This window comes from Coregonus lavaretus (assembly GCF_964263955.1).
Source record: "Coregonus lavaretus genome assembly, chromosome: 19".
Lineage (NCBI taxonomy): Eukaryota > Metazoa > Chordata > Actinopteri > Salmoniformes > Salmonidae > Coregonus > Coregonus lavaretus.
The window spans coordinates 43,843,228-43,915,316 of record NC_140006.1 but is presented as its reverse complement, the minus strand read 5'-3'; the positions used below and the strand labels follow the sequence as shown (position 1 = coordinate 43,915,316).

Genomic DNA, 72,089 nt, shown 5'->3' with positions numbered 1-72,089 from the left:
AAACAATATTTTGTCAATATGAAGAAATATGTTAATGACATCTTGTTTTAACAATACCAAATTTGATATCATATGCAGACAGTTAGCTAGCTAACAACTGTCATTAGCTAGCAAGTAGGGGCCTACAGTTAAACTTTGTAGTTAATCTCTAAATGCATGTTGTTACTTTGTTTCAGTTGCCAATAGAGTTCATGGGGGATCAGAAAGAGAGAAGGGATCAGGTAAAATGTCTCAAACTCGATGATAGCGCAACCATCACCACCTTATTCTTGAGACATAAAGTTGATCTACTCTTGTTAACAGGGTGTCCAGCCACTCTTCCCAGAGTGAGTGAAAACGCGCTTTGGTGATGAAATTTCACTTCCTTATGTTATAAAATAAATTTCACCAAGAGAAATATGAATATTCATGTTCTGAATTGTTCAGTGGGGTCTTTCACTAACATTTAATTAACAGCAAAAAGCAAAATTAGCATGACACGAGCTGAATTAAATGTAAAACGCATTGAAAATAAAAGCTTGTGTTATGTTCAGTGCTCCGTTGACATTTCAGATACGCTTGTTTTTGTGAGGAGTCTTCGAAAAATAACAGGAATTTCGCATTAATATGAAAAGTGTATACTAAAATATGAAAATATTACATGTCATGTCTCAAAACTGATATCTATACTGAACAAAAAAAATTACGCAACATGCAACAATTTCAACGCTTTTACTGAGTTACAGTTCATATAAGGAAATCAGTCAATTTAAATAAATAAATTAGGCCCAAATCTATGGATTTCTCATGACTGGGCAGGGGCACAGCCATGGGGAGCCAGGCCCACCCACAGGGGAGCAAGGCCCAGCCAATCAGAATACGTTTTTCCCCACAAAAGGGCTTTGTTACAGACAGAAATACTCATCAGTTTCATCAGCTGTCCGGATGGCTGGTCTCAGAAAATCCCGCAGGTGAAGAAGCTGGATGTGGAGGTCCTGGGCTGGCGTGGTTACACGTGGTCTGCGGTTGTGAGGCCGGTTGGACGTACTGCCAAATTCTCTAAAACGACGTTGGAGGCGGCTTATTGTAGAGAAATTAACATTAAATTCTCTGGCAAAAACTCTGGTGGACATTCCCGCAGTCAGCATGCCAACTGCACGCTCCCTCAAAACTTGAGACATCTGTGGCATTGTGTTGTGTGACAAACTGCATATTTTAGAGTGTCCTTTTATTGTCCCCAGCACAAGGTGCACCTGCGTAATGATCATGCTGTTTAATCAGCTTCTTGATATGCCACATCTGTCAGATGGATGGATTATCTTGGCAAAGGAGAAACGCTCACTAACAGGGATGTAAACAAATTTCTGCACAACATTTGAGAGACATAAGCTTTTTGTGCATATGGAACATTTCTGGGATCTTTTATTTCAGCTAATGAAACATGAGATCAGCACATTACATGTTGCGTTTATATTTTTGTTCAGCTTACCTCTATATTGTTTTATGTCCTGCGGATTCGAGAAGAAAGATGATGAGTTCAACGGGAAAGTGCGCCTGTCAGGTAGCCTTCATTCTCGCACAGCATCCAGCCTAGCTGACGCGATGCTGTGCAATTTTTTACCACTTTCTTCTGTGGCCATTGATTTAGTCAACCTATTTTGGCCATCCTATTCTTAGAGGATTATCTACACAATTAACATTATTATTTTACCCATTGGCCAAAATATGCGTTTTGATTGGACACCCTACATTCTGGTATTTTATGTGGAGTTTTATTAAATAGAGAATACATGTAAATGTTACATCAAATGTATCCTGAAATAAATTATAAATAATCTGGGTTTTTTATTGATCAGGGATGCCTCACATGCTGCGGAGTAGACTGGACTTATCTGAGTGCTGACCTCTATGCATGGATAGGCTGATGAGGTAAATTATGACTGGATGCTTGTATCTGCTTTTTGTTTTTGCATGTGCTTTTGCTCTCTTTTGTCAGGATATGAGGAAGGGAGACATGTCAGCAACTCAAGTCAATCAAGGTAAACTGTCATCCAGCATATACAGTGCCTTCAGAAAATATTCATACCCCTTGACTTATTCCACATTTTGGTGTGTTACAGACAAATTCAAAATTGATTTAATTCACCCATCTACACACAATACCCCATAATGACAAAGTGAAAACATGTTTTTAGAAATTTTGGCAAATGTATTGAAAATTAAAAACAGAAATACCTTATTTACATAAGTATTCAGACCCTTTGCTATGAGACTCGAAATTGAGCTCAGGTGCATCCTGTTTCCATTGATTATCCTTGAGATGTTTCTACAACTTGATTGGAGTCCACCTGTAGTAAATTGAATTGATTGGTCCCACAGTTGACAGTGCATGCAAAAACCAAGCCATGAGGTCGAAGGAATTGTCCGTAGAGTTCCGAGACAGGATTGTGTCGAGGCACAGATCTGGGGAAGGGTACCCAAAACTTTCTGCAGCATTGAAGGTCCCCAAGAACACAGTGGCCTCCATCATTCTTAAATGGAAGAAGTTTGGAACCACCAAGGCTCTTCCTAGAGCTGGCCGCCCGGCCAAACTGAGCAATCGGGGGAGAAGAGCCTTGGTCAGGGAGGTGACCAAGAACCTGATGGTCACTCTGACAGAGCTCCATTGTTCCTCTGTGGAGATCGGAGAAACTTCCAGAAGAACAACCATCTCTGCAGCAGTCCACCAATCAGGCCTTTATGGTAGAGTGGCCAAATGGAAGCCACTCCTCAGTAAAAGGCACGACAGCCCACTTGGAGTTTGCCAAAAGGCACCTAAAGACTCTCAGACCATGAGAAACAAGATTATCTGGTCTGATGAAACCAAGATGTAACTTTTTGGCCTGAATGCCAAGCGTCACGTCTGGAGGAAACCTGGCACCATCCCTACGGTGAAGAATGGTGGTGGCAGCATCATGCTGTGGGGATGTTTTTCAGCGGGAGGGACTGGGAGACTAGTCAGGATCGAGGGAAAGATGAATGGAGCAAAGTACAGAGAGATCCTTGATGAAAACCTGCTCCAGAGCGCTCAGGACCTCAGACTTGGGTGAAGGTTCACCTTCCAACAGGACAACGACCCTAAGCACACAGCCAAGACAACACAGGAGTGGTTTCGGGACAAGTCTCTGAATGTCCTTGAGTGGCCTAGCCAGAGCCCGGACTTGAACCCGATCGAACATCTCTGGAGAGACCTGAAAATAGCTGTGCGGCAACGCCCCCCATCCAACCTGACAGAGCTTGAGAGGATCTGCAGAGAAGAATGGGAGAAACTCCCCAAATACAGGTGTGCCAAGCTTGTAGTGTCATAACCAAGAAGAGTCGATGCTGTAATCACTGCCAAAGGTGCTTCAACAAAGTACTCAGTAAAGGTTCTGAATACTTATGTAAATGTCATATTTCCGTTTTTTATTTGTAATAAATGTGCAAAAATTTATAAAAACCTGTTTTTGCTATGTCATTATGGTTTATTGTGTGTAGATTGATGAGGGAAAAAAACGATTGAATACATTTTAGAATAAGGCTGTAACGTAACAAAATGTGGAAAAAGTCAAGGGGTCTGAATACTTTCTGAAGGCACTGTATCTGGTGAAAGGTATAACACAATTTCTAGCGTGTTGAAAGTTTTCAAGAGCACAGCGGTCTCCATCATTGGGAAATTGAAAAATATGGAACTACCCAGACCGACCAAACTGAGCAACCAGTCAAGAAAGAGGTGACCAAGAACCCAATGACCACTCTGACAGAACTACAGAGTTCCTTGGCTGAGATGGGAGAACCTGCCAGAATGACAACAGTCTCTACAGCACTTCACCAATCTGGGCTTTATGGGAGAATGGCCAGACGGAAGCCACTCCTGAGAAAAAGGCACATGACAGCACAACTGAAGTTTGCAAGAAGGCATGTGAAAGACTGAAAGCATAAGGCAAAAGTTCTGTAGTCTGATGAGACAAAATTGTTACTTTGGCCTGAATGCAAAGCGCTATGCCAGGAGAAAACCAGGCACAGCTCATCACCCGTCTAACACCATCAATACCGTGAAGCAATGACTTTAGACTGGGGAAAGGATTAACGTTCTAACAATGACCCCAAGCATACAGCCAAGCAATGCTCTAATGGCTTCAGAACAAGAATGTGAAAGTCCTTGAATAGCCAAGCCAATGGCCAGACTTGAATCCCATAAAAAATCTGTGGAAAGGCTTGAAGATTGCTGTTCACCACCACTCCCTATATAACTTAACAGAGCTTGAGAAGTAAGCAAGGAAGAATAGGAGAAAATCCCCAAATCCAGATGTGCAAAAGTCAAAGCTGTAATCGCCGCCAAAGGTGCTTCTACAAAGTATTGTCTCAGGGGTGTGAATACTTATGTAAATGAGATATTTCTTTATTTCATTTTCAATACATTTGAAGTAATCAACATTTTAAAATGAATAGATTTGGTAGACAGTTGTATTATTATCTCCCCACATTTCATTGGAAGAGTAATAACATAGTCTATTAGCTAGAAAGGTATCTTGGTGGCATAGAGTAAATGTTGCTGTTAACATTTTAGCATTTTTTAAAAGTTAATTTCCAGCAATTCTACACAGTTTGGCATAATAATAATTTGGGGGGTGCTTATATTTGTAATGGAAATGTGTTTCTTGCATATCCCAACTCCACCTGAGACACCCACAGGGCCAGGGTCACCATTGTCCAGCGCCCCTGGAGTAATTGGGGTTAAGTGCCTTGCTCAAGGGCACAGTGACAGATTATTTTCACATTGTCGGTTACTGTCCCAATGCTCTAACCTTAAGGCTACCTGCCACATGAAGCTGAGAGACCATTTTGCCATGTTATATCTAGTATCCTTCAATTCTATGCATTTTGCCATTGCTAGTACTGTGTTCCTCTGCTCAAACATTATACTTCAATCAATGGGCATGTGCCCTGAATGCCCTGTTTTTGGAATTTTTCATTCTCCCTGACTGTCTAGCTTTTATTTGATTGTTAGTTCTCAAAGATGGTATTATGAAAAAATATATATACAATGTAGAAAATAGTAAAAATTAAGAAAAACCCTTGAATGAGTAGGTGTTCTAAAACTTTTGACCGGTAGTATATATATATATATATATATATAGTGCCTTGCAAAAGTATTCATCCCCCTTGGCATTTTTCCTATTTTGTTGCATTACAACCTGTAATTTAAATGGATTTTTATTTGGATTTCATGTAATGGACATACACAAAATAGTCCAAATTGGTGAAGTGAAATGAAAAAAATAACTTGTTTCAAAAAATTCTAAAAAATAAATACAGGAATGCATGCATATGTATTCACCCCCATTGCTATGAAGCCCCTAAATAAGATCTGGTGCAACCAATTACGATCAGAAGTCACATAGTTAAATAAAGTCCACCTGTGTGCAATCTAAGTGTCACATGATCTGTCACATGATCTCAGTATATATACACCTGTTCTGAAAGACCCCAGAGTCTGCAACACCACTAAGCAAGGGGCACCACCAAGCAAGCGGCACCATGAAGACCAAGGAGCTCTCCAAACAGGTCAGGGACAAAGTTGTGGAGAAGTACAGATCAGGGTTGGGTTATAAAAATATATCAGAAACTTTGAACATCCCACGGAGCACCATTGAATCTATAAAAAAAAAATGGAAAGAATATGGCACCACAACAAACCTGCCAAGAGAGGGCCGCCCACCAAAACTCACGGACCAGGCAAGGAGGGCATTAATCAGAGAGGCAACAAAGAGACAAAAGATAACCCTGAAGGAGCTGCAAAGCTCCACAGCGGAGATTGGAGTATCTGTCCATAAGACCACTTTAAGCCATACACTCCACAGAGCTGCGCTTTACGGAAGAGTGGCCAGAAAAAAGCCATTGCTTAAAGAAAAACACGTTTGGTGTTCGCCAAACGGCATGTGGGAGACTCCCCAAACATATGGAAGAACATACTCTGGTCAGATGAGACTAAAATTGAGCTTTTTGGCCATCAAGGAAAATGTCTGGTGCAAACCCAACACCTCTCATCACCCCGAGAAAACCATGGCAGCATCATACTGTGGGGATGGTTTTCATCGGCAGGGACTGGGAAACTGGTCAGAATTGAAGCAATGATGGATGGTGCTAAATACAGGGAAATTCTTGAGGGAAACCTGTTTCAGTCTTCCAGAGATTTGAGACTGGGACGGAGGTTCACCTTCCAGCAGGACAATGACCCTAAGCATTCTGTTAAAGCAACACTTTAGTGGTTTAAGGGGAAACATGTAAATGTCTTGGAATGGCCTAGTCAAAGCCCAGACCTCAATCCAATTGAGAATATGTGGTATGACTTAAGGATTGCTGTACACCAGCGGAACCCATCCAACTTGAAGGAGCTGGAGCAGTTTTGCCTTGAAGAATGGGCAAAAATCCCAGTGGCTAAATGTGCCAAGCTTATAAAGACATACCCCAAGAGACTTTCAGCTGTAATTGCTGCAAAAGGTGGCTCTACAAAGTATTGACTTTGGGAGGGGGGGGGGGGGTGAATAGTTATGCACACTCAAGGTTTCTGTTTTTTTGGTCTTATTTCTTGTTTGTTTCACAAGAAAAAATATTTTGCATCTTCAAAGTGGTAGGGATGTTGTATAAATCAAATGATACAACCCCCCAAAAAAATCCATTTTAATTCGAGGTTGTAAGGCAACAAAATAGGAAAAATGCCAAGGGGGGTGAATACTTCTGCAAGCCACTGTATATATGTATATATACAGTTGAAGTCGGAAGTTTACATATACTTTATTTTAAGAATGTGAAATGTCAGAATAATAGTAGAGAGAATGATTTATTTCAGCTTTTATTTCTTTCATCATATTCCCAGTGGGTCAGAAGTTTACATACACTCAATTAGTATTTGGTAGCATTGCCTTTAAATTGTTTAACTTGGGTCAAATGTTTCGGGTAGCCTTCCACAAGCTTCCCACAATAAGTTGGGTGAATTTTGGCCCATTCCTCCTGACAGAGCTGGTGTAACTGAGTCAGGTTTGTAGGACTCTTTGCTCGCACACGCTTTTTCAGTTCTGCCCACAAATGTTCTATAGGCTTTGAGGTCAGGGCATTGTGATGGCCACTCCAATACCTTGACTTTGTTGTCCTTAAGCCATTTTGCCACAACTTTGGAAGTATGCTTGGAGTCATTGTCCATTTGGAAGACCCATTTGCGACCAAGCTTTAACTTCCTGACTGATGTCTTGAGATGTTGCTTCAATATATCCACATAATTTTCTTTCCTCATGATGCCATCTATTTTGTGAAGTGCACCAGTCCCTCCTGCAGCAAAGCACCCCCACAGCATGATGCTGCCACCCCCGTGCTTCACGGTTGGGATGGTGTTCTTCGGCTTGCAAGCAACCCCCTTTTTCCTCCAAACATAACGATGGTCATTATGTCCAAACAGTTCTATTTTTGTTCCATCAGACCAGAGGACATTTCTCCAAAAAGTATGATCTTTGTCCCCATGTGCAGTTGCAAACCGTAGTCTGGCTTTTTTATGGCAGTTTTGGAGCAGTGGCTTCTTCCTTGCTGAGCGGCCTTTCAGGTTATGTCGATATAGGACTCGTTTTACTGTGGATATAGATACTTTTGTACCTGTTTCCTCCAGCATCTTCACAAGGTCCTTTGCTGTTGTTCTGGGATTGATTTGCACTTTTTGCACCAAAGTACGTTCATCTCTAGAAGACAGAACGCGTCTCCTTCTTGAGCGGTATGATGGCTGTGTGGTCCCATGGTGTTTGTACTTGCGTACTATTGTTTGTACAGATGAACGTGGTACCTTCAGGCGTTTGGAAATTGCTCTTTCTGAGGTCTTGGCTGATTTCTTTTGATTTTCCCATGATGTCAAGCAAAGAGGCACTGAGTTTGAAGGTAGGCCTTGAAATACATCCACAGGTACACCTCCAATTGACTCAAATTATGTCAATTAGCCTATCAGAAGCTTCTAAAGCCATGACATCATTTTCTGGAATTTTCCAAGCTGTTTAAAGGCACAGTCAACTTAGTGTATGTAAACTTCTGACCCACTAGAATTGTGATACAGTGAATTCTAAGTGAAATAATCTGTCTGTAAACAATTGTTTGAAAAATTACCTGTGTCATGCACAAAGTAGATGTCCTAACCGATTTGCCAAAACTATAGTTTGTTAACAAGAAATTGATGGAGTGGTTGAAAAACGAATTTTAATGACTCCAACCTAAGTGTATTTAAACTTCCGACTTCAACTGTATATATAGTTCAATATCTTTTCTGCATGCTTTCTATCTGTTTTTAGTAGTTTAAGTTGACACAAACTGTTTTTCCATCCCGAAAATTACCACTTATACTGCCCGCCTAAGAACTTTTTATACAGAAAAAAAACTGTAATTAGCTCCAATGACTGTAATTTCCTCCACATTAAAGGGATAGTTAGAGATTTTGGCTATGAAGCCCTTTATCTACTTCCCCAGAGTCAGATGAACAGGATCAGCTAGAATGCTAACTGTTGCCGTAGACTGGAAGTTAAAAGTCCTGTAAGACTTCCAGTCAAAATTCCAAAACATATTATAAAAAATAATAATAATTGCGGACCCGCTGCAGTACCTCTGCGGACCCCAGTTTGAAAACCCCTGCACTGTAAGACAAACACTTACCAAAGCCATGGCTTGTGGTGACACACTCAAATCTTTATTTGCCTTCCCATACAGGAACCAGCAATCACAACCTGGCCAAAGGATGTGGACATTTAGTGAACGGATAGTGTTTTAACTAACATCAACAATTGGGGAGGGGAAAGAAACAATACAATTAAATAAATTGGAGCCTGAGCCAAACCAAGCCACAAGCCAAAAATGGGTTTTACCCAGCCTGCTGTATTTCTAACTGTGCCTTTTATGCTCTAAAATGGACATCCTGTTATGTGGGCCCATTTGCCATGCCAAGTGAACCATTCCACTTATTCATAAGGCTGCACAGAGATATACTATAGAATTAAATTAGAGGTAGTTCAATTCTGTGATAACTGTATGATAATTGTATGTGTTCTGTACAGAGATGGGGTAGTCAATTTGCAATGTTTTTTTTGTGTTAGTTAGTGTTAGGGTACATGTTGGCTGAGTTTGTTGGGGGTAAGGGGTTCAGTAAAGCAAATCCTGTACTTCACTAAATCAAAAGTAAGCCTCCCTCCGTGACAACTCCTATATTATGAGCTTTGCTGTTGTCTTGAGTTGCAGCTTTCATAGAACTCTCATCCCACACAAGCGCAAAGCAAGGACCACACTTGAAGCAAAAACAATACTAAATCTTCCAACTCTCATGGCATGTAATGGTAACATCATCTTAAATACATAAGCAGTAACTTCGTGTTTTTGTGTGTGTTTCTTTTTGTTTGTTTCGTAACACATGTAAATTGCATGCATTCTGCCTCAACCAGGACCCAGCCCCTGCTGAAAAATGCTGGTGACTAATGCTAGTGAGCAGCATACAGTGCCTTCAGAAAGTATTCACACCCCTTGAATTTTTATACATTTTGTGTTACAGCCTGAATTTAAAATATATTAAATAGCTTTTTTTTTTGTCACTGGCCCATAATGTCAAAGTGGAATGATGTTTTTTTTTAAATATTTTAAAAACAAATTAATTAAAAATTAAAAGCTGAAATGTCTTGAGTCAATAAATATTCAACCCCTTTGTTATGGCAAGCCTAAATAAGTTCAGGAGTAAAAATGTGCTTAACAAGTCACATAATCAGTTGCATGGACTCACTATGCTTTCAATAATAGTGTTTAACATGATTTTTGAATGACTACCTCATCTCTGTACCCCACACATACAATTATTTGTAAGGTCCCTCAGTCGAGCAGTGAATTTCAAACAAAGATTCAACCACAAAGACCAGGTAGGTTTTCCAATGCCTCGCAAAGAAGGGAACCTATTGGTAAATAAAAAAAGCAGACATTGAATATCCCTTTGAGCATGGTGTAGTTATTAATTACACTTTGGATGGTGTATCAATACACCCAGTCACTACAAAGATACAGGCATCCTTCCTAACTCAGTTGCCGGAGAGGAAGGAAACCGCTCAGGGATTTCACCATAAGGCTGAATGGCTGAATGGCTGTGATTGAAAACTGAGGATGGATCAACTACATTTTAGTTACTCCATAATACTAACCTAATTGACAGAGTGATTCAAAAACATGCATCCTGTTTGCAACAAGTCACTTAAGTAATACTGCAAAGCAATTCACTTTCTGTCCTGAATACAAAGTGTTATGTTTGGGGCAAATCCAATTCAACACATTACTTAGTACCGCTCTCTATATTTTCAAGCATAGTGGTGGCTGCATCATGTTATGGGTATGCTTGCAATCGTTAAGGACTGGGGTGTTTTTCAGGATTAAAAAGAAACGGAATGGAGATAAGTACAGGCAAAATCCTAGAGGAAAACCTTGTTCAATCTGCTTTCCACCAACCACTGGGAGATGAATTCACATTTCAGCAGGACAATCTACTAAAACACAAGGCCAAATCTACACTGGAGTTGCTTACGAAGAAGAAGACAGTGAATGTTCCTGAGTGGCCGAGTTACAGTTTTGACTTAAATCTACTTGAAAATCTATGGCAAGACCTGAAAAATGATTGTCTAGCAATGATCAACAACCAATTCGACCGAGCTTGAATAATTTAAAAAAGAATAATGGGCAAATATTGTACAATCCAGGTGTGGAAACCTGTTAGAGACTTACCCAGAAAGACCCACAGAGTTAATTGCTGCCAAAGGTGCTTCTACAAAGTTTTGACTCAGGGGTAAATGAGATTTTTCAATACATTTTCAATAACTTTGAGAACATTTCTAAAAACATGTTTTCACTTTGTCATTATGGGATATTGTGTGCAGATGGGTGAGAAAAAAATATATTGAATCAATTTTGAATTCAGGCTGTAAACACAACAAAATGTGGAATAAGTCAAGGGGTATGAATACTTTCTGAAGGAACTGTATGTTATGTTTTGGACACTTTTTGATGCTGGTGACCAGTTTATGATGGTGATGGTGGTGACCAGCTCATGCTGGTATGCTGGTGACCAGCTTATGCTGGTAATACTGGTATGCAAAGTAATGTGTAATCCCTATTCGAATCTAGCCAGAGTAGTGATATCCAAAATATTTAATTTTGATTCACCCACAACCTGCATTCAGAATGATTTCCAAGGTTAGAAAGATAAACCTAAACAATTTAAACGGCAACAACCATTTCAGTCCAATTAAAAGATTGGATTCATTTAGAAAAATGTATGTTATTTATGTTTGTGAAGCATAAGATGAATGAGATGAATGAATACTTGCCTTCGGAAAGTTTTCAGACCCCTTGACTTTTTCCACATTTTGTTACGTTACAGCCTTATTCTAAAATGGATTAAATAAAACAATTTCCTCAGCAATCTACACACAATACCCCATAATGAAAAAGCAAAAACAGGTTTTCAAAATTTTTGCTAATTTATTAAAAATAAAGAACAGAAATACCTTATTTACATAAGTATTCAGACCCTTTGCGAAATTGAGCTCAGGTGCATCCTGTTTCCATTGATCATCCTTGAGATGTTTCTACAACTTGATTGGTAAATTCAATTGATTGGACATGATTTGGAAAGGCACACACCTGTCTATATAAGGTCCCACAGTTGACAGTGCATGTCAGAGCAAAAACCAAGCCATGAGGTCGAAGGAATTGTCTGTAGAGCTCCAAGACAGGATTGTGTCGAGGCACAGATCTGGGGATGGGGTACCACAATGCCAACATGTATCCCCACTTACATCAGATCAATACACAGGTGGCAGAACAATTAAATGCAAGAATGAAGAAACTTTAAACACCACCTGCCATACATGAACAAAGTACACTTTTGCAGGCACATACAACCGTACCTGTGGTACCACTCACTGTATGGAGACAGGACAGAAGGTTGCAGGGCGGATTTAATTGATGACTGATTCTTCACAGCATGTATCCCCACTTATATCGAGTGAACACAGGTGGTAGAACAATTGGCAGAAGAAGAAAAAAAGAAGAACAACGCTAGGATAAAGAAGCTCAAACACCACCTGCACTTATAAACGCCATTTCCCATTGGTAAAGGAGCCGTTTGGAAATGCCTGTGCAAACAGACAAAGTGGTAGATAGGCAAGGCATAAGTACTATTGCTTTCACCAACCCAACCCATGCCATGTGAGTAGTCAACAAAAGTCACTTCACCCTCTGCAGTGAATACACCTGCCCATAACTAAAGTATTTATTTGCCTTCCACCAATGGAAAAACCCTAGTTTGGCACTGCCCTCTTGTGTTATTTTCTGGAGAAGCATCTGAGCGCCCATGTGTGCAAAAAAAAAACCCAAATGGTATGAAAAGTGGTTAATGGTGTGTAAGAGACAAAGCAGGCAACAAATAAAGAATTACATAATAAGCAAGTTAATAAAAAAACAAGATGCAATAAGTTAAAAGTAACCTGGGGAGACATTGCTCAAACACTTGCCATATAAACATATCGACGATGCTTAGAGGGGAATCATAATGCACATTTACACTACAGCCATGCAGGTAACAGATTTTCTTGACATTCACATTTCCATGAATAAATACAAATCTGTAAACATTCTGACATTGACATGTGGGAACCAATTAACTCCTCAAAATTCAACTCAAATGTATTTATTAATTTATTTCACTGCTAATACCCCCCCCATTCATTTCTTTATAACGTTTTTGGTCAACGCACCACAAATTCTATGAAAATCTACAATTAGATGTGAGCTGTTTTTTCCTTTTTTAAATTTCCATTGGCATCTCAGACTGAATTTACACTGACAAGAGTTTTAGCGAGGATACCTGCGTATACTTCAGGGTCTTCCCTATGTTCCCTGGGCCCTATGCTCCCTCAGTACCCACTGAACCAATTTCAATATAAATTGGCACAAATACTTTTTGTGTAATTGTATTACAATCAAATTTGGCCTTATTTGCTGGCCGGAGATCATCAAAATAATACCCAGTGTGCTTTGCAAGTGTTCATTTTCACATAACAATTTAGTAGACACTTTGGATAGGTCTTATAAATCATATTAAATTGAGTCTTCACAAAGCATTTATAACCCTGTCATGCATCTTGTTAGACCATTGCAATGCCAGGATAGTGGGTTCGATTCGCGGGACCACCCATACGTAAAAATGTTTTCACGTATGACTGTAAGTAACTTTGGATAAAAGCGTCTTAAAATGTTATATATTATATTATAAACTGGGTGGTTCGAGCCCTGAATGCTGATTGGCTGACAGCCGTGGTAAAGCAGACCGTATACCACCGGTATGACAAAAGAGTTATTTTTACTGCCCTAATTACGTTGGTAACCAGTTTATAATAGCAAAAAGGCACCTCGGGGGTTTGTGGTATATAGCCAATATACCACGGCTAATGGCTGTATCCATGCACTCTGGGTTGCGTAGTGCATAAGAACAAACCTTAGCCGTGGTATATTGGCCATATACCACACACCTTCGGGCCTTATTCCTTAATTATATTACTCTAAAACATTTCTAGGATGGCCCAACCTCTTTCCTTCTTGGGTGCATCGTCAAAATTTAATTTTCTCGTTTTTGTTATTCCAGGTTTCAAAATTCACATTTTCACAGAATTTCAATTTTTTTTGTTGTTGTTGAAAAACAACAAAATTGGATTTTCTGTGTTCACAACAATGCTTAAACTACATCAGGAGATTACTAAGAAACTTAGATTTTAATAAACAGTGATTCGCATTGGGGGCATTTATTTGACCTTAGACATTTTTTTAAAACCCAAATTTTATGCAAATGTCACTTATATATGAACAAATATTTATCATTGTTAATGTTTAGACTATTATTTTTCATATATACTGAACAAAAATATAAACGCAACATGCAACAATTTCAAAGATTTTACTGAGTTACAGTTCATATAAGTAAATCAGTCAAATGAAATAAATTCATTAGGCCCTAATCTATGGATTTCACATGACTGGGAATACAGATATGCATCTGTTGGTCACAGATACCTTAAAAAAAAAAAAGGTAGGATTGTGGATCAGAAAACCAGTCAGTATCTGGTGTGACTACCATTTGCCTCATGCAGCGCGACACATCTCCTTCGCATAGAGTTGATCAGGCTGTTGATTGTGGCCTGTGGAACGTTGTCCCACTCCTCTTCAATGGCTGTGCGAAGTTGCTAGATATTGGCAGGAACTGGAACACGCTGTCGTACATGTCAACCCAGAGCATCCCAAACATGCTCAATAGGTGATGTCTGGTGAGTATGCAGGCCATGGAATAACTGGGAAAATGTTCAGCTTCCAGGAATTGTGTACAGATCCTTACGACATGGGGCTGTGCATTATCATGCTGAAACATGAGGTGATGGTGGCTGATGAATGGCACGACAATGGGCCTCAGGATCTCATCACTACATTCATTCAGTGAGGAGAGAGAGACACATTAGCACCTGGCTGTGTACCAACGTCCTACAGCACATTGTTTTGCAGGTTTTACTTTTATTTTATTTTATTTACAAAATCAAACGTCCGTGGGCGTTGGCCTACAGTGGTTCTAGTGTTAATGCCAACCTGCACTATTACTTACTAAATGTTGTCACAGTGTTAAGTTCATGCATGTTCACTGTGATCTCTCCATGGCCTAATAAAATATTACTTGGTTACATACTTGAGCTTGTATCATTTCAACTGTGTAATAAGTATACTGCAGTGCACTCTTAGAATAAAGGGTTCCAAAAGGGTTCTTCAGCTGTCCCCATAGGAGAACCCTTTTTGGTTCCAGGTAGAACCATTTTGGGTTCCATATAGAACCCTCAGTGGAAAGAGTTCTACATGGAACCCAAAACGGTTATATTTGGAACCAAAACGGTTCTACCTAGAACCAACAAGGGTTCTTCAAAAGGTTCCCCTATAGGGACAGCCGAATAACCCTTTTAAGTTATAGATAGCACCGTTTTTTCTAAGATTGTGGTGAGAGAAAGTTTGTGAACCCTTTATTAGTTTCTGTATTTCTGCATAAAGTTGACCTAAAATGTGATCAGATCTTCATCTTAGTCCTAATAATAGATAAAGTGAACCTAATTAAACAAATAACACAAAAACAATTGTCCTTTTACATTTCTTTATTGAGCAAATTGAGCAAACATTCAATTTCTTTATGGGAAAAAGTATGTGAACCTCTAGATTAATGAGCTCAATAAAGTGTATTAAAAGTAGTAAAGTTTAGTATTTGGTCACATATTCCTTGCATGCAATGACTACATCAAACTCGTTGGATTCATTTGCTGCTTTTTTGGGGGGGTCACGTTTTGGGTTATGTTTTGCTCAACTGTAACTGAAAGGTGCATTTTTTAGTGAGTAGATAAAATGTTTCTAAACACTTCTAATTTAATCCTGATAATGCCATGATTTTAAAAAAAACATGAATGAATCATGGATAATGATGAGTGAGAAAGTTATAGAGGCTACAACAAAACATGCTAACATGGTAATATGCGGACCACTGAAATGCTCAGTCTGATAGAGTTGGCATTAGGAAACAAATTTGGATATGAAATTATATATTTGCATACACAGCCCTGATAGGATGGTCTAGAGCCCACCCCTTTTCCCCTTCAACACAACAACAACAACACCAACAACAACAATAACAATAACGGCACATGGTCAGTTGTCAGTTGGAGTTGGACCCTGAAAGCAACAAACTTCCACAGGTGTGTAGGCTACTTTGTCCTGTCATCAAAACAAAAGGAACACATAATGCATCTTCATTTGCTATTATCATTGTTGTAGTTTTCAATAGGTCACCAGAAGATGCAGGACCAGAACAGCCTGTTAGCGTGGTGGACCATCCTGGCCTGTACCCTGTCTGCCGTCTATTCATTACAGAAGGCCATGATCATCTACAGTTACTGTGTTAGGTCTCTGAGACGCAGGCCCGTGGTATAATCATCAGTATGATCACAAAGTCTATTTCATCATTTTACCAAATAGACTTTGCAGAGTGGTGCAGTGGTCTAAGGCACTGCATCGCAGTGCTATCTGTGCCACTAGAGATCCTGGTTTGAATCCAGGCTCTGTTGAAGCCGGCCGCAACCGGGAGACCCATGGGGGGGGGCGCACAATTGGCCCAGGGTAGGGGAGGGAATGGCCGGCAGGGATGTAGCTCAGTTGGTAGAGCGTGGCGTTTGCAACGGCAGGGTTGTGGGTTTGATTCCCACGGGGGGCCAGTATGAAAAATAAAACAATGTATGCAGTTATGGAGATAACTTATTTCTCTAATGAGGAAACACTCTTGAATTACACATTTTGGAATGTTTTTGTTGTCGCCTCGGGGATTCAAACCAGCGACCTTTCGGTTACTGGCCCAACACGCTTAACAACAACTAGCTTCTCAACAACAACTAGCTTCTCAACTACAACTAGCTTCTCAACAACAACTAGCTTCTCAACTACAACTAGCTTCTCAACTACAACTAGCTTCTCAACTACAACTAGCTTCTCAACTATAACTAGCTTCTCAACTACAACTAGCTTCTCAACAACAACTAGCTTCTCAACTACAACTAGCTTGGAGTAATCTGTTGTGATGGTTTGGGTGAAAATCAGAATGGCATGATCCCAGACCTTATGTTATATTCCTTTTATTGGTTGCTTACACCATTTGTATAAAACTGCAGTTATATGGCCACTACAATAACGTCACTATCACAACTTTGTCCAAGCAAATAAGCTTTCCTGCAGGATTCTCAGGGATTCTCAAGGATTCTCATGTCAATGCCAAAACAGTTGCTGTACATTAAGGGATCAATATCCTGCAGGCATGTTGCAACTGCCCCCTGCAGTGCTTCTGTGGGAGGGACAGGATCTGTGATGATCTCACCATGTGGTCCATCCCAGTCAATGCCATGGTCCTCAATCCATGTCTACACAAGGCAGGATGAAGATAATTAGTCACTGGTCATTGTGAACACATGCAGCTTTGTAATTAATATATGGATAGTGCAGAGATAATAGGATGAAGGGTAACTGGCAACTACTTTTAGTGGCGAAAAACACAACCCCTATTTAATTCAGCTGTATTTGGCCTTCTGCAAACTTTCATACTTAAGTGTCTGAGATTAATTTGCATATAACACATTTTATGTGTCAGCGGCATATACAGTGGGGGAAAAAAGTATTTAGTCAGCCACCAATTGGTCAAGTTCTCCCACTTAAAAAGATGAGAGAGGCCTGTAATTTTCATCATAGGTACACGTCAACTATGACAGACAAATTGAGAATGTTTTTCTCCAGAAAATCACATTGTAGGATTTTTTATGAATTTATTTGCAAATTATGGTGGAAAATAAGTATTTGGTCACCTACAAACAAGCAAGATTTCTGGCTCTCACAGACCTGTAACTTCTTCTTTAAGAGGCTCCTCTGTCCTCCACTCGTTACCTGTATTAATGGCACCTGTTTGAACTTGTTATCAGTATAAAAGACACCTGTCCACAACCTCAAACAGTCACACTCCAAACTCCACTATGGCCAAGACCAAAGAGCTGTCAAAGGACACCAGAAACAAAATTGTAGACCTGCACCAGGCTGGGAAGACTGAATCTGCAATAGGTAAGCAGCTTGGTTTGAAGAAATCAACTGTGGGAGCAATTATTAGGAAATGGAAGACATACAAGACCACTGATAATCTCCCTCGATCTGGGGCTCCACGCAAGATCTCACCCCGTGGGGTCAAAATGATCACAAGAACGGTGAGCAAAAATCCCAGAACCACACGGGGGGACCTAGTGAATGACCTGCAGAGAGCTGGGACCAAAGTAGCAAAGCCTACCATCAGTAACACACTACGCCGCCAGGGACTCAATACTGCAGTGCCAGACGTGTCCCCCTGCTTAAGCCAGTACATGTCCAGGCCCGTCTGAAGTTTGCTAGAGTGCATTTGGATGATCCAGAAGAGGATTGGGAGAATGTCATATGGTCAGATGAAACCAAAAAAATATAACTTTTTGGTAAAAACTCAACTCGTCGTGTTTTGAGGACAAAGAATGCTGAGTTGCATCCAAAGAACACCATACCTACTGTGAAGCATGGGGGTGGAAACATCATGCTTTGGGGCTGTTTTTCTGCAAAGGGACCAGGACGACTGATCCGTGTAAAGGAAAGAATGAATGGGGCCATGTATCGTGAGATTTTGAGTGAAAACCTCCTTCCATCAGCAAGGGCATTGAAGATGAAACGTGGCTGGGTCTTTCAGCATGACAATGATCCCAAACACACCGCCCGGGCAACGAAGGAGTGGCTTCGTAAGAAGCATTTCAAGGTCCTGGAGTGGCCTAGCCAGTCTCCAGATCTCAACCCCATAGAAAATCTTTGGAGGGAGTTGAAAGTCCATGTTGCCCAGCGACAGCCCCAAAACATTACTGCTCTAGAGGAGATCTGCATGGAGGAATGGGCCAAAATACCAGCAACAGTGTGTGAAAACATTGTGAAGACTTACAGAAAACGTTTGACCTGTGTCATTGCCAACAAAGGGTATATAACAAAGTATTGAGAAACTTTTGTTATTGACCAAATACTTTTTTTCCACCATAATTTGCAAATAAATTCATAACAAATCCTACAATGTGATTTTCTGGAATTTCTTTTCTCATTTTGTCTGTCATAGTTGACATGTACCTATGATGAAAATTACAGGCCTCTCTCATCTTTTTAAGTGGTAGAACTTGCACAATTGGTGGCTGACTAAATACTTTTTTCCCCCACTGTACTTATTTTCCCATGATTTGACTGATTGGGCCTACTTTTTGGAAAGAAGCCAAAACAGCTAACTCTCTTCAAAACAGCCGTAAGATGTTTCCATGGAGTGCATAAGCTTGCCCCAAGAAGACATGGGATGGGAGCCCTGTGAGATAAAGCAGAGGGGTAAAATGATTAGGTTATGGAACTGTCTTATCAATATGCCAGTGGACAGAATAACAAAAAAGGTTTTCAACTGGGATAAAACACACAATTACCTTGGACAAAGTAACGCAATTACATATTTAAGGATGCTGACCTACAACACATATTTAAGGATGCTGACCTACAACACATATTTAAGGATGCTGACCTACAACACATATTTAAGGATGCTGACCTACAACACATATTTAAGGATGCTGACCTACAACACATATTTTGAAATAAGTTATAATGCAATGTCAACATGATCAAACACAAGTTAACCCCTAGCTACAAAGAAAAATGGACAACTGATATGACTAAAACCAAAACTCTGAACTTCTAATCAGATTTAAAAAAAACGCCTATGATCCAGAACCCTGTGTGACCTGTCACCTAACAAGAAGTCAAAGATCCTTGTGTGCCCAGTTGAGAACTGGGATACTGCCTCTGGCAATTGAAGTAGGTAGGGCAACTGATGTAGGTAGGGCAATTGAAGTAGGTAGGTTCAATGCATAAATGAAGAAGAGTGACTATGTACAGTCTGCGATTTAAGGAAGATGGAGAATGAACTGAATTTACTTTACTTTATATGAAGATTTAAGAGTAACCTTGTTTGAAAAAAATGCAACAACAGAAACCAGAACTGTTCTGGAGTAGTGATGAAGAAAGACTTGAATGTCTTCAGAAAATAAGTGTTCCTGGTTGCAAATTGTATTTCCAAAGCTTGGAAGACGGGACAAAATAAGTTGCATAACTGAACGTTTTTTGTTTTGTGTTTCAATTGTTTTCATTTCCGTAGGAATGGAAATATGTATGCATGTACGTACAGTGGGGGAAAAAAGTATTTAGTCAGCCACCAATTGTGCAAGTTCTCCCACTTAAAAAGATGAGAGAGGCCTGTAATTCTCATCATAGGTACACGTCAACTATGACAGACAAAATTAGAATTTATTTTCCAGAAAATCACATTGTAGGATTTTATATTAATTTATTTGCAAATGATGGTGGAAAATAAGTATTTGGTCAATAACAAAAGTTTCTCAATACTTTGTTATATACCCTTTGTTGGCAATGACACAGGTCAAACGTTTTCTGTAAGTCTTCACAAGGTTTTCACACACTGTTGCTGGTATTTTGGCCCATTCCTCCATGCAGATCTCCTCTAGAGCAGTGATGTTTTGGGGCTGTCGCTGGGCAACACGGACTTTCAACTCCCTCCAAAGATTTTCTATGGGGTTGAGATCTGGAGACTGGCTAGGCCACTCCAGGACCTTGAAATGCTTCTTACGAAGCCACTCCTTCGTTGCCCGGGCGGTGTGTTTGGGATCATTGTCATGCTGAAAGACCCAGCCACGTTTCATCTTCAATGCCCTTGCTGATGGAAGGAGGTTTTCACTCAAAATCTCACGATACATGGCCCCATTCATTCTTTCCTTTACACGGATCAGTCGTCCTGGTCCCTTTGCAGAAAAACAGCCCCAAAGCATGATGTTTCCACCCCCATGCTTCACAGTAGGTATGGTGTTCTTTGGATGCAACTCAGCATTCTTTGTCCTCCAAACACGACGAGTTGAGTTTTTACCAAAAAGTTCTATTTTGGTTTCATCTGACCATATGACATTCTCCCAATCCTCTTCTGGATCATCCAAATGCACTCTAGCAAACTTCAGACGGGCCTGGACATGTACTGGCTTAAGCAGGGGGACACGTCTGGCACTGCAGGATTTGAGTCCCTGGCGGCGTAGTGTGTTACTGATGGTAGGCTTTGTTACTTTGGTCCCAGCTCTCTGCAGGTCATTCACTAGGTCCCCCCATGTGGTTCTGGGATTTTTGCTCACCGTTCTTGTGATCATTTTGACCCCACGGGGTGAGATCTTGCGTGGAGCCCCAGATCGAGGGAGATTATCAGTGGTCTTGTATGTCTTCCATTTCCTAATAATTGCTCCCACAGTTGATTTCTTCAAACCAAGCTGCTTACCTATTGCAGATTCAGTCTTCCCAGCCTGGTGCAGGTCTACAATTTTGTTTCTGGTGTCCTTTGACAGCTCTTTGGAGTGGAGTTTGGAGTGTGACTGTTTGAGGTTGTGGACAGGTGTTTTTTATACTGATAACAAGTTCAAACAGGTGCCATTAATACAGGTACCGAGTGGAAGACAGAGGAGCCTCTTAAAGAAGAAGTTACAGGTCTGTGAGAGCCAGAAATCCTGCTTGTTTGTAGGTGACCAAATACTTATTTTCCACCATAATTTGCAAATAAATTAATAAAAAATCCTACAATGTGATTATCTGGAGAAAAAAAATCTCAATTTGTCTGTCATAGTTGACGTGTACCTATGATGAAAATTACAGGCCTCTCTCATCTTTTTAAGTGGGAGAACTTGCACAATTGGTGGCTGACTAAATACTTTTTTCCCCCACTGTACATCTCAGTATTTTTAGAGTATCCTGTGAGGCAGATCAAAGTGCCCTATGGTCAGGAAGAGAGCAGCTTCTTGAAGGTGTTGGGGGAAACGTTCTCCCAGATGAATCCAAATGTAGAGGCCTTTAAGATAGACAGGAGGAGGAGGCTGGTTCCCCTGCAGCTGGACAGCATGTGTCCAGCTGCATTCAAATCAGCTGGGCTAGGTAGGTCTGCCCTGTACTTAAGATTGAAGGTATTTGATAGCTTGTGTGTTAGGAACAGTGACAACCCGTCATTCAGGGCAGGTGGGGCACAGCCAAACATGTTTTGAGCCCCACCTGTTTAGCCAAAAAGATAATATATATTTTTTGTTGTTGTTGTTTGTTTTGCATGTTATTTTGGCATTAATATGTGTCACATATCAGTTTGCAAACCATGTTAAAACCAATATTATAATTGCGTTAATAAAGCCGCACACAAACATGGTCTCTTTTTTGCTTTCTTGAGTAAGGCAGCTCCAAAATGCAGGTGTTTCAGCCTAGCTCAGGGCTTTCTGGGGTGGTGGGGCAGCCAGCGGAGGATACAGAGGGTAGGGGTTGGTAATGTTCTCTAGTTGTGCCGTGATTGCCTCAGTGATCTGTCACTCATGGGGACACTATGTCACCGCAAAATCTACGGGGAGAGCTAAAACATTGAAGCCCCTTGGGTGCTGCCATATAGTTACATTAGAAGTGCCCATCCAAGAAGGCTCAAGGTCATTGGCCACAGATAAAATGATGTCAAATCATGTCATATCTACCGTAGCTTTGATTGGACTGATCATGTCAACATCATACTTTCAAAATCTTAGCTAGCAGTCATCATCATGACTCAAGTCGACAATCTACTGGCAAATCCTTTTCAATCCTTGTCATATGAAGATACATTATAGATAAAACGTATCGGAGCTCATCGGCCATAAACATTACACAACAAGTTGGAAATCGCAAATTCAACAATGAGTGGTTTAGAAGGAATCAGTGGCTAACTGCAAGCGTTGCAAAGCAATCACTAGCCTGCTATTCAGTGGATTGGCTGTGTGGTCCCAAGTCTGGGTTTAAGGGTCTCTTTTCCAAGCTTAAAAGGATAATCATTCAACATTGGCCATGCTGTCAATTAAGCATGACTTCTGCCGCGTTCAAAACAACTGGAAACTCGGAACTGGGAAATCTCAGACTTCAGTCTGTCCAGGACAACTGGGAACTCAGAAAAAAAACGAGCTCCGTCTGGGAAAATATGTTTTGAACGGTCATCCAACTCGGAATTCCAAATCGGGAACTCGGGCCTCTTTCTAGAGCTCCGACCTGAAGATCACTGACGTCATGATTCGACCTTGTTTTTTTTTTTCGAGTTCCCAGTTTTCTTGAAAGCACCATAAATCCAGAGAATGTCTTTGATAACAAAGTTTGATGACAAAATTTGCCCACAAAGGACCGCCACGCCACCTTCCTGTTCAAGTGAGCACAGCACAACAAAGTGAGTCCAAAAAATTGATTGTATGCTGCTGCATAAATGTAATATGCCAGGGAGATATGTATACTGTAGCTAAGAAAGTAATACTAAGTGTATGTTGTGTAGTAAACTGTTAGTAGCCCATGTGCCTCACCCTAATCATTTGGTCCCTTTTCCCCCCTCTTAATTTCGCCTACTGTTCTGACTTGGTTTTGCACATGTAGCCTGTTTTAGAGAAATGTAATCATCGAATATTGTAAGAGCTTTCATTGTCTGCTTATATGCCCCCTTTATTTATCCTACGGTTCTGACTTGGTGTACAGGGAGAATACTGTAAGAACGGCCCATGTTCTGAATTCTGTCGCTGTACATTTCAAAAGTGCTGAACAAATAGTTATATTGACTGCATCCGTCTCAGCTCGCTCATTAATGTTTTAATCGAAATTACGGATTGCCTCTTATCCGCTCGTCGTCCAGTTATGCCATAGTTTGTACATCTCAATTGACAGTAGAAACCAAATGTTTTTGAAAGGCAGTAAATGAGGCTGAATTAACTGTTTCACTGCCAAACAAGGCTCCGCTGATAGCCAGGTGTAGCAGTGGTAAGGTGTTGGGAATGCTGTTGGGACAGCTTTATGTAGGCCCTAACAGTTTGTGGGCATTGTTTGTCACCGTTATAGTGTAATTAATGTATTGTTTAGTGTTGTGTTGTGTAGTGGCTTTGCTGGCATGCATCTAGAAAACATTTTGAGTTTGACCCACCAAGATTTACATGCTAAAATCGCCACTGGTTAGGAAGGGGGAGGTAGATTGAGCTTTATTATGTCACGTGATAAATGCCAGAGGTAATGAATTAATTTGAAAAGAAACTGGATTTCCCTCTGTATACAAAAATAATAACGTATTTGAGTAACTAGTGTTTTCTTGTATTTTTATGTTAAAATAAACTAGGGAGGAGACAACCTCACCACACGCTTCAGTGACAGTGAGGTTTGGAATGTTAAAATACCTTTTCCACTTTTATCATCAAATTACAAAGTATAATATTAGTTATAGGGTTCTTCTTGTAATTTAACAATCCGAATGGCTTTGTTTATTACTGCGGGAGTTACGGCGTCTTCAAGACGAGGCCTACCATCTCTCTCTGGCTGCAGACCAGGAGAAAGTATGTATATAATATAACTTAGTAAATCTGTTCAAATCGCACATCATCGACATTCCAATAGGAAACACTTTTCATAACAGATTAATTAAATACTTATTTTAGCCACAGGAGATGAAAGGTCATCGTTTTGAGGAGTGGGAGAGCAGGCGGAGGAAGGTGAGGGATTTCACCAAGTTGATATCATCTGTGTATTATGTAAGGGATAAACGCCAACGTTCTGTACATTACCTTGGAAATAATGGACGACGCAGCGTGACAAGGCGGAGCCGAGTCCCTATGCAGAGTTCTTTTTTCCAAGGTAATGTACAGAAAGGAGGTCGTTTATCCCGCTTATAACACAGTTGCCAAAGGAAATAATACTAAAGCACACATTTATCAGCAGAAGTCCTTCTGCTGCTTGCTGCTACTGCTACTATGTACTGGGTTCTTACTCCCACCACCACCACAGCCTCCACTTGTTAGGTTCGGTGTTCCTGCCGGGGGCATTGGTATAGCTTACCACACTCACTGCCTGTAGGCTAATTTTATTTTGATACTTTGCTTGGGCAGTAAAGCTACCCCCGAAGGAGCAGAGCCTATTTCGCCAAGACTTGCATTATTCATTGCTTAATAAATGGTTAAACGTATTTCTATGTGCCATTTTCTTTCTGAACTGGTTTTAACGCCCATTCTAGAATTCATCAATGCTGTGGTATAAATATATTTATCACTTAACACTAACAGTAATGCATATTGTAGTCAATAAAGGAGAGAAGGGGCCTCCCGAGTGGCGGAGTGGTCTAAGGCACTGCATCGCAGCGCTTGAAGCGTCACTACAGACCCGGGTTCGATCCCTGGTCTGTAACCGGGAGACCCATGAGGTGGCGCACAATTGGCCCAGCATCGTCTGGGTTAGGGGAGGGTTTTGCCGGCTGGGAATTCCTTGTCCCATTGCGCTCTAGTGACTCCTTGTGGCGGGCATGGGCGCCTGCAAGCTGATATCGGTTGCCAGCTGGACGGTGTTTCCTCCGACACATTGGTGCGGCTGGCTTCCGGGTTAAGCGAGCAGTGTGTCAAGAAGCAGTGCGGCTTGGCAGGGTCGTGTTTCGGATGACGCATGGCTCTCCACCTTCGCCTCTCCCGAGTCCAGACTGTAACTACCAATTGGAAATCACGAAAAAGGGGTAAATGTACCAAAAAATATTATACAAGAAAGAAGGCAGAGGGTGGCCCTTTAAGATCAAATACCCGGATGGGAGTGAGCGGATTAGGAGATTCCGGCTCTCTGAGTCCATTCAGGTAAGTCATTCAATCAATTGTTGATAAACTCAGTACTATAAATGTAAATTTCAGGCTGAATTACAATTGTTAATGTTGGTATTTTGTTATATAGATTATGTTTGATTTTGTGGGGGAGGATGATGCCTCGAGCGAGGTTTTTACCCCCCCAGGCGGCAGCGGGCTTCTCAGCCCTGAAGAGCACGGTTAACGGGTCATTGGAGGAGCATGACAGTCGGGAGTCCACAACACTGTCTGTGAAGGATGTGGTGACTAGCACGACACTACTTAATAATAATACATTTGATGTTTGTATTGGACTACAGTTTAACTACTTGATAGTTATAACTTTTGTGTGTGGTTGTTTCTGTCCAATTACAGGGAATCCTATCGCCTCATCTCTCACCTGTCCCCTCTCAACACCTCTCACCTGTGCTCTTTTCTCACCAGCCTCCTCTCCACTGACCTCCTTCATCACCAAACGTTCCTTCTTATCACCCCTCACCCTCAACGTCCTCTCTCTTTCCTTCTTATCACCCCTCACCTTCTCCCTCACCTTCCTCACCTCCATCATCGGATCCAGAGACAGAGTTGTTTTAAGACCATTTGTTTATAAACTAAATGTCAGAGTATTTTCCCTTAGGATCAACCCCCTCCCCACGTGCCGTTTTCCGTACGCTCTGGAGCCGAGCGTACCAGGAAAACTGACCCATCACCAACATGATAAAAGTCCACAGAGGCAACGTCCTAAACAGTAGCCTGCATGCGTTTCAACGCAAAAACGGGGCTAAGATGGACGTTGCCTTTGTGGACGTTGAGTCCAAGGTGGAGGGGGCAGTTGAACAAGGGGGTCTTCGAGGGTCCCGAAGGAGTGAAACTGCTGTCCCTTGATGTCCTTCTCTTTACCTGTGTTCAGGTCTGATTTTCATGTACAATACAGAATTTAAGCCCAAACAATTAGTGAAGAGGCTTTTTCAGGTGCTTTGTCCAGGGCGAGAGATCATAGGGATAATAAAGTTGGCACACATTTGAAATGGTATTTTTAGCATCACATGAGGCCCTGTATGGAACCATTGGGGAAATGTTCAGTGTGTGTGTGGTCCATGGAGGAGCTGGGCCACACGTCTTCTCTGAGCGACTCTTCGCAGCAGTGTGTGGGAAGCCTGCTCCTCCACTCAGACTGGAGGGGGTGAACCACACTACTCAGACTGGAGGGGGTGAACCACACTACTCTGACTGGAGGGGGTGAACCACACTACTCTGAGAGCACGTTTGGAAAATGTACGTTTTATATCCTCCCTAACAGCGAAAGGAAATAATAGATTATCCTTTTTTACATGTATGGTTTCTTTTTCTGTGTTTAAAATTCTCGATTGCCTGTCATATTTTTCTAGATTTTCTAGAAAATTCTAGATTAAAAAAGCAGAGGACCTATCAGAGGTGAAGAACAAATTGGATGAACTGACTGGCTGTGCCTACTGAGGCTGAAAATGATCGTTGTCAAGACAATTATGGACAGGGATGGTGTGGTTGAATTGGTGGCTCAACGATTTGTCCAAGGGAGTATGCAGGTGGCCAACTCTGTTATAAATCTATGTGAAGTACTTGTCATTACCTCCTCTAACATAAATATTGTTTTAATCGGTCCACCTCCCTTAATCAATACACATCACTACATTGTCCTTAACACTTATTTTTATATATACACATACGGTCTCTAAACCCTAACAGGTTCAAATATGGTCTCAACTCTCTTGGGCTGCTGGAGGCATTGGGGAACCACCCGGACAGCTTCCGAGCACTTTTTGTGGACCTCATAAAGCCTCCCACTGCCAGGGACCTTAGGGACCTGTTTAGAACTGCCAGGGACCTTAGGGACCTGTTTAGAACTGCCAGGGACCTGAAGGACCTGTTTAGAACTGCCAGGGACCTGAAGGACCTGTTTAAAGTCACCTAAAAAGGCTTCTTAACAGCTTCTAACACCAAGCCATAAGACTGCTGAACAATTAATCAAATGGCCACCCGGACTACTTACATCAACACCCCCCCACCCCTTTGTTTTTACACTGCTGCTACTCGCTGATTATTATCTATGCATAGTCACTTTACCCCTACCTACATGTACAAATTACCTCGACTAACCTGTACCCCCGCACATTGACTCGGTACCGGTACCCCCTGTATATAGCCTCGTTATTTTATTGTGTTACTTTTTATTATTTTTTACCTTAGTCTATTTAGAAATATTTTCTTAACTCTTTCTTGAACTGCATGGTTGGTTAAGGACTTGTAAGTAAGCATTTCACGGTAAGGTCTACACCCGTTGTATTCGGCGCATGTGAAAAATCAAATTTGATTTGATTTGATATTCCATTCCAGGCGGCAACCGGCGGTGGTTGGAGAACGACACCATTTGCCGCTGGTTCAACTGGCTGGCCAAGGTGCAAGGTAAGATAGCAGTTCAATTGTTAAATGTTATCGGCAACTGTCTATTATTCCGTTTGTGATTTAAACGTGTATTTTAAAATGTTTCACTGTGTACTCCTCAGATGGAGAACGTCCTCCTCTAACAGTGGCGATGGCGTTGGAGTTTGCTACCGGTGGTGTCAACCCTGGGGTTTGAGGAAACCCCGACCATCGAGTTCCTCCACACAGCGAGAGGCAGTCTCGCTGGGCAGCAGAAGAAAAAGTACCCAGAGGCAAACATGTGTGCTGTGACGCTAAGTCTCCCCTTTTCATAGCACCTACAATGCCTTTAGGGAATTCATGACCTCAGGTATTGCGAATTCCCCCTCATTTCAGTGTTGCATAAACACACCTTAGTGGAGAGTGACACATAATAGGTAGAACATTGAAGGGTGAATTACTTGTATTGTGTTCCCTCTTTCACCACTTCATATATGTACTAAAGACTTGTACATTTCTGACCCTGTTCTTAGAATGTCTTAATGTACCTATTTTCTGCCCACTTGTCAGACTAATGGAGACTAAGTGAGCAGACATATTTGGCAGCTAAATCCATTGTATTTCAAAATATATTTTTTTTTAATGATACAGAATTTGTAGAATGCATACATTTGACCCAGTAGCACTAAAGTACAGTAGCAATTGAGTGTTTGAAAGTTTAAGTTATGTCTGTGTATAATAGTATGCATGGGTACGCCATTTATTTATTTTGACTGCACATCAACATTTAAGCATTTGTCTACTTACCGTCTATGTATTGTTAGTATATCCGTATTGGCTGTTGATGTTCACGTAATGATCATTAATCTGAAATTATACAGTCCATATTGTTGTTTGTCTTGGTGTTTTATGGTTTAGTTGTTTTTCAGAAACACTAATCCTTTGCTGTCATTGACTGAAGTACTGCTGCCACATTGCAGCCAACTCATCCAAATCGGATAATTTGATGTCGTACATTTATGAACAAATTAACTTCAACAATTAGAATTTAATTAGAACTATATGCAATAAGGCTTCCCATCCATTGCATTAAGTGACAGCTCCACTTCTGGGAACTGCACCTTTGTAGTGACTTTGTAGTGATAGATTCCAAATGCATTGATCTAAGCACTAGGTCCACTGGTCCAAGGATCTCCAACCCTGTTCCCGGAGAGCTACCCTCCTGTAGGTTTTTGATCCAACCTCAGTTGTAACTAACCTGATTAACCAGGTAATTATTAGAATCAGGTGCGCTAGATTAGGGTTGGAGTGAAAACCTACAGGACAGCAGCTCTCCTGGAACAGGGTTGGAGAGCCCTGCACTAGTCCAGCTTCAACCACATTATTCCAGCTGTCACAATGTGTCAACAATGTTATGTTGCTAACTAGTAGGCTGCTGTTAATCACAATGATATAAAATGAAAATGTAACGGGAGCCGAACCACCGGTCCAGTAGAATCCCTATCTTGATTTTTTTTTTTTTACTGAGGAGCAGACTGTAGGGCCTTCCACACAATTATTTATTTTAACAATTTATAAAAGTCCCGATTGGGCATTCCAAAAGGTAAAGTTCTGTTTTAATGTCCATTCAGAATGTTCTGTTGTCCTCCCACGGCAGGCACGCTCTGAAGGCTCCAATCTAGTGCTTGCAGTAGGCCTCTCCTGGGTCATATTGTACTGAGTGGAATACAGATATTCTGTCAGCAGATGGCGCTGTTGTGCTAAAGCGCCATAGAGCAAAATACAATAGACCTCAACCATAGGCCGTATATCTTAAAAGCACCTGACTCTCTCCAAACATGATTTTAAAAAATCGTAATGGAATGGAGAGGTAATAAACTTTTGTTAAGGCCACCTCTGTCTGAACTCTGGTTCCCGTCCGTTTAGAGTTGAATATGTCTGTCGTACCTTTCTAGAGACCAAATCATACAGTGCGTGAAATAGGGGGGAAGGTGGAAGGGGTTTCCAAAAGCAGGAATACAGTAATGGCAAAAAACAATAAAGAATAATAGTAGATAAATCCACAACCCAATGGGGAAATCAACAAAGCGTGATCAGGTCATTGAAAATCAAAGGTAAATGGAGAGGCGGGGTATATGTTGAATGGAGAAGTACTTAGCTTTTGGGGGGAAGGTCTCCTCTCATCGCTTCAACTCTGGTCAAGGTCCTCTCCAGTTCGGCTACAGCACAAGTCGTCTAGTTACCTCAATGGTGTCGGGACTACTGCTCACTGCCAACTCCAGTAGGTCTTAAACACATAGATATATCTCTGAACCCACCGAGGGGCCATACACCTTGAGACTCTAAACACATAGATATATCTCTGAACCCACCGAGGGGCCATATACCTTGAGACTCTAAACACATAGATATATCTCTGAACCCACCGAGGGGCCATATACCTTGAGACTCTAAACACATAGATATATCTCTGAACCCACCGAGGGGCCATATACCTTGAGACTCTAAACACATAGATATATCTCTGAACCCACCGAGGGGCCATATACCTTGAGACTCTAAACACATAGATATATCTCTGAACCCACCGAGGGGCCATACACCTTGAGACTCTAAACACATAGATATATCTCTGAACCCACCGAGGGGCCATACACCTTGAGACTCTTTGTTAAGGGTTGAAGATGTCTCTAGTACCTTGTAGAGACCAAATCATACAGTCTGTGAAAGACGGGGAGTGTTACCTCAGGTACAGTTTCTGTGCAAGGAGGAGGGGATTTCCAAAGCTCTGGTTGAAGAAGAGTTCATTGATGGGGATGTCCTAATTGGTGGTGTTATTATTGGTGTTATAAAAATGAACTGATTCAAGGACTGAAAAAATATGAGTCGTTAACATTTCAAACTGTATTCTACAAATTAACTGATTAAAAATAAAAAACTGAAATATAACATTTACATAAGTATTCAGACCCTTTACTTGGTACTTTGTTGAAGCACCTTTGGCAGCGATTACAGCCTTGAGTCTTCTTGTGTATGACACTACAAGCTTGGCACACCTGTATTTGGGGAGTTTCTCCCATTATTCTCTGCAGATCCTCTCAAGCTCTGTCAGGTTGAATGGGGAGCGTCGCTGCACAGGTATTTTCAGGTCTCTCCAGAGATGGTGGATCGGGTTCAAGTCCCGGCTCCGGATGGGCCACTCAAGGACATTCAGAGACGTGTCCCGAAGCCACTCTTACATTTGCATTGTCTTAGCTGTGTGCTTAGGTTTGTTGTCCTTTTGGAAGGTAAACCTTCACCCCAGTCTGAGGTGAGTCCTTTAGGTGCCTTTTGGCAAACTACAAGCAGGCTGACATATGCCTTTTACTGAGGAGTGGCTTTCTTCTGGCCACTCTACCATAAAGGCCTGATTGGTGGAGTGCTGCAGAGATGGTTGTCCTTCTGGAAGGTTCTCCCATCTCCACAGAGGAATTCTGGAGCTCTGTCAGAGTGACCATCGGGTTCTTGGTCACCTCCCTGTGTTCTTGGGGACCTTCAATTCTGCAGAAATCTTTTGGTACCCTTCCATAGATCTGTGCCTCTGTGACACAATCCTGTCTCAGAGCTCTACGGACAATTCCTTCGACCTCATGGCTTGGTTTTTGCTCTGATATGCACTGTCAACTGTAGGACCTTATATAGACAGTTGTGTGCCTTTCCAAATCATGGCAGATTGTACTGAGAAAATATGGCAGATTGTACTGAGAAACCCCATTTCAAATCAATTATCCTGTTTGAAACACTGTAGCTCAGCTGGTAGAGCACGGCGCTTGTAACGCCAAGGTAGTGGGTTCGATCCCCGGGACCACCCATACACACACAAAAAAAAAATGTATGCACGCATGACTGTAAGTCGCTTTGGATAAAAGCGTCTGCTAAATGGCTTGTTATTATATTAACTAGGGAATAAAATATTTTAGTGCAGAACATCTACAGGGAGTTTTGAGAAAAGGGGTTCCAAAGTAGTGGGAAGATGGGGTGGTGGGTTTTGGGGGATAGTGTATAGGTGCAGTGTTAGATGTTGGTGCAATTTAAGATTTCCCCCCTCTCCCTTTTTTTGTGATCAAATGTTTAATCCGCACTCCGACCAACGAGACGCAGCAACACGCAGCACAGCTTCTAGTCTGCCGGAAAATCACACGAAGAAGAAGACAAACACAGGATTGTGGGAAATTTCGCACCTTGCGAAATGTAGGCTACATGCACAACTTGAACGGAATATTACATATTTATCGACTTTTATTTCGACCAAAATGTCTAAACTACAGTTGTTCAACGCGTATCTGACTGAACGATTAACAGCAGCTGCTGCAGAGATATCCGTGGCAGTAGAGAGAACAATAACAGATTATCAGGAAGAGAACGAACGTCTGCGACGACTGCTTGATTTGTTAACCAAGCCAAAGTTTCATAGAGCAGGTCTGTATGGAATCAATGGGACATCTAACTAAATGTGATAACATAACAATTTAAATAGGGCACACTGCCTAGGTAAGCTAACGTTAGCTAGCTACACCCAATGATGCGTATAAACCCTGGATTGTTGATGCTATGTAATGACCAATCGCGGGCTTTGAAGGGTCATGGCTAGAAGGGATCCAGCTTTTGTCAATTTAACGTCCGATTTGACTTTTTTCGTCGCAGGTTAGGAGACTTAGGTTACGGTTAGCAAAAATGCTAAAGAATTCAACGGTTGACATTAATTTGACAAAAGCTGGATCCCTTCTAGCCATGACCGCTGCCATTATCCCAGAAGGAGTAGTCCTCCATAGGAATGAATGGAATTCTACAGTATTTCAATAAAATGACAAAATTACATGTATTTATTTGTTGTAGTGGGGACAGTAACATTACTACTCAAAAAATATATTTTAAGGAATAGGTTATATATTTTTAAATAACATTTTCATGTTCAGTTCAATTAGGGCACAGACACACAAATAGCATTTGCTGGTCGAGAGTACGTAGCTCCTTTTAACATAACTTGCGAACCGAGTTTTACATGTTGAATCGTGTGAAAAATGCCTACAGCCGGTGGTCGCCAAAACACAGCGCGCTGAACGATCGGCAGACGTTTAAAGGCGCCCACCAGAGGGCAATGCTGCCCCTATTTCGACCTAATTCCTGCTCTAGAGCGATAACGCTTGTTTAGGTTTTACCTCCGAAGAATGACGCAGGCTAGTTATATACATATTCACGAATTGGGGGTGGGAAATAATGTCATGGTGATTTCCACGTGGAGTGGAGAAACATCAACACATAGGAAACTGACAGCTGTTAGTGTAGCTAGCTAGAATGCTAACCTTATCCAGCTAGAATGCTAACCTTATCTAGCTAGAATGCTAACCTTATCTAGCTAGAATGCTAACCTTATCTAGCTAGAATGCTAACCTTATCTAGCTAGAATGCTAACCTTATCTAGCTAGAATGCTAACCTTATCTAGCTAGAATGCTAACCTTATCTAGCTAGAATGCTAACCTTATCTAGCTAGAATGCTAACCTTATAGCTAGCTAATGTTATCTGTTGTTGCTGTTATTGTTTTTTTTTTACTACATCATATTCAAAAGATGAGCCAGCTGGTTCTGGAGCTGGATTTGTCATAAGCATTTAGGGAAATCTTCGCCACAGACCAGTACCGGTACTCCTTGTATGTAGTCTCATTATGGTTATTTTATTGTTACTATTTCCTTGTTTATTTTCTACCCACTTTTAATAATTTTTAACCCTGCATTGTTGGGAAAGGGCTTGTAAGTAAGCATTTCACGGTAAAGTCTACACCTGTAGTAATCGGCGCATGTGACAGATCAAATTTGATTTGATTTGAAAGCAGTATCTTCGACTTCACCATCTATTGGTAACTCCAAAGTTTTGGCATCTTCCATTAGAGACGTGCGTTTTTCTACATTGTAATTGACGGCGCAACCTTTTGTAGGTGAGCTACAAAGCCAAGTACAGCAAAGCCAAGTCAGCCCGTGCTCATGGTTCTCACCGGAGAGGTGAAATTATAGGCTACAATGACTTTGGTCATGATGCATGTCGCAAATGAGATGTAACAACACCCAGAGCGCATCAGACACAAAACACCAATACAAATGTAACATCACAACAAAATAGATAAACAAGTTCCTTTCATTTTCTTTTGCGGTACCTGTTCATTATAGGGTAGACACCTTGTGGTTTAGCTGCACTAATCAAAGCAGTGAAGCGTGTAGTGAAGAAAGACTTTAGTGGTCAAAACCATTCATCTTGGGGCGACGGCGGGAGCAGGGTTGCAAAATGCAATCGTATCACGCAATTATAGCATTTATAAAATGGTTATACATGTATATACAAATACACACTGAGTATACAAAACTTTAAGAACACCTGCTCTTTCCGTGACAGAGTGACCAGGTGAATCCAGGTAAAAGCTATGTTCCCTTATTGATGTCACTTGTTAAATTCAGTTCAATCAGTGTAGATGAAGGGGAGGAGACAGGTTAAAGAAGGATGTTTAAGCCTTGAGACAATTGAGACATGGATTGTGTATATGTGCCATTCAGAGGGTGAATGGGCAAGACAAACGTTTTAAGTGCCTTTGAACAGGGTATGGTAGTAGGTGCCAGGGTGCACCAGTTTTGAGTGTGTCAAGAACTGCAACACTTCTGGGTTTTACAAACAGTTTCCTGTGTGTATCAAGAATGGTCCACCCCCCCCCCCCCCCAAAGGACATCCAGCCAACTTGGCACTACTGTGGGAAGCATTGGAGTCAACATGGGCCAGCAACCCGGTAGAACGCTTTCGACATAGACGTAGAGTCCATGCCCATGTTAATAAACAATGCCATGCTGGTGGGTGGTAACATAAAAATAAAACCCAGTCCTGAAAAGAAACGTAGACTGAAAAGTATTAGCACGTCATATCATAGGGCAGGGTTCTTCAATTCCGGTCCTGGAGGGCCGAAACACTTCTGTTTTTTATTTCTACCTGGTAGTTAATTGCACTCACCTGGTGTCCCAGGTCTGAATTAGCCTCTGATTAGAAGGAGAGGATGAAAAACAGAGGTGTTTCGGCCCTCCAGGACCGGAATTGAAGAACCCTGTCATAGGGGAAACACGACATTGACACGAGAGAAGAAAAAAAACACGAAGTCTCCACTCGGATTTCCCACTTCAAACCCAGCTATATCATACTTTGACTAAAACAATGACTTGTTGACTTCAGTCTTTGTGCAACGTCATGGGGTAAGCTCTGGGCATCGTCTTTCAGTGGAAAAAAATGTGCATTTCTGCTCTTGTGGTACTTGAATATAATTGTAATGTATGTATTAAAGTTGTTAATAGAATACACGTGTCAAAAAACGAATGTAGACATTTAATAAAATCCATTTCTATAGCTTCCAAAATCTTTTTTTTTTTACAATGGAGGAGTACCAAAAAAGTATACAAATGTATGCACTCACTACTGCTAAATGACTCAAATGAACCGAAATGGCTGCACGGTGGCTTCAAAACAGCGCCCCCTGCCAGTCATTTAAGGTTAATACATAGCGTTGGCTTCACTAACTAGCTAGTTGTGATAAATCTTACAGTTAGCTGCAGACTGTAGTGATAGCAGTAGGGCATTTCTGCTGTAGGGGATAGGGAACTGTATGATACACTCATTACATTTTAAATATGAAATTATACAGCAATATTTCCCGTTTGTTTTCTTTTCAGACCCCCAGCAATTCACTCTCCTTGTATCTGAAGAGGAGGTTCCGCCTGAGCAGGAACACTGTGAGCAGGAGTGGAGCCCAAGTCTGGGGCAGGAGGACCCAGAGGCCACACAGATTAAAGAGGAACACGAGGAGTTCAGGACCAGTCGGGGGGAAGAGCAGCTTCAAGGGCTGGAGGCTGACACCAAAGAGTCCACATTCACTAGTGCCTGTGTGAAAAGTGACTGCAGTGATCAGGGCCCACCTCAGCTCTCACATCTTTACCAAACTCAAACGGTGGAGAACAGGGAGAGGGACTCTATACCCACCAACACAACGGAAGAGATCAAAACAGAACCTGATGGACAGAACTACGGAGTAACAGAAGCTGATGGACAGAACTACGGAGTAACAGAAGCTGATGGACAGAACTACGGAGTAACAGAACCTGATGGACAGAACTACGGAGTAACAGAACCAACTAGTGACTCTCATCCTCTATTTGCAGTAAATCCTGGCTGTTCTGCAGCTCAGAGTGAAGCCAGTGACAATGGGATGGAACGTGGAGAACTGCTGCCGGGATCTACACTACTCAAATCAAACAGAACGTGGGTAAAACAAGGCCAAAGTTCCCATACCAGTATTGATGACAAGACAGCCACACAGTTGCCCCATTTTAAATCCCCCATTCAAAGCCATTCTGTTCCTTTTTCTTGCAAGGTGTGTGGAAATACTTTTGTTTTCATGGAGCATTTCATCCATCACGTGCGACAAGCACACACAAAGAACGACGACTGCCTGTGTGGCGTGTGTGGAGAAGACTTTGAGTCCACAGATTGTATGATCGACCACCTGCAAACTCACACTACAGAAATATATTATTGTGATGTTTGTAGTAAACGCTTCTCCGTTGAGTCTCATCTGAAACAACATATGTTGGTTCACACAGGGGAGAGGCGATATCAATGCAAACAATGTGGCAAATGCTTCATTCATAGTGGACAGCTGAATACACATATGAAGATTCACACACAGGATAAATTGTATCAGTGCAAAGAATGTGAGAAATGTTTCCCCAGTAAGCATAACCTGGACAGACATATGGTGATTCACATATATTCTAATCTGAAAATGCACAAGACTCACACAGGAGAGAAACGATATCAATGCAAAGAATGTGGTAAATGCTTCCTTCATAAGGGACACCTGAATACCCATACAAGGATTCACACAGGAGAGAAACCATACCAGTGCAACGAATGTGAGAAATGTTTTGGCCGGAAGGAAAACCTAACCGCACATATGAGGGTTCACACAGGGGAGAAACCTTACAAGTGCACGGTGTGCGGAAAATGCTATAGCACTGCACAGGTCCTAAAATTGCATCAATTTCAAAGTCACTATCTAGGTTTCCATCCAATTGGTGAAGGATTTTCATGTGAATAGTCCATATAGAAAGAATATGCGCATTTTCTCACCGGAGGTGTTTCCATCAAACTTAAAATGCTGTACGTGATGGTGTAGTGCACATAAAAGCACTTTTGCGCTTAAGTTTTCATGTACCAAATAAATGTGTCTCCATTGCATTTTCAACTCTACGGATGGTTTTGTCACAAACTCTTGCGATAAATGGTATTACTTGCCCAATCTGGTTTTGGCGCATTCTCTATAGACAACAGTCCGCTGATAAAGTGGACAAGGTAGGTTATATGATGAGATATGGATAAAATCAATATCCTTTTTTGATTGTTATAATTGGCAGCCATCAAGTCACCAGCATCATTGGACATTTGCATGAAGCTCATCACCGTGCACTTAACCACCATAAGTTATGAAGTTCATAACTTATTCCATCTGCCTGTAAACTGCATTGCTTTTCCATGTCCCGGTAGTAGGCTACAACATATTTGCGTGACTCAAAGTTTAATGAGACATGGTGGTTTTTCCACCGCAATTGTTGGGTAATCTATTTAATCTAACCCCCAAAAAAATATCCCACCTCGTCTAGCGTATTTAGTTAAGTTGACAGGAAGTTTTACCGACAAATTAGCGGTTTTCAAAAGGTCTGTCGTGACTTTTTTTAATGCATCAGGTGATCGTCCCGTAGATCACTCCACTATTCCCTTTTTGTTTACAAAGCTCTACTACACGAGTTTCCGACTTACCCAACTTTTCTGTTAAAATATAAAAACATGGGATACCAAACCTGTTCACAAGGTTGGTTAACTCTTCATGTTCCTCGGGTCTCCACCGAACTAGGTAAATCCGCTTTTAGTTTTGAAGCACCTCGTTGCTGGAACCAACTACAAAATACATTACAATTGGATGTTCTGGTGCCGCTCTGGCAATTTAAAAATATTGATTGGGCGACCGTCTTATTGAGGAATGTCATGTTTTTTTCTTGAATATTTGTGTTGTGCTGTGTTTTACTGGTTTTGTGTTGTATTTGATTTCTCTTATAAATTCTATATGCAGGGCTCCCTTGTGAAAGAGACCCTGGTCTCAAATGGTGACTCCCTGCTTAAATAAAGGTTATATTATTATTATATTATATTATAAATAAGAATAATTTGCATGAAATGGTTGGATGAAAACCTGGTTACTGTGAGGAATGTTCACGTTAGTGTGCAGTAGGACTTCACGTTAGTGTGCAGTAGGACTACACGTTAGTGTGCAGTAGGACTACACGTTAGTGTGCAGTAGGACTACACGTTAGTGTGCAGTAGGACTACACGTTAGTGTGCAGTAGGACTACACGTTAGTGTGCAGTAGGACTACACGTTAGTGTGCAGTAGGACTACACGTTAGTGTGCAGTAGGACTACACATACCAGTGCCTTTTGAGGAGTGCTTTAGTCCCAAATGGTGACAATCGAAAACCAGCACACTTTCCCGGCCTTGTTGGATGGAAGTATTTTTCTTTGGTGGTGCTAAGCACATACAATCCTAAAATCAAAAAATTATATAGTCTGAATGTGGGGGTATTTCATTTATTAATTTGTGTTGCTTTGTAGCAAGAGTGACCTGCCCAAATGTTACTAATGGTCCCTTCTTTAGTGTGCAGTACTTGGAGTACAGTGGAGGCTGCTGAGGGGAGGCAGCTCATAATAATGGCTGGAATGGAGCAACCATGTGTTTAATGTATTTGATACCATTCCATTGATTCCGCTTCAGCCATTACCATGAGCCCATCCTCCCCAAATAAGGTGCCACCAGCCTCCTGTGGTGGAGTATGTTTTTCAATCAGAAGAATGAATGGCCTTTTCCAAACAGACACATCAGAAATGTGTCTATTCCTGTATATTTCATTTTTCATAACAACCTACTCAAGGTTTACTCCAAAGTGGATATCTTGAGGAGATACAAATAAAATAAAATCCATTAAACTTGTCATTACTTAAATGTCCCTCTGTTTTGCACAAGTCACCGAGATCAGTATAACAGAATCACAGAAGTTCACGTTCCAAAATTGGTTTTGTTTTATATGGCTTTCTCTGGGATTGCAAACTTCCTGGTTATTTAACAAAGTTCCACGATTTTTTCAGAAACTATGTTAATTAACACGTACTTTTGGAAATATCGAACATTTGGGGAATTTATCATTTAATTATTACTTTTTAAAAATTATATATTTTTTCAGATTATTTATATCTGTTTCCGATGTTGTCCATGAGCTCTAGTGGACAGACCATATGGTTCCTGAGAAAATAGCCTATTATTAAAATTGGGTTGAAATGAGGGACACGCTGGATTGAAATCGGACTCGGGGGGATATCATGCGCATCAACTGGTGCTTTTATGTTGAAGGCTTTAAACATCTACAAATCGGTGTGACGTGTGTGGAAACCGGAAGAGGTGATGAACAGAGGATTGTGGGAAATGTGGTAAGAGTAGTAGCCACGTTTGGTGTATCTCAGCAGGATTTTAAAATGTTCGCGGTACGATATTACCGCCAACATTGTCAAAGCCTGATAATGACCTCAGCTTCATGGGGCCTCTCGTTTATTGCTGCGGTCAATATTCTTATTGCCTACCCAAGACTTCTCGTTCCTGGGATTCAGACCTTGAGCTCTACGATCTGGTGGAGGAAATTCAACAAAACTTTTACAAATTCCTGTCTCTTGGGCAGGTAAGTCATATCTAATTGTTTTTGTAACCTGTAAACGTTGACTGACTAGCACTAGCTAAAATCCTAAATAGGGATCTGTTCCAATGACGAGGCCTGTTGTAGTTTTATTTTTTTTACTAGTTAGTAAACTAGTTACGTGTACCCAGACTACCTGGAGACGAGCAAACCATGACGTGTCCGTCCCTTCTTTTTTTTATTATAACCCCTTCAATTGTCCATTCATCCCTCCATTCTAGTGAGGAACTGATGCAAGATAAGGTAGGTAGTTAAATGCCGTTAGCTAGTTCTTCATCGTGCAAGGAACACTCGCTATAGGACGCTGTGGCTTCACCAGACAAAGTGTACAGGTCTGGAGCAGGCTTTTGCTCCAGCGCTGCACAAACACATCTGATTCAGCTGCGCATCAGGACCTTGATTAGCTGAATGAGGTGTGTTGAAGTAGGGCTGCAAAGCCTGCATGCCCGTCAGCTGTCCAGGAGGAGGGTTAGCCACCATATGGACGAACTTAGTACAGGTACAGGCTCAGTAGTGTGTGTGGCCTCCACGTGCCTGTATGACCTCCCTACAACGCCTGGGCATGCTCCTGATGAGGTGGCGGATGGTCTCCTGAGGGATCTCCTCCCAGACCTGGACTAAAGCATCCGCCAACTCCTGGACAGTCTGTGGTGCAACGTGGCGTTGGTGGATGGAGCGAGACATGATGTCCCAGATGTGCTTAATTGGATTCAGGTCTGGGGAACGGGCAGGCCAGTCCATAGCATCAATGCCTTCCTCTTGCAGAAACTGCTGACACACTCCAGCCACATGAGGTCTAGCATTGTCTTGCATTAGGAGGAACCCAGGGCCAACCGCACCAGCATATGGTCTCACAAGGGGTCTGAGGAGCTCATCTCGGTACCTAATGGCAGTCAGGCTACCTCTGGCGAGCACATGGAGGGCTGTGCGGCCCCCCAAAGAAATGCCACCCCACACCATGACTGACCCACCGCCAAACCAGTCATGCTGGAGGATGTTGCAGGCAGCAGAAAGTTCTCCACGGCGTCTCCAGACTCTGTCACGTCTGTCACGTGCTCCGTGTGAACCTGCTTTCATCTGTGAAGAGCACAGGGCGCCAGTGGCGAATTTGCCAATCTTGGTGTTCTCTGGCAAATGCCAAACGTCCTGCACGGTGTTGGGCTGTAAGCACAACCCCCACCTGTGGACGTCAGGCCCTCATACCACCCTCATGGAGTCTGTTTCTGACCGTTTGAGCAGACACATGCACATTTGTGGCCTGCTGGAGGTCATTTTGCAGGGCTCTGGCAGTGCTCCATCTGCTCCACCTTGCACAAAGGCGGAGGTAGCGGTCCTGCTGCTGGGTTGTTGCCCTCCTACGGCCTCCTCCACGTCTCCTGATGTACTGGCCTGTCTCCTGGTAGCGCCTCCATGCTCTGGACACTACGCTGACAGACACAGCAAACCTTCTTGCCACAGCTCGCATTGATGTGCCATCCTGGATGAGCTGCACTACCTGAGCCACTTGTGTGGGTTGTAGACTCCGTCTCATGCTACCACTAGAGTGAAAGCACCGCCAGCATTCAAAAGTGACCAAAACATCAGCCAGGAAGCATAGGAACTGAGAAGTGGTCTGTGGTCACCACCTGCAGAACCACTTCTTTATTGGGGGGTGTCTTGCTAATTGCCTATAATTTCCACCTGTTGTCTATTCCATTTGCACAACAGCATGTGACATTTATTGTCAATCAGTGTTGCTTCCTAAGTGGACAGTTTGATTTCACAGAAGTGTGATTGACTTGGAGTTAACGTTGTGTTGTTTAAGTGTTCCCTTTATTTTTTTGAGCAGTGTATATGAGTTTCACTTTGTCAATTGAATTATTGAAATTACTTAACTTTTCCACAATATTCTAATTTATTGAGCTGCACCTGTACAGAGAAATCCCAGCGTTATTAGAAAAGGTAACGTTTAAGTGGAACACTGTTTATATGCAGTAAATGTAGTGTGAGGTATAGTCATTTTCATACACTGCAATCTTCAACTAACTGATTAGTTGAAGTATTGATTGCCATTTTTGTCTATTGCCTTTCTGATCATCTTTAGTTGGTGGGCATCTATGAAGTACTGAAAGGTGAAGAGGAGACAGAGGTCAGTTTTACCCCCCCCCACCTTCTCTCACTACTTTCTTGTGAAGGTGGGAGGAGTCTGTCACATTGACATTATCATACACAATTTTGTGGAGAGAACATTACAGTATTCTGTCGTTATTAGGTATACTATATTCTCCCCATGTTATTCCCCGGAGTATGATTTTGGTATGTATTTCCTATGTTACCCGCCGCAGCAGTTGGGACAAAAAATGAGGAAAGCACTTAAAACTAATACCCTTTTCACACTGCTGGGCTGAGCCAAGCTGTACTGCTGCCGACTATAGTTGCTGGAACTGCTAGAAAAAAATCCATCACAGTTATGGTTTGGGTCGGCACGGTAGTGTGAACCACCCCTAAAATTTGCCATCGGGGAAATCCTCAAAACCACCCTTTCGTTCTGGTCAACGGGCTACCGGACTGGAGGCATCCAGTGTTCTACTACAGGCTTGTGAGCTAAGATGAGCAACGGGGAGCTGGGCTTCCTGCTCTTCCTCACCCTCCCCGTGTGCCACTACGCAGTCGTCTGGTCCGTCTACCTGGAGAAGCAGCTGGTGAGGGGACCGTGCATGACCTTTCACCCTTCTCTCAGTTTTTTTTTTTTTTTTTTACTGCCAAGCTGTTATTCAAGTTGACTGTTATCCATTCCACGGCTTCAATTCTACTAACTTAGTCCCCCCCCCCCCCCCCCCAAGTGCTGAAAAAGTGGGTTTAAAAAGCTTTTTTCTGTGTAGGAAAGTAGAAATACACAGCTGCCATTTAGGAAAGGGTTTCTCAGCCGCTGCATATTCAGGTTTTTATAATAACCAATTACTGCCATTTAACAATGCTCAATTTAAATAGTCCAAAATGGAACTTCTTGAATTATTCAAACTGAATATGTAAGAGATGTCATATTTCTCTTTATCTGTCATATAATAAATGTAGCAACACCCACCCCTAGTCTGCGCTCCAGCAGGTATATCTCACTGGTCACCATAGCAACACCCACCCGTAGTCTGCGCTCCAGCAGGTATATCTCACTGGTCACCATAGCAACACCCACCCGTAGTCTGCGCTCCAGCAGGTATATCTCACTGGTCATCCCCAAAGCCAACACCTCCTTTGGCCGCCATTCCTTCCAGTTCTCTGCTGCAAATGACTGGAACTAACTGCAAAAATCTCTGAAGCTGGAGACACTTATCTCCCTCACTAACTTTAAGCATCAGTTGTCAGAGCAGCTTACCGATCACTGCACCTGTACACAGCCCATCTGTAATTAGCCCACCCAACTACCTCATCCCCATATTGTTATTTACATTGTTATTTATTTTGCTATTTTGCACCCCAGTATCTCTATTTGCACATCATCTTCTGCACATCTATCACTCCAGTGTTAATACTAAATTATAATTGTAATTATTTTGCACTATGGCCTATTTATTGCCTTACCTCCATAACTTACTACATTTGCACACACTGTATATAGATTTTCTATTGTGTTATTGACTGTACGTTTTTGTTTACCCCATATGTAACTCTGTGTTGTTGTTTTTATCGCACTGCTTTGCTTTATCTTGGCCAGGTCGCAGTTGTAAATGAGAACTTCTCAACAGGCTTACCTGATTAAATAAAAATACATTAAAAAAAAGTGATTTGCAGTGAACTGGTTCCATTGAACCAAGTATACTTTTTTTGTGTGTGTGTGAGCAAAGTGGAGGCCATAGGCTACTAATAACCTGCTTGACCTCTTCATTCCATATGGTGCTTCTCCTACTAGGATGAACTTCTGACCAGTAAGAAAAAAAGAGAAGAAGAAAAGGAGGAGGAAGACGAGTGCTGAAGAATCGCGGTTTGTCGGACAGGGAAAAAAATTGAGGAGAGGCGAGTGTCACAAGACATCGCTAATTTCACAAGTAAATATCATATTGAATAATAATACAGCACTGCTTTTTAGCTGTGAAAGAGAACGGCAAAATCTTCCCCTCCGCGCCTAACCTCTCAAACAGCGGAACCGTATATTGTAGACATCAAGTGCTAGTTGCGTGTGAAAGTGTAATGGAAAACACATTGGAATATTGCTCCTTTAGCATGAAGCCTATTCATGTGTGTTGTATGTACACTTCAGCATGGTCACCGGTACTAATATGTCCTTTTTATTTTATTTTATTAACCTTTATTTTATTAATCTGCTTGGATAAATAAAGGTTAGATGTATCAAACAAAAATAGCAAATCATAATACGTTTTATTTGTAGAGAGAAATCGTTTTCCTGAAATAATTCAGTAACTAGGATACATCAGTTGCATTTTCCCCAGCCGTGTGTTTTGTGCTCTTGTCTTATCACGTTCCTCACTTGTCATCCCCAAGAAGAGAAACGATCCAAAGTGAAGAAGCCGAAGTTTGAGTTCCCTGTTTATGAGCCTTCCCTCACGGTCGCAGACAGTGCATACTCACCAGTGTACGACCAGGGAACGTCCATCGAGGATATCGAAGACCAGATGGATGACTGGCTCGAGGATAAGAAGTCTCAGAAGAAGGTGGGTCCACAATATTTTCCCGCTGTGAAAAGGTTTGTTCCACGACATTAGTAAAGCTCTGCTCTTTTAATTAAACCAAAATGGATTATAAAGTTCAAGTTTTATTTGCCATTTGTAGGTATAGTTTGACAGTTACCAGAGTTTGATCTGTCTAATAGAACCTATTCTAGGATCAAGTAAGGCAAATTGCATGAATTTGAGGCAACAAGCGAGATGGAATAGATTTTGGATGGTCATTATTGTGTTATGTTCACCAAAAATCCCTCAAATTCCCGCTTTTTTTCCCCCAACAGTGATTTGCGGAAAAACCGGAGAATTTTGGGAACGTTTATGGAATTTTGCAGCCCTAGACCACCGTAAGCCACAATGGCTTTGATCTAGTCTTGTTTGTCGTTTCCTCAGGCACCGGAGAGGACATCACTCTTCTGACAAGGAGTAGGGCCAAGTTCCCTGGGGGGGAACACCTGGACGCTGGGAGAAGATCGCCCACGAACTAGGAAGATCGGGTGACCAATGTGAGTATACATTGGGAACGGGTGGTGCATGGAAAACTCTGGACTCAGACGGAGGGAATGTGGATGTTTTGTCATTCTTAGACAAATATGGCAAAATTAACATTTTGTGTTTAGAAATGTAATAGACTAGTAGCTTGCTCTCGTCTAAGAAAAATTCCAAACATTGTGATCCTTTGCAGGTTACTGCAAAAGTCAAACAAGTTAAAGACGGTCAAACCAACACATCAGTTTCTTTTTACTTTAACTTGTGGGACTTACTGCAAAGGACCACTTTATTTTTCAGTTTTTGCCTTATCATGGCAAATGTTTTATTTATTCTACAATCATGCAAAGTTTAATAAGAGATGAAAATGTAATACAGCTGAATCCATGATATTACTCCCAATACTGAAGCACCATTTGTATTTAAATGTCATGTTTGATGTCCATGAGAAGACTAGGATGATGTTTGGAATATAGCCATTCCAGTTCAAACTTGTTCGGAAATGAGTGCTGTGTCAAATAAATGTAATTGATAGATTATATTTGACAACTGCACCATTGTTTTTGTTGGGTTAGAAAAATTTCCCCTTTTGAATTGAATACTTTATTCATCAGCAGAGAGACAGCATCTAAAACTTGTACCTCTCTCTGATGCGCGGCTGGTGAAGCTCTCGGAGCTCAAGGCCCAGGGCAGCAGCGCTCTCCCAGGAAAGGGCTCCAAAGCTGGGGCCGGAGCCGTACCTGACAGCCTCATGACCCAGCGTGAAGACCCGCAACCCCAGCCTCCGGCAGCAGCCATGGCAGAGGGGATGAAGAAGACTCCAGCATCCAGCAGGTGGTGTCAGGAGGAGAGGCAAAAAGACTGGGGGCGGGGGACAGGGGACGAGGACTGGGGGACGAGGACCGAGGGACTTTGACCCCGCAGCCGAGGAGGACAGCGGGGAGGAGCAGAGTCCGCCCGCCTCCTCAGTCCCACAACTGTCCAAGGAGAAGGCCATTTTTTTGTGTCTGCTTATGTATAAGGTTTCCTGAAGCAATTTCGATGAGTGTCAGCAAGTTAGCTGTAGGTAGGTAGAATAACATGGAAATAACCTAACTTAAATTCTCATGAATAGCTGAGATGGTAAACATGATTTAATTTTGGATGATGATGGACCTATAACCTTTTCCCCTACTCTTTTTCAGGAGGAGTGTATGATCCGTTACAAACTTTTGGCTGAGCTGGTGCTGAAAAGGAAGCAGGCCAAGAGCTGACTCCCCCATGGACCGCCATCTTGAATTATTATATATTTTTTAATCCCCCACAATGCAACATTGCAGAGTGTGTCAAAACGTTTGACCGACCCCAGTTTAAGTCGTGTGTACACAGTTTATTGCCTAATCTAGCCCCTTTTCCTGGCTACTATCCCCTTCTTTTTTTTTTACATTTAGCAGACGCTCTTATCCAGAGCGACTTACAGGAGTAATTAGGGTTAAGTGCCTTGCTCAAGGGCACATCGACAGATTTTTCACCTAGTCGGCTCGGGGATTAGAACCAGCGACCTTTCGGTTACTGGCACAACGCTCTTAACCACTAAGCTACCTGCCGCCCACAGGAGAGGACCTGGGAGAAGGGACTAGCTCCACCCAAAGCATGCCATCCAGCCTCCTCTGGACTGTCACGTGAGGAGTGTTCAGCGCACCAACAAAAAAATGTCTATATGTTTTTTGTACCTCCAATATGTTTTGACTTCTTTTTTTGCTATGTCATTTTAAATCACACATGTACTGAATATAACTTGTTTGAGATAAGGAAATTGTTTTATTTATTTACATGGATGAGACCCATTTAGTACATTGATGCACTGTTTGAAATTTCAATTTGATACACCCCCCCCCCCCCCCAAAAAATAAAAAATAAAAACTAGCGGTCAAACAGGGAAATGGTTCCAATTGTTTTTCCAGCATTTTTTTTACCCATAGACAATTTTAGAAAAACTTAATAAGGGCTGTGTTTTGTGTAGGCTTACCCTGGCATGAGGTTTTGATAACCGTGTAAATCTCTCTCAGACGAGGTGACATCAATATATTCAGCTTTATTTACTCTCAGATTTGAAAATGCCAATTAGCATCAAAGTAGACATTATGCAAGACTACAAATCTCTGCAAGTTCCTGCACATCATCTCTAGCTGACACCTTTGCTAACAGGTATTGTGTCAATTTAAAGAAATGTAGCCAATTTATTCATTACTAAATTTAGGTAACAGTTCATCCAGAGATTCTTACCTTTACCTCGATTCGGCAGTCTTGTCCAGATCATCATGGCATTTGTAGTTCTTTATGATAGCCATATTGGCAGCTAATTAGCATTTCATTTTGGGGGGGTAAATACAGGCGAATATATTGATAAGTCACCTTGTCCTAGAGACATTTGCAGTTATCAAAACGTCACGTCAGGGTAATAAGCCTACACGAAACACAGCCCTTAAAATCCCCTATGGATAAAATGATTGGAATCATTTTTGGGTTTGACCGCTAGGTTTTATGGGTATTATGACTCATACTGTGGTACTCTATGGAGACAGAGCTTCATGTAACAGTGTCAAGAAACATATTTTAGCCTCAGGTGCTGGCTTCTGACGAACAGACCATTTAATCAATAAGGTTGACTCAGAAGTTTTAAAGAGCTTTACTTTTGTCTGCATAGGGAAATCATAAACAAATGCTTAGACAGCGTTCCCTTAAAAAAAAAAAAAACTGAAATAAAGTGCATATTTAGATAATCGAACTGTTTCATGTTGAAATAGTTTCAAATGATACATTTCCCAAATTCAATTAACCTTGGTTAAAAGTTATCTTTCCTCCAGAATACACTGATAGTGTGTAAACTTGCAGGTGAAATACCACAAGGACTTTGAGGTGATGGGGTCACACAGGGTTTTCGTACACCTTACCAACTGCGCCAAAATGTCCAAACAGAAAATACAGGGAACAAGGGGTGTACATAGTGGAGATGTTCCGGAAGCCCGGTGTCATCATAGGGGAGTCTCCTATTCTATCCACCATTTCTTTTTGATATGATGGGTCTGGGTCTTCAGAGGTTTGGTGTAATCCTTAAGGTCTCTGCAATGCCATCCACAGCACAGTAGTCTTAATTTACCTAATAGTCATTTATCCATCAATCAGGTCAGTGTTTGTATCCCTGATGCTTGACAAAGTCTGTTTTACCTTGAAAATAGAAATCAACATCGTGCAACCTAATAATATCCTATTTCACACTACTGAGCCAAACCAAGCTGTACTGGGCCAGCCTGGTTACAGGAAAAGAAAGCCGGCCCAGTACAGGTCGGTTTGCCCCCAATAGTGCAGATCCAGTATAAATGAAGCCTACTGTTTCAGTTGGTGTTTTTGCACCCTGACTGGGTAGGCAGCGTTCCAAATAGAACCCTATTCCCTATGGGCTCTGGTCAAAAGTAGTTCATTATATATAGGGTGCCATTTGGGCCACAACCAGGCATAAATGGGACCCATGTCGTCCAAAAAGTTAACCTTTGTACTCATCTGTCCATAGAACATTCTTCCAAGAGTCTTGATGATCATCCAGGTGCTTTTTTTGGCAAACTTAAGTCAACTTTTTTGGGATGAGATGGGCTCCAATTGTCTGGCGAAAACCAATTACTGCATGGTTTGGGGATGCTTTGCTGCCTCAGGACCTGGACGACTTGCCTTCATAGAAGGAACCATGAATTCTGCTCTGTATCATAGAATTCTACAGGAGAACGTCAGGTCATCCATCTGTGAGCTGAAGCTGAAGCGCAGCTGGGTCATGCAGCAAGACAATGATCCAAAACACAAGTCTACATGAAAATGGTTAAAAAGCAACTAATTTGACGTTTTTGGAATGGCCTAGACAAAATCCAGACCTAATCCCAATTGAAATGAGCAGTTCATGCTTAAAAACCCACAAAATATCCCTGAGTTAAAGCAGTGCTGCATGCAAGAGTGGGCCAAAATTCCTCCACAGCGATGTGAGAGACTGATCAACAACTACAGGAAGCAATTGGTTGGAGTCATTGCAGCTAAAGGTGGCACAACCAGTTATTGAGTGTAAGGGGGCAATTACTTTTTCACACAGGGGAATTGGGTGTTGCATAACTTTGTTAATCAAATAAAATACATATAATTTGTTATTTGTAAAACTCAGGTTCCCTTTATCTAATATTAGGTTTTGGTTGAAGATCTGAAAACATTCAGTATAAAAAAATACACAAACATAGATTAAATCAGAAAGGGGGCAAATACTTTTTCACGGCACTGTCTAACTCATTTGGCACAACTGCTTTGATAAGTTTGTCTGCACAAAAGGAATTGCTCGAAGCGTTGTGGAGACGCCGCACAATGGTTAAGTAAATATTGTGTAGAAAAACTGGTATCACAAACATTGTGTCAAACAAGTTGTACAAACTGAGTGTATACGGGGCCTGAGAGGGGTGATGTAGATAAGATGCACCATGACACTCAATCCCTGTATGGTGAGAATGTACATCAGAATAGGCAAGTGGTAATAGCACCTGAAATAAAATGTTTATAGAAATGAATGTAACTGTCACTTTGTGTGCTTATAGCATATAAGGTTCTGTCGTAGCCGGCCGCGACCGGGAGACCCATGGGGCGGCGCACAATTGGCCCAGCGTCGTCCAGGGTAGGGGAGGGAATGGCCGGCAGGGATGTAGCTCAGTTGGTAGAGCATGGCGTTTGCAACGCCAAGGTTGTGGGTTCGATTCCCACGGGGGGGCCAGTATGAAAAAAAATTATGTATGCACTCACTTAACTGTAAGTCGCTCTGGATAAGAGCGTCTGCTAAATGACTAAAATGTAAAAGCATGTAGAATGTTCTATTCACAAAAGTGTGGGCACTACGAATACTTTTGTAATTTATTTCAGTGTTCCATCATAATCTCTGCTAATATAAAGTTGTTAACGTGACAAAATGCCATGATGTAATGTCAAGCTACTGTATAACAACTGGGCACATTGCACATCTTAGATTCAAATGCAGGTAATTGGTTTCCAGAATAAATAAATTTCCCTATGGGGACAATAATAATAATATGCCATTTAGCAGACGCTTTTATCCAAAGCGACTTACAGTCATGCGTGCATACATTTTTGTGTATGGGTGGTCCCGGGGATCGAACCCACTACCTTGGCGTTACAAGTGCCATGCTCTACCAGCTGAGCTACAGAGGACCATGATAAAGTCAGTAAAGTAAAATTAAACATTTAATGTTAAATAAATGTACACTACAAACATGAGGTAAATAATGTTGTTTAATTCATACCTATAAATGTGAGGACTGGCTGCAAGCCACAATTTTCATTTGGTTATTTTGGTTTACAAATGACTAACTTTAGCACAGGCCATTAGGAGAACCTGCCCTGCAAGCTGTTGCAGTAACTGTACATAGAAGAGCCTTGAAACCTCTTTAGTAAAATGTTTCAAGGTAACGTACAACTTCATTTAGACTTGTATGTATTATTATTATTTGTACATTTTAATTGAACTGCTTTTATATAACGATCATAAAAACGCTAAAGCATTGTACATGACACCTGACATTGTCAACAATATTTTTTCCACATACTTCTTATATAGAAACATGTCATGTTTTGTCACTGTTTGTTAGTGTGGCCTAATACTGCACTTCTGTTCACCAGTTTCACTGCAGTGTTGCTGAAGGCCTGTGTGTTGAGCACTGAGGTTTACATCAGTTCATAGAGCCACTGGGATAAAAGTTCATGTTTAGGTTCAGGACTGGTGTGTGTCTGGAGTATTCCTGATTACTGGGTCCACCTATTTGCCTTTCTTCATCTTTGAAACCCTCTCCTTTCTCTTCTTCACGTGTTTCGGTGTTTTGTTTTTCCTCTTTTCCCTCTGGGCCTCCTTGGCCAATTTCTTCTTCTCCTAAAATGCAGAAACCGGTTTGGGTATAGAATATTAGATTCAAAACAGAAACCGGGTTGGGTATAGAATATTAGATTCAAAACAGAAACCGGGTTGGGTATAGAATATTAGATTCAAACATTTATATGTAATTTTAAGTTCAGACTGGAAGAAATCAAAATAGTTTGGGATATTTGCATGATAAATGCAGAATATGTTCCAGATTTAGTGTAGTTTTGAATAGGCCATGTTATAACCTAAAAGTAGTGGGCAGTTACAGGGTTACAATAACCACAAGTTGCTCCCTCCCTCTGGTGGTCAAATTTGTAATTACCTTTTTTTGTTGGTGCATTTAATCCTAAATTAAATTAATCCCGCCAATGCAATAAAATAAATCTGCTGACTGCAGTTAAATATTGCAAGATTACTTAACAAACTAATTCACCTTCACAGCCCTAATAGGAACGTACCTTCTTGTCAATCTGGGAGTCTTCTCCCACAGACTCCTGTTTGCGCTCATCTTCATCTTCTTCCTCATCCTCTGAACTTGAGCTCTCCTCCACATCACAGTCCTGCAGCAGGGCAGGTACCTACAAAAGGAGGGACAAATTAACAGTCAACAATCAAAAAGCAATAAACAATCAAACTTACCATTCCTCAACTCATGCACGGTAATGGTAAAATATTCCCAAACCACACATTACTTTATTCTCAATAGAAGCCATTATTAAAATCTGTCTATTTCAGTTGACAGTCGCTACAGAAAGCCATAACTCTAAAAATTACCAACCTCTTTAATTGACACGTAACCTTTGCTGCCAAGTCACAAGGGAAAATGGTGGCGTTGAGCGTGACTTACCGTCTGAAGGGAAAGTGGTGGTGTTTTTATGACTTACCGTCTGAAGGGAAAGTGGTGGTGTTTATGACTTACCGTCTGAAGGGAAAGTGGTGGTGTTTATGACTTACCGTCTGAAGGGAAAGTGGTGGTGTTTATGACTTACCGTCTGAAGGGAAAGTGGTGGTGTTTATGACTTACCGTCTGAAGGGAAAGTGGTGGTGTTTATGACTTACCGTCTGAAGGGAAAGTGGTGGTGTTTATGACTTACCGTCTGAAGGGAAAGTGGTGGTGTTTATGACTTACCGTCTGAAGGGAAAGTGGTGGTGTTTATGACTTACCGTCTGAAGGGAAAGTGGTGGTGTTTATGACTTACCGTCTGAAGGGAAAGTGGTGGTGTTTATGACTTACCGTCTGAAGGGAAAGTGGTGGTGTTTATGACTTACCGTCTGAAGGGAAAGTGGTGGTGTTTATGACTTACCGTCTGAAGGGAAAGTGGTGGTGTTTATGACTTACCGTCTGAAGGGAAAGTGGTGGTGTTTATGACTTACCGTCTGAACTCCAGACAGATCCTTCTTCAGGCCCGTCACTGTCTGGTAGAGGATCTATATCAGAAAGAGATCACAGCCATTAACTCAGAAGAGCCAGATTAACAGTCACACAGTGTAGGGTTGGACCAATCACATTGCTACTGAAAAAGTAACAATAAAATATCAGGAAGTCGAGAACCCTGTGTAATTGTGCATACGTAAAAGTGAACCCATGAGTTAGGGGTTGACAAAGTCAGCTACTTTGGTATCAGAATGGTGTATTTGAGCGGTTACACCAAGGTTTCAGTCAACTCACGTTGTCATTCTGCATGTTGCGTGAGGACTCGTCGTCTTTCATGTTTGCCATGGCATCCACGTCACGTTCGTAGTGGCTCACTTCTGTAAGTGTCCGCGGGATGTACGCATTCTTAAACACCTGTCACAGTTCAACCATAAACCAAAACAGAGAGAGAGAGAGAGTTAGAATGTCATGGAGGAGCCCAAAAACGTTCTCACCTTGATGATTATTAGATCTCATCCTTTACCTCCTCATTCACACTATCCTGATTAGACCTCTCCTCTGCCGTCCTCTCGGAAGTAATGTCCATCGCCTACAATGAGAAGACAGCCATTACGCATGCACACAGGCATATCAAAATGGCCACGCTCTCCGAGTACTGAGCGCGCGCAGAAAGCACGCGCCCACAGTGCAACTTTTGACTTGACAAACAAACAAAAAAACTGCACAAGGTTATGATTCAATCGTGTACATAAACAAACTTCACATCTAATGAAATGTGTTCCTACCTTTTCCAAGTAGAGGTTGATGTTGCTGCTGGTGATGGAGGGATCGGTGACAAACTCAAAGAGCTCGCGCAACGTCATCGCCGCGACGCCGCGCTTCAGGAAGAAGTCTGAGGGACACAGAACCAGATCTCATCTGGCCTTTCATTCAAACCCAGAGCCTCATACTTCACAGAAACCGACAATCCTAGCATATATGCACTGCCTGTTGTCTATAACCTACGTCCGCGTTAAGCTTTATGTTTGACATATTATGCGCATGTCAGGTCGGAGTTGGGGTAAAAACGGCAGTCTCAGATCAAATGTAGCTACAGTTGATATTACACAAAGAGAATTTTTCATACATGCCTTGTTGCAAAACCTTTTAAAATATTATAATGATATGGCTAAAGGATGCTTTGTCAAATAATAAAATAATCTATGCTATAGAAATGCAATGCTCTATTATCAGCATTAACGCTGTAGTTAGTTGACAACGTCACAGAGCTCAGTGATTAGTCTCAGAGTAGGAGTGCTGATCTAGGACCAGGTCTCCCCCATACCCATACGTATTATGATGTAGAAGGCAAAACTGATCCTATATAAGAACTCCTTCGCTGCGACTATGAGAACACGGGCCACACGTACCATTGACATTGGTACAGTCTTTGCGCAGGAACTCCAGAGCGTGGGGGTGGTCGTGCTCCACAGACTGGGACACGTCGATGATGTAGGCGTCACCGTCGTTGTACCTTGAAAGATAAGCAATAAAATAAATATATATATAATATATACAGTACCAGTCAAAAGTTTGGACACACCTACTCATTCAAGGGTTTTTCTTTATTTTTTACTATTTTCTACATTGTAGAATAGTAGTGAAGACATCAAAACTACGAAATAACACATATGGAATCATGTAGTAACCAAAAAAAGTGTTAGAACAAATCAAAATATAATTTTATATTTGAGATTCTTTAAATAGCCACCATTTGCCGTGATGACAGCTTTGCACACTCTTGGCATTCTCTCAACCAGCTTCACCTGGAATGCTTTTCCAACAGTCTTGAAGGAGTTCCCACATATGCTGAGCACTTGTTGGCTGCTTTTCCTTCACTCTGCCGTCCGACTCATCCCAAACCATCTCAATTGGGTTGAGGTCGGGGGATTGTGGAGGCCAGGTCATCTGATGCAGCACTCCATCACTCTCCTTCTTGGTAAAATAGCCCTTACACAGCCTGGAGATGTGATGGGTCATTGTCCTGTTGAAAAACAAATGATAGTCCCACTAACTCCAAACCAGATGGGATGGCGTATCGCTGCAGAATGCTGTGGTAGCCATGCTGGTTAAGTGTGCCTTGAATTCTAAATAAATCACAGACAGTGTCACCAGCAAAGCACCCCCACACCATAACACCTCCTCCATGCTTTACGGTGGGAAATACACATGCGGAGATCATCCGTTCACCCACACCGCGTCTCACAAAGACACGGCGGTTGGAAACAAAAATCTCAAATTTGGACTCCAGACCAAAGGACATATTTCCACCGGTCTAATGTCCATTGCTCATGTTTCTTGGCCCAAGCAGGTCTCTTCTTATTGGTTTCCTTTAGTAGTGGTTTCTTTGCAGCAATTAGACCGTGAAGGCTTGATTCACTCAGTCCCCTCTGAACAGTTGATGTTGAGATGTGTCTGTTACTTGAACTCTGTGAAGCATTTATTTGGGCTGCAATTTCTGAGGCTGGTAACTCTAATGAACGTATCCTCTGCAGCAGAGGTAACTCTGGGTCTTCCTTTCCTGTGGCGGTCCTCATGAGAGCCAGTTTCATCATAGCGCTTGATGGTTTTTGCAACTGCGCTTGATGAAACTTTCAAAGTTCTTGAAATGTTCTGTATTGACTGACCTTCATGTCTTAAAGTAATGATGGACTGTTGTTTCTCTTTGCTTATTTGAGCTGTTCTTGCCATAATATGGACTTAGTATTTTACCAAATAGGGCTATCTTCTGTATACCTCCCCCCTACCTTGTCACAAGACAACTGATTAGCTCAAACGCATTAAGAAGGAAAGAAATTCCACAAATTAACTTTTAACAAGGCACACCTGTTAATTGAAATGCATTCCAGGTGACTACCTCATGAAGCTGGTTGAGAGAATGCCAAGAGTGTGCAAAGCTGTCATCAAGGCAAAGGGTGGCTATTTGAAGAATCTCAAATATATTTTTAATTTGTTTAACACTTTTTTGGTTACTACATGATTCCATATATGTTATTTCATAGTTTTGATGTCTTCACTATTATTCTACAATGTAGAAAATAGTACAAATAAAGAAAAACCCTTGAATGAGTAGGTGTGTCCAAACTTCTGACTGGTAGTGTATATTAAAATTAATACAATTGAATGCATCAATTTAGTCAACACCAGTATCTGTCAAAACTGCACTTGCAGCGAACAGCACTTCCATAACTGTACCAATGGAAGGGTTTTTACTTAAAAAGGCATAATCAGTCATATTTCCTGTTGTTCAATTTGAATGGTCATTTCAATGTATGATACAAACCCATTGATTCTCGAAGAATATAACTTAGAAACGCCTTATGAATATAACTAAGAAACGCCTTATGAATATAACTAAGGAACGACTTATAAGCTTAGTTCACACACACACACACACACACACACACACACACACACATACATACACGTCAGATAACAGGAGGGAACTTACAGCATGTTGAACTCACTGAGGTCCGAATGGACCAGCCGGGCCTCCTGGTACATAACCCTCATGTTCTGTATCACCTGAAGGTACAGCTCACGCACTTTGGACTCGGACAGGGAAGCGTTCTTCAAAAGAGGAGCAGGTCTGGGACCAGAGGATACAAATTAAAACGGATCTTCAAAGCCCGGAGAAGCATCCAATTGATCAATTTGCTATAGTAAATGTAGATTGTGTGCAGACCTGCGCAGAATGTATCTCAAACACCACACACACACTGCTATAACACAATACAACAGCAAAAACAACAATGTTCAACGTTGACATTGTTAACTATAGAAAAACTGCAAAAAACATAAGCCATAATTTACCAGAAGTTCCAGAACAAACCCTTATTGAACCAATTTACTCTCGATTCATCACATTAGCAATGAGTACGGTTGAATAATTGATTTGGACCGCAGCTCACTACACACATACAGGCTAGATAAAACCAGAACTTACACAACCTTTAAGCCAGACATACAAACCGGTATATAATATTGACAGGTTAAAACAGAAACTGTATATATTATTGATAGGTTAAAACAGAAACAGTATATAATATTGACAGGTTAAAACAGAAACGGTTTATATTATTGAAAGGTTAAAAACAGAAACGGTATATAATATTGACAGGTTAAAACAGAAACGGTATATAATATTGACAGGTTAAAACAGAAACGGTATATATTATTGAAAGGTTAAAACAGAAACGGTATATAATATTAACAGGTTAAAACAGAAACGGTATATAATATTGACAGGTTAAAACAGAAACGGTACATAATATTGACCGGTTAAAACAGAAACGAAGCCAGATCATACATACATGTCATCCCTGCCGATGAAACTCATGAGGAGCACGTGGCTCCGCAGCATGATTGGCTCCGGACTTGGGATGCCTGCCGTCTGTAACCTTGGAGACACGCAGTAGGGAGAGACAAGCTGAAACTCAGGGTCGTATTCATTCGTGCAGAGTGTTGCAAGTGAAAAGGAAAACCAGCGTTTCTTTATTGGACAAGTCCAAGTACTCCCTCCCTTTATCAGTCAGTTTTCAAAACCTTTTTGTTGTACATTTAGGGTCAAAGGGGATTCATTGACACAAGCGTAGGCTTGTACCATTTGGTACCAGGTAGTTACCAATGATGTTGAATTATTTGAAGTAAGTACCAGAAGGCATCTGGTATAGGTTCTTAACCCTTTACATTAAATTGAAACGTTTCTTACAGAATAAATATGAAAAAGTATATGCATAAGCACGGTAGCAACTGAAAGGGAACAGTTTGGAGATTATGGAACAATTTGACCTAATTTGAGAACAACAGTTCACCTGACAAGACTGAATCCAAACATTACACTTGATTTTGTGTGCATTTTACATTTACTGTACTTTGCCGCAGTTGTTGATAGCGAAATGTGAAAATACTCTGGATACATTCAGTAACATAAGAATATTCCTGGAAAATGTGTTGTAGGTGCAACATAAGACAAGAAAATAACAGGGGTTTGAATGAGAGGACTAACTGATGACTCCAAGTGGCCACACATCTCTCCAAAGTGTGCACAGTTCCTAAGTATACTGAACAAAAATATAAAAGCAACATGTAAAAAAAGTGTTGATCCCATGTTTCATGCTCTGAAATAAAAGATCCCAGAAATGTCCATTAACACAAAACAATTATTGCTCTCAAATTTCTATGACCAACCGACGTATATCTGTATTCACAGTAATATGAAACCCATAGATTAGGGCCTAATGAATTTACTTAAAATTGACCGATTTCCTTATATGAACTGTAACTCAGTAAAATTGATGCATTTATATATTTTTGTTCAGTGTAATTTCAATGCACTTTTATGACTCAATGAAGTCCTCAACTGTAAGGTGCTTTTTTGAGCTCTCCTAGCAGTGCCGTTGAGGAACTATAGTAAGCAGACTTGTAGTTGTTTAGTTTGGAACACAACCCTGCGTCCCCGCCATCACACAGTTACTGTTGTTGTTTCCGCAATCCAATACAGCCCATTATAAATCACAATCTGGGTCAGGTGGGCATCATTTGAAAGCTTGTTTTTCTATTGCCAACAAGACTAGCTAGCTAAGTTATAAAATATGATCTTACAGTGTTAGGCTTTCACAAAGCAATTCAGAGAAACAGCTGGTAATTTTGGTGTCCATAGAAAGGAGTCATGAGTGCATTCAGGTGCGTGTTCTGCAGGGAATTTTCTTCACAATAGACATATATAGGCTTATTCTGTTCAGAACCACCCAGGGTATGTCATCTTGTAACTTGTTATAAAACAGTGATCATAAACCTTGACACTGTATATGACATGAGGTTTATGATATGGAAATGTAAAGTGCACATTTGGACTCACGGGTGTTTGGCTTGCTTGTATGACATCGAAGCTGTATTTATTATAATCCTCAACGTCTCATCTTTCAAAATAAACCAAGTCCTCTTAATTTACAGCATTTTCCTCACCTCAGACAACAAAACATTTGCAAAAGTTGCCAAATTATAGCAGGAGGGATGGAGGCAACTACTTGTCGCGTGCGGTCCTCAAGTTCAGAACATCTGTCAGTCAAAACCCATGCAGAGCTGTGAAGCACAGTCTTATATAGCATGTTACTGTCCAGCCGCTGAGCTCTGACATGTATAGCATGTTACTGTACAGCCACTGAGCTCTGACGTCATGTATAGCATGTTACTGTCCAGCCACTGAGCTCTGACGTCATGTATAGCGTGTTACTGTACAGCCGCTGAGCTCTGACATGTATAGCATGTTACTGTACAGCCACTGAGCTCTGACATCATGTATAGCATGTTACTGTCCAGCCACTGAGCTCTGACGTCATGTATAGCATGTTACTGTCCAGCCACTGAGCTCTGACGTCATGTATAGCATGTTACTGTCCAGCCACTGAGCTCTGACGTCATGTATAGCATGTTACTGTACAGAACCAGAGCTCTGACATGTATAGCATGTTACTGTACAGCCACTGAGCTCTGACATGTATAGCATGTTACTGTACAGAACCAGAGCTCTGACATGTATAGCATGTTACTGTACAGAACCAGAGCTCTGACATGTATAGCATGTTACTGTCCAGCCACTGAGCTCTGACATGTATAGCATGTTACTGTACAGCCACTGCGTTCCAATCTGCAATGTTCTATCAGTATACGGGTACAAGTGTAAAAGGGCTAAATACCATGTAAATACCACAAACCAGGCGATGAAATAAAGCATAACCAATGTTACTTTTTTCCATGGCTCATCTTGGGGGACGCTCACCTGATGAGGTTTCTCATCTCCTTCTCGGCCCAGGTTCGCACCATCTTCCTGGGGTTTCCTTTACAGTAGCCGTGGCGGAACCTGGAGGGCAGACGGCAGACTTCATCAGCTTTAAACATGGCTGATGTACGCTGACAGTCTACTGTACAGTAGGGATGGGCATGAGTACTCGATTCAAGGTTTGTATTCAATTAATAATAAGTACTCAATTTACAATTGCAATTATTTAGCAGGTTACATTTCTAAGCACTGACAAAATAAACAAATATGTGTTTATTGTTTGTAGAGTAGGTCAAGTGCAGTTAAAAAAAAAAAAAAGTAATTTAAAACAACCGATAGCATACCGCAAACATTTTGCTTTCAGCCCTGTTTCACATTTTAAAACGTTAACATGCGAGTACTCAAATATTTATCATGCGAGTACTCCAACACAGAATCTTTCAAATGCCCATTCCTACGGTACACAACAGACTTAGCAACAATGGCCTGCACCAAATAGTTTGTTCCACATTGACCCCTTCTGAGATACGGTTACTTTTAGGTCTTGGTTTTGTAACACCATCTTAGACATGCCAGGAAATGCTGTTCACCTGAATTCTCCACTAACATATTTGTCACGGTCCTTGAACAGTAAGATGGAGGTCTTGTAGATCTTGATGGCTCTGCTCTCACCATTGGCAGTGGTCGCATGGTAAACATTTGCCTGTTGGTATAAAGCACTTTGAAATAATGAAACTGAATATGCCATTCGTAGGACGATAAGTTGACCCCAAAATGTTCCACAGTGGTGGATACGTTTGCCTCGTGACGTTGTGGGATCAACTTGCCTCTTTGCCTGTGCTGATACATCCATTGATCTCTGAAATGACACCCCTGCTGAGCATCTTAAACAGAATCATTCGCGTCCGTGGGTCCAACACCTTTCAAACAAACAAGGAACTCAATTCACTGTTGATTTTCTGTTACTCAGACTTATCCGTACACTGAAATCAGGTATGAAATCCAAACAGAATGCCATCGCCATATAAAATAACATTATCATGTCATTTTCATCTCTGATTTAATACTAATACTATAGATACTTATAGATATAGATACATTCCAGGTGAAGCTGGTTGAGAGAATGCCAAGAGTGTGCAATGCTGTCATTACATTTTTACATTTTAGTCATTTAGCAGACGCTCTTATCCAGAGCGACTTACAGTTTTTAGTGAGTGCTTACATTTTTCAAGGCAAAGGGTGGCTATTCAAGGCAAAGGGTGGCTATATATTTAAAATTTTTAAAAATATCTGAAGAATCTCAAATAGAAAATATATTTTGATTTGTTTAACACTTCTTTGGTTACTACATGATTCCATATGTGTTATTTCATAGTTGATTTCTTCACTATTATTCTACAATGTAAAAAAAATAGTAAAAATAAAGAAAAATCCTTGAATGAGTAGGTGTGTCCAAACTTTTGACGGGTACTAATATATATATATACATATATATATATATACACACACACACACACACCACAAAACTCCAACGGGAATAAAAAGCGCACCTGCTCAACTGTAGCCCGATCCGACTTGTCTTTCACTCGAAACCTAGCGGAAGTAACCACAACAGCCAACAAAATTATTTTTTAAACTATAACAGAATAAAAGTACTCTTTATTCCAAGCAGTGCGATGTCATGTTGAATGTCATGTTCGGTGACAGGTTACGTACGTGTCAGCATCTCGTTGTTTCTGCATCACGGTCACTTTGTTGATCACAGAGTCAGCATAGTTGAGCTTATCTACAGTAAATCAAAAGAACACATTCAGCGCTCTATGCAGTTAATTCTCACATTCTTAAACAAAGGGGGGGGGGGGATTTGTATATTTTCTAATGTACAGACAGGAGATTGTGGGAAAGATGTATGGAGTGTCACAAAGAGCGGATTCTACACTGACAAACGTGTGCTGTAGACGGCGGAACTAACTGCTAGACCACCCAGGCCACCCATGTGCCTTTCTTCATTGGATTATCCATCTACACAGCTAAAATACTTAGTGCTGAGCGAATGGTGCTTTGAGGTCAGTTCGGTTTCGGTTCGATTATCAAAAAATTATCACAGTTTTCATCGATTTTTGGGGTTGAATGCTGTAGCACAGAACAAAACAATTAATAAAAAGTCCCATGACTGTATTAACCATCATTTATCCACATTACTTGAATAAAATATTTCAGTTGTGTATACTATTTGTTTCATTTGATGACATTATTATTTCATTCCAAGTCATCATCTCATCTCTATAGAGCTGCTGCCTTTGCTGTCTGACGAAAATCACTATTTTGTAGTTCAAAGTAAATAAGGCAGACTTTTATGACTGCTGAACACCAACTATCAATCACTTTCATCATTTCAGGTAGAGGCACCTCACAAAGCAACAGCTGCTCTCTATATCCCCTCACAATCGTGCATGCTTGTCTCTTCCGTAGCAGGCGTAAAAGAAACACAGACCGTACAAGTAGATGTGCAATGGATTATGGTCATTGTAGTTAATTACCATGTTTTATGTGCTAAACTATGTAGAATATTGGCCTGTTGGAAACTACAACATCGCACAGTTCAGGCTGGATCTGATTTATGGGGCGGCAGGTAGCTTAGTGGTTAAGAGCGTTGTGCCAGTAACCGAAAGGTCGCTGGTTCTAATCCCCGAGCCGACTAGGTGAAAAACCTGTCGATGTGCCCTTGAGCAAGGCACTTAACCCTAATTGCTCCTGTAAGTCGCTCTGGATAAGAGCGTCTGCTAAATGACCAAATTATAAATTATTATTAATTAATTATAATTAATTATAATTAATTATTTATCTCTAGAGAAACTGTGCAATGTGTGCATTGAGCTCAGAAAAAAACAGAACGAACTGGAATTAAAATAATTGAACAGTCGTCAATTAGTTGTTTAAAAAACGAAAACTATAGCCAACATTTCGGTTCATCACTCAGAACTAAAAATTCTACTTGAACTCACCTAAATTAATTTTGTGTTCAAACTTCCTCAGAGCCTTGTCAGTGGGGGTTGACAGTTTCTGTGATTTGTTACTAGGATTTTGTTTATTTGCCTGCAAAAAAACAAAGAGATGACATCAGTTTGCTTCATCTTCTCATATACCCAATATTGGCTCCTCAAACTCCACTAGTACATGTACATTTTGAAATAATGATTGATTAGCTGATAAATCATAAAACAAGTCATTAGCACAAGCTGTTCTGAACTTACCTGGTGATTCATTCCTGTTCTATTAGCCATGTAGCGTTTTGTCAAGTCTCCCGTCTCATTCCAGTCCCAATCATCATCATCATCATCATCATCCTCCTCCTCTTCCTCCTCATCATATTCACACGAATCATGATATAGTGTGTCCAGGCTAACTCCACCGATCTGGCCCTCTAATGCAAGCATCTCCTCAGCTGGTTGGGTATTGGCAACACTACTGAAAAGAAACAGAGCTAGTAGTCAGGCTCTGTACATTGAGACACTGACAGAAACAAAACACAGGACAAACAATTGTCTTAGCTAGCTAGCTACATGAACAAAGGGAGAGGGGGGGGCAATAAATAACATGCAGTGTGCTGTTTGTCTTGAGTCATTACATACGTTCCTTTAATAACCTCTGCTAGATTTGCCATGCTAAATGAAAGAAAAGAGACATGGGCTACCTTGTTTTATAGCTAACGTTATATACTGGCTAGCCAGCCAAAACGCCGGCAGATGGCGATCTTCTGGCGCATGGTGGTGGAAAATGGTGTTTCATAAGGAAAGTATGCATCTTTTCTCCGTTACTTTCAGCCTTCTCGCCATTAAATTGAGTTAGAGGGGAAATCAACGCCTTTGTAACCTGCATGGAGAATGTTTTATGTACGAACCGGTCCACGGGGGATACGAGTGTACAACACCTTTGAACGGTAAAATAACACGACTCAATATCACATCTGCCGGCTTTTGGGCTACTAGCTAACACTTGAGTAGGCACAGGACATGGGCACAACGCTAGTAACTACTAGCTAACGTTAGTTGGTTAAAGTAGCTAGCTAGATCATTTTATGTCAAAACTCATGTTGTGAAATACAAATTCAACACGCTTTTTTTTGTACTTATCCAATAAGTTGTTCAAACAACGAAATAGCTAAATACTTCGCTATAGCTAGCTATATGCCTGTGGTGTCAGTAGTTGGTAGCTAACGTTAATGACGATGCCGCATGCTAGCAACAACAAACAAGGCTGTAAGTACAACTAGCAGTAAAGGGCTACAAATAAAGGATACTTGACGACTCACCTGTTTGATTCATCCGCATCATCAAACTGTCCTGGTACAATCTGGGCCATGGACATTTCAATTTAGTATTTCACTCCAATGTGAGTCCCAACTCGTGTAAGAAGCTCGTCTGTTTCTACACACTTCCGGCATCGTCATGTGTTTAAGGATACTGAGATGGCTCAAAAAAGTGAAACTGAACCTGCTTCACAACCATCACGGGGGGGGGGGGGGGGATATCAAATTCTGTCCAACAATTTTTTTGTATTCCCTTCAACAAAAAAATGACAGCCAACAGGTAATCTCCTATGCCTACACTGGACACTCAGTCGCTAGTGCAATGGATCTCTTCTGGGCTTAATGTGCCCAGCCAGTAATACACTGTGTCCCCGGAGACCAGTTCGTACATAAAACATCCTCCACTAGCTTTAATAGCGTGCCGCCAGAAGAAGAAAAAAACAGGTAAAAAAAAGTATGTCTTAATAAAACACAATATTTCATATTTTTTGACAATTTACTGATGTTGCGCACCACGTTCAACCAATCAGGTTGTAGGTTTTTGTTTATTCCACGTTCATGCACTAGTCGGAACTCGGACATTTCCGAATTGCTAGCTGGTTAAAAGTGGAACGCATATAACTACAACAAGTTAGCAAGTCGGACATGTAGACATTTAAATCCAACTGAAGGACTACAGTTGTTTTTGGTTTGAAATTCAGGGTAGTAGAGTGAATTTTGGTTAGTGTTTTTGTTAATTAGTATGAATTTCGTCATCCAAAACAGCTTTTGTTTTTTGGGATATATTTTTTTAGTACATCATACAGTAGGTGGCGGCAATACACCTTATGAGTTTAGTCTGCCAATAAATCTCAAAGAAGAAGAAAGAAAATTAGTCGGAAATGTCAGTTTCCTAGTTCGGACTAGCACAAGAATGTGGCATTACCCCTGGTTGAACGCAGGGTGCAACATCAGGAAGTAGCATTAGCAACTCTAGCATGGTTGTGAAAAAAAGTGTTTTATTAAGACATTACGAATATTATTATTTTTTTGGGGGGGGGGGGCTGCACGCCATTAAAGTTATTTAGGGATGAAAGTGATGCCTTTGCAGCCTGAATGGAGAATGGTTTATGTACGAACCGGTCGCAGGGGGACACTAGTGTATTACGGGCTAGGCACAACCCCAGACGATAGTGGGGTCCCATAGCGCTCACTAGCGGCTACCCAGGCTATGCACATGGTTCATAGTCCTTTATACCAATGGTATGTGTTTCATAAATATGAGAAGGTGAATGATTGCAACAACATTGGACTAGAAGGAAGTCAAATCATGTGTTTCTTTATCTATCCAGGTTTTCCTTGGCACGGAGATTGATTTATCTCAATGACACTTGATCCTGGTACAATAATATTAATATGAACATCATTTAAAAAAAATATCACCTCCATCTTACCTGACACCACTACAATTTGCATACCGCCCCAACAGATCCACGGACGATGCAATCCCCATTGCACTCCACACTGCCCTATCCTACCTGGACAAAAGGAATACCTATGTAAGAAGGCTGTTCATCGACTACAGCTCAGCCTTCAACACCATAGTACCCTCCAAGCTCATCACTAAGCTCAGGGCCCTGAGTCTGAACCCCTCCTAAGACCCTCATGAACTTCTACAGACGCACTATCTTTTTTTTTTTATGTACAGTGCCTTCGGAAATTATTCAGACCCCTTGACTTTTTCCACATTTTGTTACGTTACAGCCTCATTAAATACAAAAACATCCTTAATAATTAATTAATATGCCATTTAGCAGACGCTTTTATCCAAAGCGACTTACAGTCATGCGTGCATACATTTTATTTTTGTGTATGGGTGGTCCCGGGGATCGAACCCACTACCTTGGCGTTACAAGCGCCGTGCTCTACCAGCTGAGCTACAGAGGACCACATCCTCAGCAATCTACACACAATACCCCATAATGACAAATCGAAAACAGGTTTGTATTACATTTTTGCTAATAAAAAATTAATACAAAAACTGAAACACCTTATTTGCATAAGTCTTCAGACCCTTTGCTATGAGACTCGAAATTGAGATCAGGTGCATCCTGTTTCCATTGATCATCCTTGAGATGTTTCTACAACTTGATTGGAGTCCACCAGTGGTAAATTCAATTGATTGGACATGATTTGGAAAGGCACACAACTGTCAATATAAGGTCCCACAGTTGACAGTGCATGTCAGAGCAAAAACCAAGCCATGAGGTCGAAGGAAGTGACCGTAGAGCACTGAGACAGGATTGTGAAGTGGCACAGATCTGGGGAAGGGTACCAAATCATTTCTGCAGCATTGAAGGTCCCCAAGAACACATTGGACTCCATCATTCTTAAATGGAAGAAGTTTGGAACCACCAATACTCTTCCTAGAGCTGGCCGCCCGGCCAAACTTAGCAATCGGGGGAGAAGGGCCTTGGTCAGGGAGGTGACCAAGAACCCGATGGTCACTCTGACAGAGCTCTAGAGTTCCTCTGTGAAGATGGGAGAACCATCCAGAAAGACAACCATCTCTGTAGCACTCCACCAATCAGGCCTTTATGGTAAAGTGGCCAGACGGAAGCCACTCCTCAGTAAAAGGCACATGACAGCCCACTTGGAGTTTGCCTAAAGGCACCTAAAGGACTCTCAGACCATGAGAAACAAGAGTCTCTGGTCTGATGAAACCAAGATTGAACTCTTTGACCTGAATACCAAGCGTCACGTCTGGAGGAAACCTGGCACCATCCCTACGGTGAAGCATGGTGGTGGCAGCATCATGCTGTGGGGATGTTTTTCAGCGGCGGGGACTGGGAGACTAGTCAGGATTGAGGCAAAGATGAATGGAGCAAAGTACAGAGAGATCCTTAATGAAAACCTGCTCCAGAGCGCTCAGGACCTCAGACTGGGGCGAAGTTTCACCTTCCAACAGGACAACGACCCTAAACGACCCTAAGCACACAGCCAAGACAACGCAGGAGTGGCTTAGGGACAAGTCTCTGAATGTCCTTGAGTGGCCCAGACAGAGCCCGGACTTGAACCTGTTTGAACATCTCTGGAGAGACCTGAAAATAGCTGTGCAGCAATGCTCCCCATCCAACCTGACAGAGCTTGAGAGGATCTGCAGAGAAGAATGGGAGAAACTCCCCAAATACAGGTTTGCCAAGCTTGTAGCGTCATACCCAAGAAGACTCAAGGCTGTAATCGCTGCCAAAGGTGCTTCAACAAAGTGCAGAGTAAAGGGTCTGAATACTTATGTAAATGTAATATTTCCGTGTTTTATTTTTAATAAATTAGCAAAAAAATCTAAAAACCTGTTTTTGCTTTCTCATTATAGGGTATTGTGTGTAGATTGATGAAGGGGAAAAAAACGATTTAATCAATTTTAGAATAAGGCTGTAACCTAACAAAATGTGGGAAAAGTCAAGGGGTGTGAATACTTTTCGAAGGCACTGTATATGTATATACATTACCAGTCAAAAGTTTGGACACACCTACTCATTACAGGATTTTCTTTATTTTTACTATTGTGTACATTGTAGAATAATAGTGAAGACATCAAAACTATTAAATAACACAAATGGAATCATGTAGTAACCAAAAAAGTGTTAAACAAATCAAAATATATTTTATATTTGAGATTCTTCAAATAGCCACCCTTTGCCTTGATAACAGCTTTTGCACACTCTTGGCATTCCCTCAACCAGCTTCATGAGGCTTTGAAAGTTTCTTCCAAGTGCAGTCGCAAAAACCATCAAGTGCTATGATGAAATTGGCTCTCATGAGGGCCGCCACAGGAATGGAAGACCCAGAGTTACCTCTGCTGCAGAGGATAAGTTAATTAGAGTTACCAGCCTCAGAAATTGCAGCCCAAATAAATGAAGAAGAAGAGACTTGCTTGGGCCAAGAAACACGAGGAATGGACATACCCACGGGGGGCCAGTATATATAAAGAAAAAAGATATGTAAGTCGCTCTGGATAAGAGCGTCTGCTAAATGACGTAAATGTAAATGTAAAATGTAATTAGACCGGTGGAAATGAGTCCTTTGGTCTGGAGTCCAAATTTGAGATTTTTGGTTCCAACCGGCGTGTCTTTGTGAGACGCGGTGTGGGTGAACGGATGATCTCCGCATGTGTATTTCCCACCGTAAAGCATGGAGGAGGAGGTGTTATGGTGTGGGGGTGCTTTGCTGGTGACACTGTCTGTGATTTATTTAGAATTCAAGGCACACTTAACCAGCATGGCTACTACAGCATTCTACAGCGATACGCCATCCCATCTGGTTTGGGCTTAGTGGGACTATCATTTGTTTTTCAACAGGACAATGACCCAACACACCTCCAGGCTGTGTAAGGGCTATTTTACCAAGAAGGAGAGTGATGGAGTGCTGAACGGATTATCTCCGCATGTTTATTTCCCACCGTAAAGCATGGAGGAGGAGGTGTTACGGTGTGGGGGTGTCCTGCCATTCTATCAATACTATCACTAGGGACTTGAACCTCCCCATCTGCAACATTTCTGCCGAAATTGCCCAAACAATTTTTTTTTAAATGCACAATGATATTTCCTATTGACTGACTGTGGTCCTTCAAATCCCCCAGCAATTCTTTTTGCAGGTCCAGCTGCACCCTGATATTATGGCATAACAACCATTCCTGGACCTGACTCCAAATACAAGCCACCGATGGACAGTATCGAAAGAGATGCTCTATTGATTCTGTTTCCACATGGCAGAGTCTGCACCGGTCTGACTGTTGAATACCCCAATATACTGAGCATTCTTTTTGAAGCGAGAATTGTATTTAATAGCGTAAATTGAAAAGAACGAATTGCTGCAGCAATTTGTTTTGTATATTAGTTCATAAACCCGATGCCATGGTATTGGGAAATCTGTTCCCAACTATCTTGAATGTTATGCGGCATAGTTGTCAACCCTCTTCACCTTAAGTGAAACTGATACATTTTGCGATTTATAGTAGTCATTTTAAGCGATTTATGATTTTTAATTGGTGGCAGACAAACTCATTCCTTTCTCTTTTGAGAGCATCCTGTCGGGCTGTAACACTGCATGGTACGCCAATTGCATCGCCAGCAACCGCAGGGCTCTCCAGAGGGTGGTGCGGTCGGCCCAACTCACCATCGGGGGCACACTGCCTGCCCTCCATGACATCTACAGCACCCGGTATCACAGGAAGGCCAAGAAGATCATCAAGGACCTCAGCCAGCCGAGCCACGGCCTGTTCATCTCACTACCATCTAAAATCATATCAAATTTTATTGGTCATATGTGCCGAATACAACAGGAGTTGGGAATGGAAGAGAAGGTCGAGACAGTACAGGTGCATCAAAACTGGGACCGAGAGACTGATAAACAGCTTTTATTCCCAGGCCATCAGACTGTTAAACAGCTTTTATCCCCAGGCCATCAGACTGATAAACAGCTTTTATCCCCAGGCCATCAGACTGATAAACAGCTTTTATCCCCAGGCCATCAGACTGATAAACAGCTTTTATCCCCAGGCCATCAGACTGTTAAACAGCCACCACTAGCTAGTACCCTGCCCGAATGCCCTGCACCCTAGCCGGATACCACCGGGTACTCTACCCTGCACCTTAGGGACTGCTGTACATAGTCACTGAACACTAGTCACGTTAAATAATAATAATAATAATATGCCATTTAGCAGACGCTTTTATCCAAAGCGACTTACAGTCATGCGTGCATACATTTTTGTGTATGGGTGGTCCCGGGGATCGAACCCACTACCTTGGCGTTACAATGTTTATTTATCTACTTCTGTACTACGTGTTTTATTATTTTTTAATGTTTGATTATTGTATGCTTGTTGACATTTACTGCATTGTTTGATAGGAACATAAGCATTTCGCTGCACCGGCCATAACACCTGCTAAACCGTGTACGCGACCAATACAATTTGATTTGATTAGATAGAGGATGGTCCTTGCCTTTCTCCAATGACCAGCCTCCTCTGATATCACATTATTACTTTCAGAAATACATATTTCGTTTAATAACTAGTATAAGATATGTTGATAATAGACCGTGCATATTTTGCATTAATTCATCACAGTTTTTCCTTCATAACAGTTTACATGACATTACTTTTATTTTGAAGGACCGTGAACTCGTTATTCTTGCTGTCTTCACATGGAAAAAATGCTCAACTGCATTTCCTTGGGAAGACGTCAATTGCGTCCTCCTCGCGTCCTCACTCCTCGTCTCCTTCTCAAAACCCATTGGAGGAGAAGGTCAGAGGGGCGGGACATCTGACTTTCTTATCCAATAGGTTTTGAGAAGGAAGCGAGGAGAGAGGATGCGAGGAGTCAAGTAAATACAATTGAGTTTTTGTGTGTTTACATCAACCAACATGGCGGCATGCAGCAGAACTCAGGTGATCTCCTTGTACAGAATGCTTATAAAAGAGAGCAAAAAATTCCCCTCTTACAATTACAGGTAAGAGATGTAATGTACCCACACTGGCTGGAATCATATGACGTTATGTGTTCAATCTAATGTTGAGCTAGCTACAGTAAGTTCGAAATGTCTTTCAATTTCCACGTCTTTCACAACGTCGTTAGCCAGTAACTAACCGTGTTTCCATTGCTAGCCAGTAACGGTTCCATTGCTAGAAGTTGTGGAAAGCACAACTTCTTAACGTGAATTTCTAGTACCACCTTTTTTTTTTATTGATATCAACTTTTCTAATTGTGTTGTGCTGTAACGTTACAGGGAGATAGCTAACTAGGGTTTTTGATGAGGTGTAACGTTGCTAGCTAGCTCACGCTGGCGAAAGTAGTGAAATATTCTAACAAAACACTTTGGGCGTTGCAAAGATCTGACACCAATGATATGATAGCTAACTAACTACCTAATGTTTGTCCTGACAGGATCAGGATTTAGCTATGTGAATCAAACTAACCTCGATAAACCGCTAGTGGTCGCAGTTTTTCCTATATTTTCCACTTGCGTAAGTCAAGACAGGAACAACAATGCCCGCTAGCGCCCTCGAGGCTACAATCAAACGTAGGTGTGAGTCGCATGATTTTATACTGCACAAAAACAAGCCTGCAAGGCAAGCATACAGTAGGCTTTCATTTAAAAAAATATGTTTTTGTTTTATTACAGTCTGAAATGGTTATTGAATTGCAAGTAATGCAATATATATTTAATTTTTCTCCTGCAGATTTATGATGTATTTACTTTGTGTTCCTGCCTTTTTTCAGAACGTATGCCCTGCGCAGAGTAAAGGACAGCTTCAGGGAGAATCTCCATGTTGACAACCCAAAAACTCTGGATATGCTGCTCAACCAGGCCAGAGAGAACCTTGCTGTCATCAAGAGACAGGTGAATAACTTTTCAGTAGTGTTGATTAGATGTTCATATTAGGGATGTTAATTGTTAGTAGAATAGCCTATTCAAATATTCATTAAGACTTTGTACATCAGTTGTGGATTGTGAAATAGTAGCTAATCAATATTCAGAGAAAATGGTCTCACAAGGGCTCAATGAGTATAAACACATTTCTGTACCTGACGATGGCCCAACGGCCAAGTGTTTTTGCTCTTGTTGCCTCTAAATGAAATAAATTGAATAAAATAACTTTGAAAATCTCATTTTTGAGTGCGGCCCTTCTACAAATACATCTACTCCAGTCCATACAGGCTACAAAAAGTCAGAAAACATCTGCGCATTCTCATGTAGACACTGATTGACCGGTCTCTTTCTATTGCAGGTGTCCATTGGCCAGATGTACACTACTCAGAGGACCATTGTGGAGGAAACTGGAGTGCACAGGGACTTCTGAGTTTATAGTCGTGTCGTGATTGTTGTTATCATAGGATGTCTTGAAGATTGGGTCACTGTCTAGGACCAGATTCTGGACAGTTAGTTATGTTTTGCTATGGTAACAGCACTGAGGAAAGGCTTTATAGTCACAGAAAGTCACCTAGCACTTACACCAGCCAACACTTCTCTCTGATGTATTGAAATGTATGACCTGTATAATAGTACTCTTTTAAAACTCATGTTATCATTTATATGTATTTGTAATGGCTTGTAGTGATATATAATACCCTTTTGTTGCAATAACGGCAGCATCTTAATTAAACAGTAATATATGCAGTATGTGGCTTTAGTGTTTTGCTGGATGCAATTTTTGTTTTAAAACTATTTAATCATGTCACATTATTTACTATCGCTGTTTACATGTTACTAGTTCTGGTGTCCAAGCCACAGATTCTTATAAATTTATGCTCCGCTTGTTGAGTCAAGCCTTGACAATCACAGACGACACAGTTTGTGTATGTATTATGCAGACATTTAACTTGTGCAGAAAAGCTTTTTCCAAACGGCTTTTGTTGAAGCTCAGATTAGAGAAAAACTAATTCACGACAGAACAGGTGATAAACGTGAGAACAATCTGGCCAAGTGGCTGAAATTTAAGTAGATATCAATTAATAGAAAATGTATTATTAGCTTTGTATAAAATAACTAAAGCTTAAAGGGGCAATCTGCGGTTCAAACAACACCAATGTGTCACCCCATCACATTTTTGAGATAAACAGCTAAGGGATGGGGCTGGAGAAATATAACCACTCTCAAATTCATAGACGGGGCTATGGATGCAAGGACTGACCATTCATGAAATCAAAATGATAGTTTTAACCATGTTTTGAAGTTATATAGTGTTTGTTTATAATTACATTGTTTACAAACAATGGGAATAAAACAAGTGTAAATGTTGGGTATGATTGGGTAAGACTGTTGAACTAAGCTCATTAGGCATTTATAAATTATATTCAAGAATCAATGGCAACACTAAGTCAAAAT

General features: G+C 41.3%; 3 protein-coding genes and 1 pseudogene across 5 annotated transcripts; 3 read left to right on the top strand and 1 right to left on the bottom strand.

Annotated features, from left to right (window-relative positions):
* Positions 1-31,981: 31,981 nt before the first annotated feature.
* On the top strand, positions 31,982-37,999 carry LOC311146629 (uncharacterized protein). Its single transcript, XM_084183159.1, has 2 exons — positions 31,982-32,237; positions 35,518-37,999. The coding sequence occupies exons 1-2, from the start codon at positions 32,072-32,074 to the stop codon at positions 36,939-36,941; spliced, it is 1,590 nt and encodes a 529-aa protein (XP_084039285.1). The 5' UTR covers positions 31,982-32,071; the 3' UTR covers positions 36,942-37,999.
* A 1,397-nt stretch (positions 38,000-39,396) lies between these two features.
* On the top strand, positions 39,397-46,063 carry LOC311146325 (dnaJ homolog subfamily C member 1-like; annotated as a pseudogene). The gene is made up of 9 exons (XR_014615621.1): positions 39,397-39,623; positions 41,722-41,766; positions 42,163-42,319; positions 43,525-43,660; positions 43,754-43,760; positions 44,115-44,288; positions 44,687-44,799; positions 45,397-45,692; positions 45,967-46,063. The product of XR_014615621.1 is annotated as a dnaJ homolog subfamily C member 1-like (transcript).
* Positions 46,064-50,074: 4,011 nt separating this feature from the next.
* On the bottom strand, positions 50,075-63,552 carry riok1 (RIO kinase 1 (yeast)). Of its 2 annotated transcripts, none has more exons than XM_084183137.1 (17): positions 63,225-63,552; positions 62,167-62,380; positions 61,918-62,008; positions 60,629-60,698; positions 60,463-60,505; positions 59,740-59,832; positions 59,503-59,615; positions 58,913-58,993; positions 56,445-56,531; positions 55,583-55,720; positions 53,502-53,605; positions 52,878-52,984; positions 52,616-52,681; positions 52,387-52,506; positions 52,092-52,145; positions 51,176-51,295; positions 50,075-50,726 (listed from the first exon to the last, which is right to left on the bottom strand). In XM_084183137.1, exons 1-17 carry the CDS (start codon positions 63,278-63,280, stop codon positions 50,616-50,618), a joined length of 1,668 nt encoding a protein of 555 aa, XP_084039263.1. In that variant the 5' UTR covers positions 63,281-63,552; the 3' UTR covers positions 50,075-50,615. The 2 variants fall into 2 exon arrangements, with proteins under 2 accessions (XP_084039263.1, XP_084039262.1); XM_084183136.1 differs by having other exon boundaries at positions 62,167-62,377; positions 63,225-63,347.
* Positions 63,553-69,592: 6,040 nt separating this feature from the next.
* lyrm4a (LYR motif containing 4 a) lies at positions 69,593-71,381 on the top strand. Its single transcript, XM_084183158.1, has 3 exons — positions 69,593-69,713; positions 70,484-70,604; positions 70,993-71,381. The coding sequence occupies exons 1-3, from the start codon at positions 69,628-69,630 to the stop codon at positions 71,062-71,064; spliced, it is 279 nt and encodes a 92-aa protein (XP_084039284.1). The 5' UTR covers positions 69,593-69,627; the 3' UTR covers positions 71,065-71,381.
* The last annotated feature ends 708 nt before the right edge of the window (positions 71,382-72,089 follow it).

What these genes read in the sequence shown, in the direction of transcription:
- lyrm4a (XM_084183158.1), top strand. Translation starts at nt 69,628, where the DNA reads ATGGCGGCATGCAGCAGAACTCAGGTGATCTCCTTGTACAGAATGCTT. An exon ending in TTCCCCTCTTACAATTACAG is followed by an intron (nt 69,714 to 70,483) that starts GTAAGAGATGTA and finishes GCCTTTTTTCAG; the next exon opens with AACGTATGCCCTGCGCAGAG. An exon ending in TTGCTGTCATCAAGAGACAG is followed by an intron (nt 70,605 to 70,992) that starts GTGAATAACTTT and finishes TTTCTATTGCAG; the next exon opens with GTGTCCATTGGCCAGATGTA.
- riok1 (XM_084183137.1), bottom strand. Translation starts at nt 63,280, where the DNA reads ATGTCCATGGCCCAGATTGTACCAGGACAGTTTGATGATGCGGATGAA. An exon ending in GAACAGGAATGAATCACCAG is followed by an intron (nt 62,009 to 62,166) that starts GTAAGTTCAGAA and finishes GTTTTTTTGCAG; the next exon opens with GCAAATAAACAAAATCCTAG. An exon ending in ATCTGTCTGGAGTTCAGACG is followed by an intron (nt 51,296 to 52,091) that starts GTAAGTCATAAA and finishes CTCCTTTTGTAG; the next exon opens with GTACCTGCCCTGCTGCAGGA.
- LOC311146629 (XM_084183159.1), top strand. Translation starts at nt 32,072, where the DNA reads ATGTCTAAACTACAGTTGTTCAACGCGTATCTGACTGAACGATTAACA. An exon ending in GCCAAAGTTTCATAGAGCAG is followed by an intron (nt 32,238 to 35,517) that starts GTCTGTATGGAA and finishes TTTTCTTTTCAG; the next exon opens with ACCCCCAGCAATTCACTCTC.